Raw genomic sequence first — 70309 nt, 5'->3', positions numbered from 1 at the left:
CCTCTTGACTGTATGTTAGAACATTTTGAAGAAGGTTTTGTTGGCAACCTTGGGGAATATGATCAGACCCCCGGCAGGTTGCGAATCTTTTGTGAATTAGAATGGCCCACCTTTGGCGTCGGATGGCCTCCTGAGGGGACCTTTTCGGTTGACATTGCACAGAGGGTGCATAGCATAGTGGTAACCCCACCAGGAGACCACCCCGACCAATATTCCTATATTGATTCATGGCTCAGCTTGCTCCAGAACCCGCCCCCTTGGTTGAAGCAATGCATGAAGGCAACTAAAACCGTTTTATTGGTGAAACCAAGAAGAAAGTCTAATAGGGATGCGTCTAAGTGTTGTTCTCAAGCGATTGGCAAAGCATCCTACCCAAACCAGCTAGAAAGAGGCAAGCGCCAGCAACCTCTGCCAAAACAACAGTTTGAAAAATTGATCTACCCCACTTTAGATCAGGGGATAGATCCGGCGGATTTTGAGTGGCCTCTTCCTTACGTACCTGCTGCGCCTCCTATGGGGCCCCCTCAACAAGTTGTTCCCGCAGCACTCCCGGCTGCGCCCCCGCAGGAAAATGCGCCTGGAGGGGGAGCCCATAGGTCCGCAACCCCGTCAAGCAGGCAACCGCCACCGAAATCGGGCGCGCCACACCCTGGGGTTAGACAACACGCCATGACTACCAGGTCCCAGGTACCGCCTCCTCAGGCAACCGCCTTGGCCCGGGCGCTGCAAGCAGGACCAGAATACCCATGGACCGCTCCTTGGAGCCCCACCTTGTCTAGCATTTTGGATAGAAAGGTCCGGGACAGGTCCAACTCTTTACCGGGTCTCCCCTTCGCTCTGAGCCCCGGCAGTGCAGTACAGATAAAGATTCAGGCGCCGGAGGATGAGGAAGCGGCCCCGTCTGGGGGTCAGGCGGCGGCTCTGCCTCCCCCCGGTTCTCCCTCGGGCCCTTCGGCGGCCCAAGTCATGCCCTTACGGCAGGTTCAAACGCCTCAGTTTTTGGGCGCAGATGGGAGGGTCGAGGGAGGCCAGAGCCGCTATATTTACACACCCTTCTTCTCTGCCGACCTTCTTAATTGGAAAACCCATGTAGCCTCCTATACCGAAAAACCTGAAGCGCTTACGAATCTCCTGACCAGCATAATGGGGACTCATTGCCCAACCTATCTGGACTGCCAGCAGCTCTTTCTGACCCTCTTTACAACGGAGGAACGTCAGCGTATTTTCAGAGCCGCTAAAAAGAAAGCTGAAGAAGCCACCCCTGCCGCAGTGGCGGACCGTGACCAGTGGCTAGCAGAAAGCTTCCCTGACGCGGACCCTGGCTGGGATCCGAATGACACCAATCACATGCGATTGTTGCAGGCATATAGAGGCTATTTGCTGGCTGGAATGCAGGAAGCCGCTAAGAAAGCCACCAACATGAGTAAAATTGCTGAGGTCCTTCAGAAACCAGATGAGGCCCCAGGAGCCTTTCTTGAGCGCCTATACGAAGCTTACCGATTATATTCACCCTTCGATCCAAAGAAAGCGGAGAATCAGCGGATGGTGAATTGCGCTTTTGTCAGCCAGGCAGCTAATGACATTAAGCGGAAGCTCCAGAAGCAAGAGGGTTTCGCAGGCATGAATATCACCCAGCTGCTAGAGATAGCCCAGAAAGTGTTTGTAAATCGAGAGCAAGAGGCTAAAAAGGCAGAAGACAAAAAGCTTAAGATGAAGGCCGCCCTACTCGCTGCTGCCATAGGGGAACACAGTGGAAATCAGGGACCCCGAGAAGGCAGACGAGCCCGAACCAGACCCCAGACGGGGCCCATGTGACCACCGTTGGCACAGAATGAATGCGCCTTTTGCCATGAATTGGGCCACTGGCGAAATTCCTGCCCCCAACGTAATCTAGCGCCCCCTAGAGGCCGGGGAGGAATGCCACCTCAAAGAGGGCGAGGTCGACCCGCCAGGAATGAAAGAGGTGCACGTCTGGATGACATGGACTTCATTGGTCTGGCCACCATGGGCCCACAAGACCAGTGGGACGATTAGGACAGACCGGGCTCTCTTTCACTTGGCCCCGGGGAGCCCTTGGTCAAGGCGAAAATAGGGGACCAGGAACTATCTTTCATGATTGACACTGGGGCTGAATACTCTGTATTAAACACGCAAATTGCAGCCATCACCAAGCAGACCGTGCCCATCGCCGGGGCCACGGGACGGACAGGGCCCAGGCCGTTCCTGCAAGAGCGGATTTGCAGCTTGGGATCCCATCTTGTCCAGCATAAATTCCTGTACGTCCCTGAGTGCCCCCTCCCGTTGCTGGGGCGAGACATCTTGTCCAAATTAAGGGCGGCCATACACTTCGAAAAGGATGGCCAAGCCACAGTGACATTTAGAGCCAGCCCAGCAGGGATGTATGTGCTTACCTGCCCCATAGAAGAAGAATGGAGGCTGTTCCAGAACCCCCCAGAAAACATCTTGTCGGACCAGTGGGCTTCCATAGTCCCAGGAGTCTGGGCCGAAGATAACCCACCAGGCTTGGCCCGAAATCATGCCCCAATCATCATTGAGCTTCAACCAGGTGCCCAGCCTGTGCGTCTACGACAATACCCCATCCCCTGGAAGGCCATGGAAGGCATCCAAAAGCATCTCGACAGACTACTAGAACATGGCATCCTCAAAGACTGCCAGAGCCCCTGGAACACTCCATTGCTGCCAGTCCAAAAACCTGGTACAGGCGTATTTAGACCATGCCAGGACCTGCGGGCTGTAAATAAAAAGACTGTGACATTGCACCCGGTGGTGCCAAACCCTTACGTGCTATTGGGACTGGTGCCGCAGCAAGCCGACTACTTTTCTGTCTTAGATCTTAAAGATGCTTTCTTCTGCCTACGAATTGCCCCCGTGAGCCAGCCCATTTTCACGTTCCAGTGGCAAGAACAGGATACTGGAAGGAAACTCCAGTATACGTGGACCCGGCTCCCACAAGGATTCAAAAATAGCCCTACTCTCTTCTCAAACGCGCTGGCGCAAGATCTGCAAGACTTTGATGCAGCCCCCGGACAATGTGTTCTTATTCAATATGCAGACGATTTGCTGATCGCCGCACACGGCCAGGAGCGTTGCTACCAAGCAACTGTGGAACTCTTAGATTTGCTATGGAAGGCCGGTTACAAGGTATCCAGAAAGAAAGCCCAGCTGTGCCAAGCCCAAGTGAAATATTTGGGATTCCATGTGTCCCAAGGAACTCGAGCGTTGGGACGTGAGAGAAAGGAAGCTGTTTGTGCCCTACCCATCCCTACCTCAAGACGTCAAGTAAGGGAGTTTTTGGGTGCAGCAGGATTCTGCCGAGTGTGGATCCCGAATTTCGCTCTCATAGCAAAACCCCTATATGAAGCTACAAAGGGGGGAGAGAGGGAACCATTCTTGTGGGCACCAGAGCAGGAGAACGCTTTCAAGGAATTGAAGCGACTGTTGATGGAAGCACCCGCTCTAGGGTTACCAGATGTGGAGAAACCTTTTACCCTCTTTGTCCACGAGCGAAATGGAGTGGCCATCGGAGTTCTGACCCAGGTGCTAGGCTCTTGGCATCGTCCGGTTGCCTACCTGTCAAAGCAGCTCGACTCAGTAGCAAAAGGATGGCCCGGCTGTCTCCGTGCCATTGCAGCCGCAGCTGAACTCATCAAAGAAGCGGATAAATTGACTCTGGGCCAGGAGCTTGAAGTGAAGGTACCTCACGCTGTTCTCACTCTAATGGACTATAAAGGAAATTATTGGTTCACTAACAGCCGAATGACTAAATATCAAGCCATGATGTGTGAAAATCCCAGAATTCGGCTAACTGTCACAGGAGCATTGAACCCTGCATCCCTACTCCCAATCAGTGATCAGCCTGTTGACCACGACTATATCCAGACCATGGACGAAGTATATTCCAGCCGCCCCGACCTGACGGATGCACCTCTGCCCAACCCAGATGTTGAGTACTACACCGATGGGAGCAGTTTCGTCCAAGACGGAAGCCGCTACGCTGGATATGCTGTCGTCACGCAGCAGAGTATTATTGAGGCGCGACCCCTGCCGCCCGGATCGTCCGCTCAGAAGGCCGAATTGATCGCCCTTACTCGAGCTCTAGAATTGGCGGAAGGGATAGCTGCCAACATTTACACAGACTCAAAATATGCTTTCCTGACTTTGCATGCTCATGGAGCACTCTACAAGGAGAAAGGACTCATGAACTCGGCAGGAAAATCTATTAGATATGGCGCTGAGATTTTGAAGTTGCTGGAGGCTGTGTGGGCTCCACGAAAAGTCTCTGTGATGCACTGCCGGGCTCACCAAAAACCCCTAAGTCCAGTAAGTATAGGGAACCGAAAAGCTGATGAGGCAGCAAAGCAAGCCGCGATGCAAGACATGACAAAGGAGGAAGAGCTTGTTTGCCCTATCTTCCAGGTCCCGCTGGCCGAATGGACCCCTAGGTACAGTATGGCTGAGGAAAGCTGGGCCACAGCTCAGGGCGCCCCCCAGGTACGTGTACAGGGATGGATTCAGTTACCCGATAAACGTTTGTTTGTACCCGAAGCCCTGGCTTGGCCCCTAGTTGTACAGGCCCACGAGGGAACACATTTTGGGAAAACTGCTTTGGCTGAGCTATTAGATAGGCAACTGTACATTCCAAAATTGCATAGCCTATGTGAGAAGGCAGCCCTTAGGTGTGTTCCTTGTGCGCGCAACAACCCAAGACAGGGGCCCAGTCACCCCCCAGGGATACAGCATACAGGGACCACCCCCTTTGAGTGTATTATCACAGATTTTACTGAAATGCCAGGTCAGGGTGTTGGAAATATTTGCTTGTGTTTGTATGTACCTATTCTAATTGGATAGAAGCTTTCCCCACAAGAACCGAGAAAGCAGCAGAAGTGGTAAAGCACCTGCTTAAGAGCATCTTACCTTTCTGGGGTCTCCCAGTGACTATCTCCTCTGATAACGGTCCGGCGTTTATCCATAAGATAGTTCAGGAGGTATCAAGAGTGTTGCACATTGATTGGCGATTGCATGCCGCCTACAGGCCACAATCCTCGGGAAAGTGTGAGCGAGCCAATAGGTCAATAAAGGCCCAATTGTCAAAACTATGTCAGGAAACCAGTTTAAAGTGGCCGGAGGCGCTGCCAATCGCTCTGTTTAGGCTCAGGTGTTTGCCTAAGAAAGGCTTAAAGCTTAGCCCATATGAAGTTGTTTTTGGGCGACCACCTCCAATTGTAAAGGGAATAAAAGCCGACCCAGTACAGATTGGGAACCTTGTTTGGTTCCAGGAAATACAATCATTGGGGAAGGCAATAAATGATGTGTCAAAGTATGTGTTGGAAACTTTGCCTTTGCAGGTCCATAACCCGGTCCACCCGTTCCAGCCTGGGGACACAGTGTGGGTAAAAGTCTGGAGATCGCAACCCCTCCAGCCAAAGTGGAGAGGCCCATTTACTGTTTTGCTCTCTACCCCGACTGCAGTTAAAGTCCAAGGACTGGCCCGGTGGATTCATTGGACTCATGTAAAGCGAGCTGCCCCTGATTGGCAAGTGCAACCGGTTCCTGGAGATGGACTGAAACTGAGATTCTCTCGAACGTGATCCTCTGGACCTTTTTTGCCTACCGGAACAGCAGGGTCCACAGGCAACCCTCTGGACTTCGCCTACCGGCAACGGTGAAGTTCACAGGCAACGCAGACGAGAAGAAGTAGCCATCGCTGGAGCAGCTGTGAAGACCAACCAGAGACTCTCTGTGTAAACTAAAATGTGTCTGTGTTAAGAGAATGTTTGACATAGGATCTGAAACAGGATCTGATTGGTATACTAGTCTAGTCCTCGCAGTAATACTTGGCATAGGCTTATTTGCAGTAATATTTCTTGCATTATTCTTCTGTATCCGCAAATTGTATCAGCAAAGACTGTTAGTCCGATTCTTTAGGGACCCAGCACCTCCCATCTAAATGGTCTGGGACACTATTAAGGAATACGCCCTTCTCCTCCCCATGATAGCAGCTGGTGCCATACTCCCCTCTATAGTGATTTACCTTTGTTGCCTTGTGTGGTGTCTTGAGCGTAAAAGGAAAAGGAAGCTAAGAGAAAAGGTTATAGCCATAAGGGAAACTGTTGGCCGACGTAGGCAAAATGGGGAAAATGGCGAGTATGTGTCTTGTACTTTCCTTAGGGATCATGGCCCTGATGATATGGAAGACGCAAGGGGCCCCGATACGAGACGCCCAACACCAGAGAGGTCGAGTCCAGGTTATGTCAGTATACACCCCGCCCCCATTGGGAGAAGTCCCGATAGTCACACCAGCCCCACCACAGCCCCTAGCACCAGCGCCCACAATCCCGACAAGAATGACGCAGCACGCTCCGAGCCCCCAGGCCCCAGCCAAGAAAAAGGCACAGGGGACCAAAAAGAGAAAACAAGGGACCAGCCAAAACCGAGGCCCACGAGACCCGTGGCATGGGACTGGTCCCGGTACTCCCCAGAGGGTTGCGGGGATGTTCTCCCATGGGAAGACTCCAGTGCACCCATTCCATGAGCCCCTGAGATATGTGTCCAAGGTCGCCAATCTCTCAAAATGTTGGCTCTGCACCCACACCCATGAAGCAGGTGGAGCCTTGGCATGGGACCCCCTAAGGGGACCAGATTGGATTTTGAACTCTTCCAGCTCCGCTTACATAGGATTTCAGACCTTGGGCCAGAAAATGTTCACAAGGACAAATGGTAGTGCAGACTTCTGGAACCCTCATGATAGCTTTCGGGTGCAAGGTATTAATGGAACTGTGTTTGATTTGCATCCAATGGTGGCAAAAGCACCAGAGACAGTACCCTTGGTGCATGAAAGGAGATGGCATAGGTCCAGAAGTAGGGTCCTTGCAGGCCATGGATTGTGAATATGTCCTTCACTTGGACCCAGACAAAGCTGGATGGCAAACAAATGCCTCCAGAAAACTGGAAAATAGCTCCTTTGCAAAAATCCCCGAATATGCTGTGCAGTTGAATACTCGAGGCATAATATGGACTTCTCGGGGAAACCCACCCACATGGGCCAACTCACACGCCTCTATTTGGCTCACTGGCCTGGCCTATTTACAGGTTTGCCGCACGTCCACTCATCCCAAGACACTGGCTTTATTTCAGAATTTGTGCAATGCCTCCTATGCCCTTGCAGATGGCATCTATATCGATTTGCCAGGGGTCTATTGGGTGTGCGGTGAAACTGGATATAAATACTTACCTTTGCACTGGAAGGGAATGTGTTCAGTGGCCCACCTAACTATTGCTGGACATCACCGCCAAAACATCCCAGCCCATGAGGTTTTGAATTTAGGGTACCCACCTGCCCGTGGGGGACCCACACCCAGAAAACGACGTAGCATAATGGATTTCCTACATACTATAATCCCTAGCTGGGGAGTCTATGATTTACAAATCTATACAAGAAACCTCTCCAAAATTCTGCAAGAAGGGCTTGAGAAAACAGCTTCCTCTCTGTTTACACTGCAGAAAGAGGTTGATAGCATAGCAAATGTTGTGCTTCAAAATCGAAGAGTGTTGGATCAGCTGCTGTTGGATCAGCAAGGTGGTGCATGTGCTTACTTAGGAGAAGTATGTTGTTTTTATGTTAATGAATCTGGCCAGATCCTTACTGGAGTAAAGACCCTACGCAACCTGGTACAGGAAGCACAAGGTGCAGATGCTGCATTTGAAACAGGGGCTGGGTTATTCAAGTGGCTCACTAGTTGGCTCCCGGATTTTTCTTGGCTGAAAGAAGGGTTTATTGCTTTTGTTATATTTCTCTTAATATGTGTAATTGTTTATGGCTGTTTGAGATGCATGCCCCAAGGTTTGGCAGCTCTAAAAAGACCTCACAGGGAACGACCCATGCACTGGTCTCCAAAGCAAGTGGACCCAATATATGAAGAAATGAGGTCCCTCAGACACAGGTATAGCTAGAATCAGGCGAAAACCGTGAGAAGATTCAGGTTTTGCCTGAAGGGGGGAGATGAAGCGGACCCCAGAACAAATGCTTTAATAATCTATAAATCATAATCAAGTGTGACAGCAGAAACGGAGGCTTTTCATAAGGCAAGACACAAGAAGCTTTTTTAGCAATATAAGTAAGCAGACAAGCAAAACTTCAGCAGAGTGAGAAAAGAGGAAGTACCCCGAGTAGGATAACAAGTGATTGCTAAGTAAACCACAAAACCTGTTTACAGCAGAAGAACTGAACTGAGATCTGTACCATTTGGAAAGTCCCGGCCTGTACAAATGAAGGTTCAAGTGTAGCCTCAAATTCCGGCTTAAGCTCTAAATATAGGCCAACCGGTTGGAACCAGATCATCTTCAAGGCATACATGATCATAGCTTGAATGTGCGATCTACTGCATCGATGCTGATACCGGTACTGATTATCAAGGCTTATAATGGAAAAGCCCATAGACTGGAACTGATGGATACAGTGAAAGCAGAACTGGGGACACACCCAGAGGTACAGATAACAGGGGAAATGTTATGTAGGATGTTAAGAAGGAAGAAGTATGAAAAGGGGGAAGCAGGTACCGAGGGTATAAAAGCATCTGTGGCATTGTGATGGTATAAAAGGCTGTGACTTTTCTATGCTCGTTGCTCAGTCTCTCTTGAGAGCCTGAGACCCTGCACGTGCTTGTAATAAACCAGAAGCTGTTTTTCCTGACAACGCCTCGCTGCCTCTGTTATTGACTGATTGAAATTGGTAACGTATAGCTCTCCCGCAACAATGTCATCTGCTACCTGTTGTGAGTACAAATTTATTCTCCTTTTAACTTGCAGATCTTCTTTACAGATCCAGCACCCGCCTCCTGACAAGTAGCTTGCCAGTCACCCATATGTGGGACTGCACAGAGACCACGAAGAAGATGGACAGGTTTCTTACCTATAACTGATGATCTTCGAGTGGTCATCTGTGCAGTCACACATACCCACCCAGCCTTCCCCGCTGCTGGACTTTCATATTGATGCATTTAATACACCTCCCCGGCGCCAGGAAGAAACTGAGTGGGTTGGGCGCCTCCCCCTTGTCTGGGCATGCGCAAATGCTGCCCCCTCCCCAGGACGAGGGGAAAGGTGCGCCAAAAATAACGCTTTAGGATTGCTTTGAATTCTCCGAGATGGGCTCGATCCTGGCGGATAACCCCATATGTGTGACTGCACAGATGACCACTCGAAGATCATCAGTTACAGGTAAGAAACCTGTCCCTTTGGGAGGAGGCTTTGTGGAAGCAACTAGTCACTTACCTGACGTTCTAGCAGCCACTTTGGCTTCTGGACCCCCTGACTTCGGCTTCTGAAAATCTGACCTGTGATACCTGGACTGTGATTCCGTTTTGGCGCCTTGGACCCTCTTTGCTCACCAGCTACAGATCTTGGACTGCCCCTGGACTTTGCCTGACCCGGCCCCAGCCCATGACACTTTAACGGTTTGATGTTTGCCACCTTGGAGATATTGCTGGGGTGGAGAGATGGCCAAGAAGGGTTGCCATTGCTAAGAATTCTGAAGCCTTGCTCTCATTGCAAATTGCATAATGGCATTGTAAAGCTTGTAGAACAGGGAAACAGGGCATCAAGTGTAACCCTGTCACGTTCCATATATGCCTTGCTGCACTGAACTCCTTCAACATCTACTGAGAAGAATTGGAGCTCGGGGCTCCGTTTAAGAACCAACCTTTGCCATAGCCTGGACTTTTCATTTGAAAATTTGGCATTAATTTCTCGGTTGTGAGACTTTAGAGATACGGGGGGCATGCTCAGTGTTCTATTTCTATTTTTGTGATTCATTTCACCTTATCTTGCTCCATATTTATAAAGCACTTATAAGTTTTTGTATTATTATTGAGGCTCATTTTTTGCAGAGGTATATCTGCGCTTTTCCTGCACCACCTGGAGGTTGGCAACACTGACTATATGGGAGGGGAGTCTTGTGTAAGCTGTCCCTTCTGTACCTCATTGTCTGCTCCCTTTCCCCACCTCTCCATGTTCACCTGAGTAGGACCTCCGCTAGGTGCCACCTGGCAATGGGCAAAATCAACAACTCACCACACACGTGCCTTCTCTGTTGTGGCCCCGCCTTCTGTAATGGCCTGCCTGGGGAAGGCTCCACTCACCTGGCTCTCTGCAAATTATGTACATCTGGATCATTTCCCACCCTCCTTGTTCATCATGTGGGACTCCCTTGCAGAGCTGTCCAGTCTGAGGCAGCTTTTCCTCCCAGCCCCCCCACTCTTTCCCCATGCAGGCACCCCCCCCCCCCAATCTGGCTTCTCAAGCCCCCATCCTCCGGCTCTCCTGCAAGCAAAGCCAGATCCCACAAGGAGGACACTGGAGGACTTCAGTGTTTCTCCCCTCCTTCCTGTATTCTCCCTAGAAAATGCACACTGTCTTGTCTGCTTCTTAATCTTTTACTAGCTGCTGGGCACAGAAGCAATAAAAGAACTATTTCCATGACTATTTATTTTCAAATGAAGGAAGAGATTCAAGGTGCCTTTTAAGCGCCAACCTGGCCCAGACAATCTGCTCTCTGGTTCCAGAGGTATACAATTTTGCTGTGGTTCCTCAGACACCTTGTCAGCCAACAGAAAGCCAGGCAGGAAATCAAAGGGAGTGAAAAATTAGCCCAGAGAAGACAGGGACCATTCAAGCAATGCTTTTTTAAAAATTAAATCTAATCCAATACAAAGGAAGCATAGGGAAAATAATTAATAAAATATAAATCTAAATACAAAGATCCAATTTATACAATTCGATGCATAAACAATTTACCAAAACAGTACACAATATACTAGATATTAAGAACTGAGAAATAGCCTATAATTCATTCTATTCGGCAAAAAGAAATGTTCCCAAAGAATTCCAAATCTGGGGCCCAAAGTAAATCCTAATCTATAGCCAAATCAGGATCATTATTGAAGAATGCTTCAGGAGGTCTGCTCGTCTGCCACGGCTTTTGAATGACAGGCCTCTTGGAAAGTACTAACAGATGTGAGTCCAAATAATCAACAAGAAGGAGCATTCCATGAACAACACGAAAGGATTAGGGTTGTAGAACCAATCAGAAATCTAAAATCACAGCTGAAGCAAAGGCTTGGTCTTAAGATGACACATTAAATAATATAAGATGCAAGATTTGCTTCGTAGGATCCTAGGTTCACTGCCCTTAACACAGTAGCTCAGACCACAGTCCCTAATGTTTTCTCCAAGTTAACTTTGTGAGTCATTTTAGACAGTTGGAGTCTCCTGCCCGGGTAGAAAAGCTCTCTTGATCCACTCAGTTTTCAATAGTTTCTTGACCTCCGGCAGGCCGCTCCACAACAGGTGTATGTGCAGTTGCTGATTCTGCCCATTTGCAGGCTGGCACCTGCGGAAGACCTCACCCAGAGGAGCGGCGCTGTTGTGGGGGCACAGAGGGGGAGAGGCAGTCTGGCAATTACAAGTGTCCGAGGCCAGGAAGGGCTTTCTGGGTAATAGCCAACACTTTATATTGAGCCCAATAACAGTAGGGAGGCTGTAGATAGAGAATCCTAGATATGCCCCATATAAGCTCCAATAATACCTGAGCTGTGAGATTTTACCCCAGCTGCAGTTTCTGAATTCACAAAGTCTGATTTACTTGCAAGAAATAATAATCTCTTTAATGAGCTCTGACTACTCCTTAGCAGTCCTCTGATTCATAAAGTAACGCTTAATCTAGGGTTGCCAACTGCCTGGAGGTAAAAAGTGGTGTCCCTTTAACAGCATGTGGGACAGTGGGATGTGTTTGAGGTCTCCAAACATGGCTAAATCTCCTGCCATAGTCTGACCATTTTTAACATTTCGTCCTGTTTAGGGTAAAATTTCTGTGTGCATTCAAGCTTTCTAGAAAAGCTCTTTTGATAGTCTAAGTCGTTACAGTTTCTCCTTGAGTGGATTCTTAAGATGCTGTTGACGATATCTATGCCAAGTGAATCTCTTTGCATTCAAAGAAGTTTTCCCCATGTGGGTTCTTTGGTGCAGCTGAAGAGAGCCACTCCAACTGTATCTCATACCACAATCTGAGCATGTAAAAGATTTCTCCCTGTGTGGATTCTTTGATGCAGTTCAAGATGGCGACTCCGACTTAATCACTTTCCACAGTCTCAGCATTCAAAAGGTTTCTCCCGTGTGGGTCCTCTGATGCCGTTGAAAATTGCAACTCAGACTGAATCTCTTCCCACACTCTGAGAATTCAAAAGGTTTCTCCCCTGTGTGCGTTCTCTGATGCTGTTTTAGAGTGCCTCTATCACTATTTTTTTTTCCACATTCTGAACATTTAAAAGAATTCTCCCCGGTGTCGGTTCTCTGATGCAGTTGAAGATGGCCACTCTGACTGAATCTCTTTCCACACTGTGAACATTCAAAAGGTTTCTCCCCTGTGTGAGTTCTCTGATGCTGCTGAAGATGGCCGCTGTGACTGAATCTCTTTCCACACTCTGAGCATTCAAAAGGTTTCTCCCCTGTGTGAGTTCTCTGATGCCGTTGAAGACTGTCACTTCTACTGAATCTCTTTCCACACTCTGAACATTCAAAAGGCTTCTCCCCTGTGTGGGTTTTCTGATGCAGTTGAAGACAGCTACTCTGACTGAATCTCTTTCCACACTCTGAGCATTCAAAAGGTTTCTCCCCTGTGTGGGTTCTCTGATGCAGTTTTAGAGTACTACTGCAACTGACTCTCTTCCCACACTCTGAACATGCAAAAGGTTTCTCCCCTGTGTGGGTTCTCTGATGTAGTTTTAGCGTGCCACTGCGACTGAATCTCTTCCCACACTCTGAGCATTCAAAAGGTTTCTCCCCTGTGTGGGTTCTCTGATGCCTTTGAAGATCACCACTCTGACTGAATCTCTTTCCACACTCTGAGCATTCAGAAGGTTTCTCCCCTGTGTGCGTTCTCTGATGCAGTTGAAGACTGTAACTCCAACTGAATCTCTTTCCACACTCTGAACATTCAAAAGTCTTCTCCCCTGTGTGAGTTCTCTGATGCTGTTGAAGACTGTCACTCCGACTGAATCTCTTTCCACACTCTGAACATTCAAAAGGTTTCTCCCCTGTGTGGGTTCTCTGATGCAGTTGAAGACAGCTACTCTGACTGAATCTCTTTCCACACTCTGAGCATTCAAAAGGTTTCTCCCCTGTGTGAGTTCTCTGATGCCGTTGAAGATGGCCACTGTGACTGAATCTCTTCCCACAGTCCGAACATTCAAAAGGTTTCTCCCCTGTGTGGGTTCTCTGATGCAGTTGAAGACTGCAACTTCGACTGAATCTCTTTCCACACTCTGAGCATTCAAAAGGTTTCTCCCCTGTGTGAGTTCTCTGATGCCGTTGAAGATGGCCACTGTGACTGAATCTCTTCCCACAGTCCGAACATTCAAAAGTTTTCTCCCTTGTTTGGGTTCTCTGATGCAGTTTTAGAGTGCTACTGTGACTGAATCGTTTTCCATGGTTTGAACATTCAAAATGTTTCTTGCCTCTGTTTACTCTTTGGTGCACAAGGAGCTGTGATCTATTTCTGAAGTACTTCCTACGCTGAGTGGATTTACATGTCTTAGTTATTCTCTTCTTTGGAAAATGTACATTAAACCTTTTTCCTTCTCTCTTCTCATCCATACGGCTGCCTTCTTTTCTCTTAGGTCTGCCTCGATTTCTACTGTTTTCTTTCAAGTCTTGAACTCGATCTAGCAGCTGCTGCTCACATTCCTCAACCTCCTCATATCTCTGATCATCCCCTGCTGGAATAAAGAGAGAGATCCCTTTAACAAATGGGGGGGCACGTAAGGTCCAAAAACATCTGTGACTGCAGCCTCCTCCAGCTTCCCTGATCTTAACCACCTCCCTCCTTTTCCCAGAATGTCTAGCATTTAAGGATACCTCACCCCCCAAGAGCCACGACTGAGCTTGCAATGCCAATTCCCTCCCTCCCTCCCTCCCTCCAACACACACACACACACACACTCCAGCCTCATCTAGCCAGAACCACGTAGGGTTCCTGAATGCCATGAATTTCCAACAACATAGAAAGATTTATTGAAGCTGGTGCCTGGCAACTGAAAAGAATAACAAGTGATTTAAAAATATCAAAGCAGACAATATAAGCCAGCACTCTTGCTTCTATTGCTCTCAGGCAGAATTCCAGGTTAATTCAGATCCGAGCCTTGGCTGGCTGGGTGGCTGGCTATCCCAGGGGAAGTGGAGACTCATCTAGTAGTGCCTCTTGCTGCAATCCAGGAACCCCCCCCCCAGGAAACGAGGCAAAAGTGTGGGATTTTATCAGAAAGGACCAGGAACTCTCAGAGCCGATCAAACGGCTTTTCCCAGAGGACTCACTGCAAAAATGAACACGCTGCTATTTCGCACGGCAGCACAGGAAAGAAAGCTTTGAGATCAAACTCCTGTAGCTAGAAGGGAGGGGCCCTGTGAACACAGCACTGGATTCTCCCCCAGCCAGCGGTGCTGTAATGCTGAGTGAAACAGAGAAACCTATTTGCACAGCCTGAAATAGCACACTGGAGGACTAAAAGCTTATTACAGAGTTCTTGCTCAGAAGGAGTTCGTAAGCCTCCAAATCCCAGTCCCCAGGCGGCCTCACTCCCTCCTTACCCAGCGGGCTGCATGATTGTACCAAACTAAATCTTGATCAGAAAGAAGTGAATCAGAAAACCCCCATGGCTACTCCTTGCCTGTTCCCTGGACATAACCGTGCAGGATACTCACTCTCAGCCAGCTCATTTCGGAAGGAAACCTGTTCTTGGGATCCCCTTGAGAAACTCTCCAGCCTTCCTTCGGATGTGAGGATGTTGTCTTTCTCCACCAAAGCCTCTCTTATACTTCTGTCTTCTTTGGGGGGGGAGTATGGGGGGGGGGGAGATAAATGATTCTTATCAGAGCCGGATCTATATATTTTTGAGCACAAAAATATGGTTTTAAAAACGGAATACTCTTTTCTATCGGCATTACTTTGAGAAGGAGATCAGATCAGAGTTTCAAGCGGACACACTGGCAAGGGGGAAAGGAGGGAAGTTGCCTCTTCCGACTCTACTGGTGGAACACAGAGAAGGGCAGAGTTTGCCAGGGGAAGAAAATAAAGGGCGAGCACAGACAAAAGCTAAAAGGGAGCCCAGCTCCCCCCCTTCACCCAGGCTCCCCACCCACACTCCCTGTGAATGAGGAAGGAGGGGACCTCTCAAGGCTTCTCCTGAGGGACCACTTGACCTGTCATTGCAGCAAATTTATTCCCCTTTGCCTAAGGAACAGGCTGTGCTGTTGCCCCCATTTCCTTGGGGAAAAAATGGATGTATTGAAACTAAAGTAGAGTGAAGTACGGCATCAAACTCTAGTAGAGCAGCAGTAATGGTGGTGGGGAATATCCTTCTATATCCTTCTTAAAATGTGGTGCCCAAAACTGAAAAGAGGAAGCTAGCCAGCAAAAGCAGCCCTGTGCATCCTCCCCCAACATTCCCATCGCAATTACAGAAAACAGAGAGGCCCTAGGCGCCCACAAGTACATGGCAAGCCCTTTGACATCGGCAGCTTCAATTCCAACCAATAGTCCTTCAACTTTACAGGAATCCACGGTCCAGCAGCTCCTGAGGAAACCACGTAGTGTTCCAAATCCCAAGTAGTCTAGAACAGCAGATAAATCTTGGACACAGCAGTCTTGAACACAGTGATGAGATAGTGCTTTATATCCCCCCGTTTCACTAGAAGCGTTGACCAGATTTCATACAGAGCATGGCAAGATTCTGATATTTTTGCACACCATTAAGCTACAAACTCCAAGGACTTGCCAACTGTGTAGTTGAGAGAGCCTGCAAGCTCTCCCTCCCCCCTTCCTCCCCAAGGGAGGAGCCTCAGCCAGTGGAGAAACAGAGACTTTGATCTGTAGCTCCTGTACAACTGAGCAAGCCTGGCAAGGCAAGCTGTGATGCAGAAGTAAGCAAGAGATGGGGAGAAGGAAGCAGATGACAGCCAGTTGCTCAGGGGCCTTATAGGAGCCCCCTGAATCAGCCCCCAGGCCGCATGTTTCACACCCCTGATTTAGAGTATAGTTGGAATACTTACATAGTAACAAGTAAAGGAAAGGAAAGGGAAAGGGAAAGGAAAGGTCCCTGTGCAAGCACCAGTCATTTCCGACTCTCAGGTGATGCTGCCTTCACAACTAGATGTACTATCAAATACCAGGTATTTCATGTGTAAGACAGAACAGTGAGCTTTTCATGATTTTCTGTTGCTGAGCTGTAGAAACTGCACTGTTTAGTGGTGTCTCGGTTTTACATCCTTCATAAATCTTTCTGTGTTTTAGAAGGGCCAGCATTAGGAAAAGAGAAATCAGAATCTAGCCCCTTCCAGAGTCTTTCTGAGGATCCCTGTTCTGGGCCAGCCTGAGCTCAGCATGGAATCTTCAGTGGAGGAGGACTCCTCAGGAGAAGGGAATCACACATGGCTGGCTCTGAGTCAGCAGAAGCAGGAAACAGGCTGATGAGCTGCAGGCTGATGAAGACTCATCACCACCAACTGATCCAGAGCCACCACCCAGCCCTGATGCAGCAGCTGAGGCTGAAGTAATTAAGAGAGGCTGAGGGACTTGGGAATCTTCATTCTGGAGAAGAGGAGGTTTTTTTTTTTTTCCTTATATATTCATCATTTATTGAAATTAGTATATGTAACAGATCCATAGTAATAATAAATATTTAACAATTAAACAAACAAAAAATTACGTAGTTCACAATTATCCACTCATCCAGCACCCTGTGACCCGTCACCCTTGTTGCCCATACTTATCTATCTCTGCCTATTGTATGCCTAATACTTGATATAGCTCTCTGGACCACCTTGGCCCCCACAGCCTAGAGGGAACTATGTTCAAATTCACATCCCGGACCCTGTAAATTATTGACAGCCGCCAAAAACGGTGCCCAAATGTCCTCGAATTGTTGTTGTTGCATCATTCGTCGGTAGACCAGCCTTTCATCCACCGCCAATCGCAGCATGTCCTCCAGCCATTGCGCTACGGTTCCTGAAAATTCCGTTCTCCACATCTGCATGATTATCCTCTTTGCCGTCATCAGTGCCCGAAATCCCCAATATCGCTGTGGGCGAGACAACACCCATGCTGACGGGAAGTAGTTTAAAAGAACTTGCATGGCTGTGAATCTGTGCTGACCTCCCAATACGCGGTTTATCCACCTGAGTATATCGCCCCAGAAATCAAGCAGCACCGGGCATGACCAAATCATGTGGCTTAGCCCCGCTTCACCTCCCTGGCATCGCCAACATGCTGGTGAAGTCAAGAGGTTAAATTTGTGTAGTCGAACAGGTGTCCAGTAAATACGGAAATGAATTTTTTGCTGAATTAATATCAAGCGTTGATCTTTAGAAACTTTTCGGATCGCCCTGTTGATTGTGAACCATTGGAATGGTAGAATACTAAGGTTCAGTTCATCTGCCCATTTTACCCGTAATTCTTCAATTAACTGTTGTTGTTGCGTCCCATATCGAAAGTACGTGTACAGGGCTTGCACTGGATTATCTTGCTGCCATGTCCGCCTTAATACAGCTAAAAGGGATGGTGGATCAGGGGCAGCCAAGGCATCCGGACCCAGCAGCTGCGTCAGCGCCATCTTTATTTGGTAATAATGTAGCCATTGGTTAGATTCAAGATTATACTTGTCTTGAAGCTCCTTAAATGTCCAGAATTCTTCTCTGTTTGGGTCTCGTAGATGATCAAGAGTTGTTATCCCTTTTTCAATCCAACCCTTCCAAACCACTTGGCACCCTCCGATCCTCAATTCTGGGTTTCCCCAAAGAGTCATTGATCCATGTAAGAAGGCGTTAAAGCCTTGCTTGGACCCTATTAGCTGCCATAATCGCCTGGTGGCCTGAATTGCTGGAAGCAATACTTCCCCTTGGTAGTGCTTCGAACCCAAAACCTCTAGCGTAGAAAGAGGGGCCACTGTTGAAGCCTCGAGGGCCACCCAGTCTGGAGATTCCTTCCCTACATCTTGCCTCCACTTACTAACACTTGCCAACATATAGGCCCTATGGTATACACTTAAGTCTGGCATACCAAAGCCACCTTGATCAATTGGGAGCTGGAGCCTAGCCAAGGAAAGTCGTGGCCTTTTCCCTTCCCACAAGAAGTTTGTTATTAGAGTATTGACTCTTTTAAACCACTTCTGCGGAATATACTGATGGAGACCTCGGAGAACATAAAAGAAGCGGGGGAATGTAACCATCTTAAGGGCATTCACTTTACCCCACAATGACAATGGGATGGGTTTCCATCGGGTGAAGTCAGCTTGTGTTTTCTCCAGGAGCTTTCTAAAATTCATCCCCACTAAGTTTTGACTTCGATTGGGAATTTGTATTCCTAAGTATTGAATCGAGTCCTCCTGAAGTCTAAACCGCCTTCCAACTGCCTCAGGAATCTTCTTACCGCCCACTTGGAGTACCTCAGTTTTCCCCCAATTCACTTTGTAGCCTGCAAGTTGGCCGAATTCTTCAGTAAGCTTAATAATTGCTGGAAAAGAGGACTCTGGCTCAGTCACCATCAAAAGGGCATCGTCTGCATATAACAGAATTTTAAATTCGCTGAGACCGTGCTTCATACCATATATGTTCGTCCTTTGGCGCACCGCCTGGGCGAGAGGCTCAATGCAGATGTTGAACAGGAGTGGGGAAAGCGGACACCCCTGTCTTGTGCCGCATGCCAGATCGACTACTCCAGACTGCTCTCCATTGACTCTAATTCTCGAGGTCGCATTCTGATATATCAACTGGGTCCACCGAAGGAATTCTTCCGGAAAGCCCAGGTATGTCATCGTCTTCCTCAGGAACCCTCTGTCCACACGATCAAATGCCTTCTCAGCATCAATAGAGATTAGAAACGCAGATTCCGGCTTCTCATTATAAGTGGCTATTAAGTCAGTAATTAACCGAACATTATCAGCTCCCGAGCGACCTCTGATAAAGCCTGCTTGAGCTCTGTTCACCACCGAAGCTATTACTGATTGAAGGCGTTGTGCTAATATAGCCGTCAGTATCTTGTTGTCAACATTTAACAAGGATATTGGGCGATAGCTTGAACAGAGATATGCGGGCTTCCCCGGTTTAAGAATCAGTGTAATCCAAGCCGCATTAAATTCTTTTGAAGGCATACCTTTGTCAAAAATTGCTTGATATGTCTTCAGCAACTTAGGAGCTAAGATATCCCTGAATCGGAAATACCAGACCGGAGAGTACCCATCTGGCCCCGGGGCTGAACCATGTCGAAGTGATTCTAATGCAGCCGTTACCTCATCCAATCTTAGGGGAGCTGAGAGGATCCTTTGAGCCTCTTCCGACAGTTGTGGTAAGTCAAGTTGACGTATAAAGGCGTCCTGTTTGTCATCTACCTCTTTAACATGACCCTTGTACAGCTCTTGGTAAAAGAGGCGAAACTGGTCTGCTATTCCAGAAGGTGTAGCATGAACGCCTCCCCTGTCATCACTAATCTGAGTTACCCATCTCTCTTCCTGTTGGCCCTTTAACCTTGAGGCTAATATTTTCCCCTGCCTTTCGCCGAACTCCCAATACTGGTGTTTTATCTGGGCATATATAAGTTCAGACTTGCGCGACTTGAGCAAATTCAGCTGAAAAGTTAACTGTTGAATTTCCGTGTAGAGGGCTGGAGACGGATTCTGAAAGTGCTTTTCCCATAGGTCTTTAATTAACATCTCTAGCTCTTCCTCCCGTTGGGCTCGTTCTCGTTTCTTTGCTGTGGCATACGCAATTATACGACCTCTCATCACTGCTTTAAATGCTTCCCAAATGGTTAAGTAGTGGTCCACCGATCCTTCATTACTCTGGAAGAACTGTGGAATCTCCTTTTCCATCTGCGCACAAAAAACTGGATCATTAACTAGTGAGTTATTAAAGTACCATGTAGACTTCTTCTCAATCCGATTTCTCATATCCAGTTCCATGGTAACAGCATGGTGATCCGAGAAGGAAAATGGGCAGATTTGGGAATTCGTGACCAGGTGAAACCTTGACCTCGAAATCAGAAAGTAGTCAATCCTTGCCATACTCTGGTGGACGTGCGAGTAGTGAGTAAACCCTTTTTGGTCTTTATGCTGTTCTCTCCACACGTCTACCAAGCCTAACTCCTTCATTGCTGCTGTTAGCGCTGCCCAAGCCCTTGGGGACCTTAGATCTGACTTGGTGCTTCGATCTTTTTCATTATCTAGGACTAAGTTAAAATCTCCGCCTATAATTATCCATTCGAAATCCACTTTCATTAGAATAGAGACCACATCCTTAATAATGGCAGGATCATCCTTATTTGATCCATAAAAATTTACCAAGGCAACCTTTTGTCCATACATTAAGCCGCTTAGAACAATGTAGCGTCCCTGGGGATCAGAAATCTTCATTAAGTTACTCCAGCCCAAGCGTCCACGAATAATTATTGCGACACCGCGAGCATTCCTCTCATATCCTGAAGTGTAGACCTGGTCACCATGGAATTTAGCCAGCAAGGAGCTTTCATTGTCCAAAATATGAGACTCTTGGATTAATACTATGTCCGCATTCCGAAGGACCTGAGTCCTTAAAACTATCGCTCTCTTCTTAGGGTCTCTGAGGCCGCGTGCATTAAGCGATGCTACTTTAACTGACATCTTAGTTCAACCTCTGGTCGTTCGGCCAGGGGCCAGAGAGCAATCCTCCTCCTCCCATACCATCTTGGCAATGCTACTGCACCCCGTGTATAAGTCCCCTCCATGGCGAACCTACGCCTTGGAGGGTAACTGCCCCCACCTATTCTTCCAACTTCCATGTTAGAATCCAGAACAAAGCAAAAAATTTTAAAAAAGGCAATCGCCCCGGGCTAAAAAAAAAAAAAAAAAAAAAAAAACCATTAATCTACTCAAATCATAGAGATCAGTAGTCTCTCTTTGGTCTGTACTGTAACAAATTCTAGGGTCCCTAATAGACCTCTATGGGCCCATCTCCATCCTACTTAATCACCTAATACACAGACAAATTGAATCTCCTCATTCCCTTCAACATCCAGCCATGCCAGTACAAAGTTTACCCTGAAATTAACATCCTGCAAATTCCCTTGTTTCACACATCTTGCCCTCAACCCCTCCTGGCTCTTGCATTAAGCTGATATAAGGTTTGTATTCCGTTTATATGAGCTAACCAACCCTAAATAGCCTGCTTTTCCCTTTACATTCTCTTCAAGACTTGCATAACCTTGTCTTATCATTAATTAATTATCATTAATTAACAAGTATTTCTAGAATAACCATTGGGCATATATCATTGAAGGTCTCTCCTGCCTAGCCTCCAGCACATGGTTGACAACCAAATCTACATAAGAAATTCAAAGAAATAATTCATCTATAGCACAGACCTAATAAACAATAATCACAAACTGAATTATTTCCCACTTGCCATCCATTAATTAATGAGTGTTGGTAAGTTACTGGGTTAAAGACTTTGCATCATTAACAACCCAGCTGGAGAGTGCATTCAGGATTACCTTCAAAAGCATAATTGCAAACAATTGCCATGGTGGGATTCATATAAACAGATCCTCTATAAGCCTTTAAAATTACGCAGCCACCCAATTCAGAGTTGAACCCTTCTTACGTTAATCAGGACTTCATAAACGGAGGGATAATCAGGTGCCCAGGAAACTATAAATTACATTCCTTTAACCAGACCAAGCAAATAGGGTTTTACGTCACCACGTCATTAGTTATTGTCCCCCTGATATTAATACAGATCCAACATGGAAACCCCAGGCGGAATATGTCCAGGGTCCTAGCAGGTCTTGTATATAGAAGAAGCCAGATCACCTAGTCAACTTAATGCAAAGGGGGAAAAAAAGAAAAACTTTATTTTAGTGTCTTCCACCTTAGCACTTAGAAAGAACTTAGAAACAGCGTGGAGGAAAACCATTATAAGGACCCATGCGAGGGAGGTGAGGGGGGCTATTATCTGCATTCAGTATAGGGTATCCAACAGGAAAAAGGACATGGGGAAAGCTGAGAAAAGACCAAAGGGTTTTGAGTAGTGGGGATAGTAAGCAAGAAGGAAAGAAAGAAGGAAAAAGAAACAACCACCACCCGGCTTTAATTGCAAGAATCCAAAGACTGTCCATGCTTCACGGCGCAAGCCTCAAGTGTCCATTGTTCCTGGTACAGTCTCTCCTTCAATAGCACGTAGATAGTCTTCTGCACTTTGTGGGGTGTGAAATAGGACTCTTCTGCCATTGCGAATCAGCACCAATGTAGACGGAAAAAGGATAAAGTTCTCCACCTTTAATTTCCGAGCTAATTCCTTGGCTGTCTTATATGCACGACGCTTTTGAATTATTGCAATTGGGAGATCTGGGTAAAGTGAAAAAGAGGCTGGTTGGCCCTGCCAGAAAATGCCCTCCCCCTGGAGAAGAGGAGGTTGAGGGGGACATGATTGCTCTCCTGAAGTATTTCAAGGGCTGTCACTTAGAGCAAGGTGGGCAGCTGTTCATGTTGGCAGCAGAGGAAAGGACTTGTGTGGAGAAACGCCATCTTGGTTAATGTTGGTTAATGTTGGTGCTTGGTTGGAGGGAAACATGAAACTACTAGGCAGGCTGTGCGGCCTAGTCTTCCCTTCACTCCCCCCCTCCCTTCCAGAGTTAAACCATCCTAGAGGGGAAGGAAGTTCTTTAGCCTTCCCCTCATTCCCTCCTCCCTTCTGGAGTTAAACCAGTAACTCTAGGGGGAAAGCCTCCTAGAGAGGCAGGTAGTTCTTTTGGTTCTTTTTATTTGAATTAGGCAGGAAAAGGGCAGTTTTGCAGCTTGCCCTCCAAGAGAGAGGTTGTGAGTCTGTGTGCTCCTGACTGTGGAGAGGCCTACCCAAGAGGAGGAGGAGGACCCCAGGCAGTCAGACCGAGTAAGTAATTCACACGGTAGACCAAGTTTACACCAGGGATGAGAGGATGCGTTTAAATCCACCTTTTATTTGCCCTTCTTGTTGCTGATCAGGTGCTGTGCTAAACTTTTACATGTAGCTGTTTTTGTTTTCTTTGTTTTTTTTTTATTTCTCTTATTAAACATTTTTACTGTTTTGAATGCTGGCAGTCAAACTCTGTACCACATAGATCCCCAACCGCTTAGACCACGCTGCTTTATGAAGGGGGCCCCGGGGAAGGGGGAAGGCATGCAGTTGGATAAGGTGCCAATCCTCCAGGGGTTCCCCGAAGAAATGCTGTGGTCTCTGTGATACCCAAGTACAGGGTGGCAGATGTGAGGAAAAGCCCCCTCTTTTCCCGAACATCATAGTCATCAGTAGGGTTGCCAGGGCGCCTGGAGAAGTGAGCTCGCACACGTCTGGCCAGAGAGTGTGGGCAAAACTATCCAGGAACCTAAAGGGACTTATGTGTACAAGCAGCCACAAGTTATGAAGGCATTCTAACCCGGTACAGAGTGCTTGCTAACACAAACGAACGTTTCCCCGTCACAGCATGGGCCAGCCATGGAGCGGAAGAAGCTGCGCCGCCACGGAGCTATCCAGGCGACCGGTTATGCAGCGCTGAACATGGAATCCACCGTGTAACGCTAACACCACTCGTAGCCATCTTCCCACCAGGCTGGACTTCATTCCCTCATAGTGGAAGTCTCACGTACACACCCTGTGTCACCTTTAGCCCGCAAGCAACCCGTCTGTCCCATGAATGGATTAACAGCTCAACTGTTGCTCCTTTTGTCTGTCAAAACCCTGGACAAAGGCTCCTACTCAGAAGATGATGGGATAAGAGGAAGACCATCTCCTGTCAAAGCCAAGTCTTTTGTCTATACCGGGGATACCTAGGTCAATATTTGGTTCCCTATTGTCACCTCCCCAGATAAGCTTAAGTATTTAGCCATTTCCATTCTTCTTCCCGACTGACACCTTGGAGCCGCCCCAGGGCCTGTTGCAATCTGGAAGTTTTCTCAGGTACACAGGACCCAGGCGAAGTTCATTGGTAAAGAGCAGGTACCCAATTAGGTGCAACCAAGGAACTCGCCATTGGCTCTGCAAATGTCCAGCCTTCAGGGTCATTGCAGAGCCTCCCCTTTCTCCTCCCTGATACCTCCCATCCCCTGAGGGCTCAAGAGAGTCCTTATAACCTGTGGACTAGCTACCCACAGGTGTGCTTCTATCAGTAACCGACCTTCCGCTGCATAGATCCATCCCCGATTCCTGATCAGTTTCGGGTCCCTTTCCCAATTCCCTCGCTTGTCGCCCACTGGAGCCTTCCTCGAAGACTACGATAGGTAATATCACTCTGTATGTCTATCCTTTTATGTTCCCCTATCGATCTATCTATATTTCTTAGGACTGTGTGAGTGTATGATTGTATGTGTATTTTTATCTTGTATGGAAGTCTATATATTTTTCCAATAAATTATAATTGGTTTTACTAAATTAGAGTCTCATTATTTGAGCATCACTCTCTGGCTGGTTAATCTTGTATACATAGGTAAAAAGATTCCGAGTGAGCCAGGTGCCCACCTAACTAATTCCCCAAACTCGTTTTGAAGGCATTTTGGCTTACACAGAGGACCTTGAGGCCTGGCCTCATAGCTGTAGAGGGGGATTGGGAGGCCTGTTCCTCTCAATCTGAACCCCTAGACTGAGCAGGTGGTGGCAGCGAGCCCAAGTGGCCGGAGGAGAAATAGCTCCCTCCAGGAGTTGGCGACTCAATAGGGAGTTGACGGGACCGGGTCTGAAGGCAGAATTGGGCCGGTTCCGTCACATTTGGAGGCAGCGGTGGGATCAGAACAAACAAAAAACTTGATTGGCCAGGCATTTTTTTTTTAATTTGGCATTTTGAATTTGATACGTGCAAGCTGTCAGAACTTGTAACTTTCCTATGCACTGTTAGCATAACTGACTCCATGTTGTAACAGACACTAACCAGAGGTATCCGGCATTAGGCCTGCAACTAACATTCCTTTGCATTTCAAACAAACTGTGATCTCTGAGGGGTGACCGATAGCCTCTGGCCAGCATCTGCAGGTGTCCCTTTGAAGCTGGGCTGAGCAGGCCTTCACAGCGGGACTCTATCCTCCCTCGCTGATAACGGGTCCTGGGAAACAGACAGTTGTCTCTAGCCGTGTGAAAGATCGTTTTATTGTTGTCACCATAACTGCATAAAATGAAACCAATGCTAGTTCTAGTTATCAGTGTTATTCTGTACTCTGAGCTTTGTAGTTCTCAATAAACGCCTATACTTTGCAACAAAGTCCTGGGCCTCGATTGACGTTCTTCAAGTTCTGACATTATAACACTGATCCCTTTTTTCTGGGACTTATCCGAACTGGCAACTTGGCTGCATGGCAGCAAAAGCTCCAGACGACGGAGAGCCCAGCACACCACCGGAGGAGAGACCGCTAGAGCCCGGGGTGACGGCCGTGAGACGGAAGATCCGCGACCCGGCACACTTCTCCACCGACGTCTTCCACTCGCGGAGCTGGAGCCCGCAGAAGTCCACAACGCTCACGGACGCCACGGAAGAGAGGCACCGAGCGCTCGCCACCGGCGGCGGCGGCGACAACTGGGACCAGGGCAGGGAAGAAGGGCCGCCCGCCGGGAACGGAGACGCGGCCCAAACGCTCCGCAACGAGATGTTCGACTGGGTGAAAGACATCCACAACTTGGTCCACGATACCCGCATGCAGTTGGCGGAAGAGATGCAACAGCAGCTGGGGGCGATCCGCAACCAGTTGAGGGCCCTGCAGGGGGGCGCGCCGGCAGGGCCGCCGGGCGGGGGCCCCGCGCAACCTGCGGGCCCCGCCGGAGGGGTCCCGGGAGCCCCAGCTGACGGAGGAGGAGGAGGGGGCGGCCCCGCCTGACAGCCGGCCGCCCCCGTGGCCCCCGCCGCCCCGGCAGCACCCGCCGCGCCCGCGGCCCCCGCCGCCCCAGCGGCCCCAGGGGGAGGAGGCGATGGGAGAGCCCGAGAACTGCAGATCACATTCGATGGTGACGGGGACGAGGTGGAGTACTTCACCATCCAGTGCAACAACTTTTTCACACACTGGGGGGCCAGCTACCCGACAGAAGCCAGCCGCGTGGACCACATCGCCTCCCGCCTCAAAGGAGCCGCGAGGAAATGGTATGTGGGGTTGTACACCGGGCGAAAACCCGAACTAGCCACGGTGGCGGAGTTCCTCCAGGCCATGCTGCGACAGTACGGGGACCCCCTGCGGGAGGAGAAGGCCATCGAAGCCCTCCAAAGGATCGAGCAGGGGAGCCGCACAACCCGAGAGTACACGACCGAGTATGGCCCACTGCGCGGCCATGAGGGGCTGGAGCGAACTGATGAAGTACACGGCGTTCAAGAACGGCTTGAACGCCAACATCCTCGACCGATGCTACCACCAGGGGAGACCCGACACCCTGGTGGGCTGGATCCAACTGGCGGGAGAGGTGGAGACGAACCTACAGCATGTGGGGATGCGCCGCCAGCAACAACTCGGGAAAAGGGCCGGGAAACCAAACTCTTCGGCGCCGAAGCAGGAAGGAAAGAGGCAGCCGCTGACTTCCACCCCCACGGGGGGTACCAGGAGATGCTTCAGGTGCGGGGACCGGGGCACCTAGCCGCCAGCTGCCCGACGAGACCCCCGTCGGCCACGCCAACCCCCAAGCCGACCGGGGGCACCCCGAAGAAGGGAGGGGGACGCGCCAAAGAGCCCAGTCGGGGCGCCGTCGCCACATCCATGGCGACTGACGAGGATACTATAACCATTGCAGGGTCGAGCGAGGAGTTGTGTGATCCCGAGGCGGCGGGAAACGACAGCGACCTGCTTTAATAGGGGCCGCAAAGCAGGTCCGGGAATCGCCGGCACCCATGACGGCGAGAATAACCGGGGAACTTTTATTTATGGCAGTGACATTATTGAACCCCAGGCTGAAACGCTTCATGCATGCCCGAGCTTTAATAGACTCAGGATGCACAAGAGACATCATTACCCCCCGCCTAGTGGAGGCCCTCGGGTTAACGAGATCCCCCCTATCCCACCCGATCCAGTTTGAACAGATGGACGGGACAGTAATGAAAGGGGAGCCATGCACCGAAGAGACCCAAGCGGTGCCGGTGGGGACCGAGGATCACTGGGGCATAGAGGTGTTCGTGATAGCGCCCTCCTCCTCGTTCGATATAGTGGTGGGGGCGGGGTGGCTAGCCAGGCACCAACCAGACATACAATGGGAAGCACAAGTAGTGCGTTTCCCGGACTGGCGGTGCGAACATCACCACTGGCGGAAGGAGAGGGGGCCCAAGGCACCGCCCCGGAATAAGAGACTGTGCCTGACCATAGAGGAGGTAAAATCGATCCCCAAAGAGTATCGGGACTTACAGAGGGCATTTAGCGAGCAAGAGGCGGACGAGTTGCCCCCGCACCGCCCCACCGACTGCGCCATCGAGCTCATACCCGGGCAAGAGCTACCAAAAGCTAAGCTCTACTCGATGGGCTGGGCGGAGAAGGCAGAACTGAAAAAATTCATAGACAAAAACCTGAGGTGGGGGTTCATCCGCCCCGCAACGGCCCCGCACACCGCTCCCGTGCTTTTTCGCACGAAAAAAGATGGCAGTCTGAGACTTTGCACAGATTTTCGCGGGATAAACGGGATTTCCATGTCGAACGCCTACCCGATCCCGCTAATAAAGGACCTCCTTAGCACGGTAGCCGAGGGCAAGGTGTTCACCAAACTGGACCTCCGCGACGCGTATTTTAGAGTCCGCATCAAGGAGGGGGACGAATGGAAAACGGCGTTCAATACGCCGATGGGACAGTTTGAATACCTGGTGATGCCGTTCGGACTACAAGGGGCGCCGGGGGTCTTCATGAACTTTATAAATGAGGTGTTGAGGGAATACCTGTACAAGGGGGTGGTGGTTTACCTGGATGACATCATTATTTATTCGAAGGACCTTGAGTCACATGTGCCGTTGGTCCGACGGGTATTAACCACCCTGTATCAGAACAAAGTATATGCCAAACTGGCCAAGTGCGAGTTCCACAAGTCGGAACTGGACTACCTGGGTTTCAGAGTGTCAGGGGAAGGGTTAGCCATGGACCCCGCGAAAATCCAGGCAGTAATAGACTGGGAACCGCCCCGAACCCGACGGCAGCTACAATCTTTCCTCGGGTTCGCCAACTTTTACCGCGGGTTCATCCAAGGGTTCGCCAAGGTGATGCTGCCCCTCACCGAGCTCCTAAAAACAAAGGTGAAAGGGGAGGAGGCGAAAAAACCCGGGGCGCACCTTAACTGGTCTCCCGAGTGCCAGAGGACATTCGATGAATTGAAAAGGTTGTTCACCAACGAGCCGGTACTGGCCCACCCCAACGAGCTAAAACCCTTCGTGGTGCAATGCGACGCCTCCGACGTCACGGTGGGGGCAATATTGATGCAACGGGACGAAGGGGGTGAACTCAGACCGTGCGCATACATTTCCCACAAATTCTCAAACGAACAGAGGAACTGGTCAGTGTGGGACAAGGAAGCGTTTGCAGTCACGTTCGCGCTTAAGACCTGGCAATCGTGGCTAGAAGGCGCCCGAGTCCCGTTCGAAATCTGGACCGACCATAAAAACTTAGAGGCGCTGACCGGTCGGCGCAAACTAACTGCAAAACAAATACGGTGGGCGGGGTTTTTCGCCAAATTCGACTTCGTGTTGAAACACATCCCCGGCACCAAGAATTCCTTAGCCGATGCTCTGTCACGCATGCCCCAACACGACAGCCAAAGGGAGGAGGTGATAGACTCCCTCGTCCCCCCTTCCCAGGTAGCGAGCGGAGTCACCACCAGATCGGGAAAAAAAACCGGGGTTCCGGAATTGCAGGGGGAGGGCCGATTCGTGACCGAAACCGAGGCGGAGGGAGAGGAACGGCCCGAGGGGCTGGAAAAGGGGGAGAAGGGACTTTGGTACCATCAAGGGAAAATTTATGTGCCCAAGACCTTACGAAAGGAGGTACTGATGCAATGCCACTCCAGCCGACTAGCGGGGCACTTTGGCTATGTCAAAACTCTGAACCTAGTCACTCGGCAGTTCTGGTGGCCCCAATTGAAAAGGGATGTGTCAGAATTCGTGAGTTCCTGCCCGACCTGCATTATGGCGAAACGGAGAGGGGGCAAGCCCCCAGGCCACCTGGTCCCCCTCCCCACAGCGACAAGACCATGGGCGGTAGTGTCCATGGACTTTATAGTCGAGCTACCGCCCTCCCAAGGCAAGACGGTGATCCTAGTGGTAGTGGACACTTTCTCAAAGCAAGCCCACTTTATCCCCTGCAAACAGCTACCCACTGCCAAAAAGCTAGCCTATCTCTTCTTCAATCACGTGGTCCGCCTCCACTCCTTCCCGGACAAGGTCATTAGTGACCGCGGGCCACAGTTCGTTGCCAACTTCTGGCGGGAGTTTTGTAAGATTTTGGGTATGGAGCAGGGTCTCAGCTCAGCCTACCACCCCCAGACGGACGGCCAGACGGAGAGGGTTAACGGGCTGCTAGAGCAGTACTTGCGCTGCTACGTAAACTACCAGCAGTCGAACTGGGTGGAGCTACTGGCCTTTGCAGAATACGGGTACAACAACAGCCTTCACAGCTCCACCCAGACCTCCCCGTTCCAAATAGTCAATGGTTATGAAGGCAAACCCTTCCCTCACCTCCCCTTACCAGCCGGGGCCCCAGAGCAGACCTCGTGCCAACAGTGGTGGGAAGGGATCCGTAAGGGATGGGAAGTGATTCAGCAAAACTTAGAGAAAGCCAAATCAGAGTACAAACGCCAGTTTGACAAAAAGCACTCACCCCAATGGGAATTCAAAGAAGGGGAAAGGGTATTCCTGTCGACCAAGAACCTTCCACTCCCTCAGGCGTGTCGAAAACTAACCTATAAGTACTTGGGTCCGTTCAAAATAAAACGGGTCATCAATGAAGTGACGGTGGAACTAGAGTTGCCCAAGCTACTGAGTAAAATCCACCCTGTGTTTCATTGCAGCCTACTTCGCAAAGATCCTGGAGCTACATCCTGGCACCCTCGCCCTCCAGAGCCACCTCCTACGCGAGTGAACGGCCAGAGCCACCATGAGGTGCAGGAAATCCTAGACTCCAGGGTCAAACGGGGGGTACTGTACTACCTGATACGATGGAAATATTTCCCCCCGAGCTGTGACGAGTGGGTCAAAGCTAGCGATGTATCTGCCCCTCAACTGCTTAAGAAATTCCACCTACTGTACCCGCACAAGCCCAAGGCGAAAGCTTAGGGGGGGCAGTATGTCAGAACTTGTAACTTTCCTATGCACTGTTAGCATAACTGACTCCATGTTGTAACAGACACTAACCAGAGGTATCCGGCACTAGGCCTGCAACTAACATTCCTTTGCATTTCAAACAAACTGTGATCTCTGAGGGGTGACCGATAGCCTCTGGCCAGCATCTGCAGGTGTCCCTTTGAAGCTGGGCTGAGCAGGCCTTCACAGCGGGACTCTATCCTCCCTCGCTGATAACGGGTCCTGGGAAACAGACAGTTGTCTCTAGCCGTGTGAAAGATCGTTTTATTGTTGTCACCATAACCGCATAAAATATAACCAATGTTAGTTCTAGTTATCAGTGTTATTCTGTACTCTCAGCTTTGTAGTTCTCAATAAACGCCTATACTTTGCAACAAAGTCCTGGGCCTCGATTGACGTTCTTCACGTTCTGACACAAGCACCCAGAGGAAGCAACAGAGGTTTTGTTTTATTTTCGGGTCAACTGGAGTAGGGAAAGTTTAGTTTAGTTAGGATGGAGCGTGCCCAGAGACGGGACATCCTGAAGATGACAAAGCCACAGCTCCAGGAAGAGTGCGCAAAGCAAAAGCTGGAGTGTGACAACATGACTGTAGTAGATATGCAAGACCTCCTGTTGGAGCATCATCAGCATGCAGGGGCACCTGCAGAAGGGCACCCCACCCAGTCAGAAGCAACCTTACAGCTACAATTGCAACTGGAGAGAATGCGTATCGAGGCGGACCGAGACCGCAGACGGGAGGAAAGAGAGAGTGAAAGAGAGAGGGATGAAAGACAAGCTGAGATCCGCAGATGGGAGGAAAGAGAGAGGGATGAGATCCGCAGCCGGGAGGAAAGAGAGAGGAAAGAAAGACAGGCCGAGATCCGCAGACGGGAGGAAAGAGAGAGGGATGAAAAACAAGCTGAGATCTGCAGATGGGAGCAGGAAGAGCAACGTCGCCATGAGCTTGAGGTGCTACATCTGAAAGCTGAACAAAGCAAAAAGATCAAAGTCACCCCCAAAGACTTTGCAGTGTACAAAGAGGGAGAAGACCCCTCCATATACCTCTCCAACTTTGAGAAGGCAGCCAAACAGTGGGGAATTGCAGAGGAAGACTATATGTCTTACCTCTGTAGCATCCTGACTGGAGAACTTTCAGCCATCTATCACAGCATGCCTATGGAAGATGGGGGGATAACTTTTGTAGCCTACAAAGAAAGCCACTGTATTTAAAAGGTTTAAACTGGGGGCAGACCACTTCCGAAAGCAGTTCAGGGGTTTAGCCCCACAAGAATGTAAATCCTATTCTGAATTTGGTGTAAAGCTAGGTGATCTTGGGAAGAGATGGGTAGAGGAAGAAAAGGCCCAGGATTTTAAGGCTTTGTTTCAGTTGTTGATTTTAGACCAGTTCTACTTCAGACTTCCCATAGAGTTGAAATGCCTGGTAAAAGATAGGAAAACTAAAACCATTACAGAGGCCTCAGAACTGGCGGACGAGCTGGTGCAGAACAAAGAGGGGTTGAATTGGATCCCTTCCCAGTTGGGAAGGGGACAAAAGGGGTCCTTAAGGGGTGGAAAGGAACAACCGTCACCCAAAAGGGAAGGGAAACCTGCCCAGGAAGAGGGTAGGAAATCCCCTGATTTGACTAATCACGTGCTTTCAGCTGTGGCCAGCCTGGGCACTTAAGGTCGGCCTGCCCAGAGCTGCAAGTTGAAACCCACAGACCCACAGCAAAAGCACCAGTCACTCCAAAGGTGAAGGAGGAGTATGTGGCCGTGGTAAGCCATGAATGTCTTTTCACCAGAATGGAGCCTGCAGAGGCCTGGAGTGATTTTGTTGAACCAGTAAGGCTTAAGGACCGGTTGGTTTTGGGATATGCTGACACTGGCTCTTCAGTCACCCTTGTGAGGGCAGATCTGGTGTCAGAAGCTGACATTGTCCCTGATATGGCATTCAGAATCAAGGGGGTTCTGGGACCACCCGCCGAGATTCCTGTGGCCCGGATGCCAGTGGAATGGCGAGGATCAGCAGGTCTTATGGAGGTTGGGGTAATGAAGGAACAGACAGTTCCAGTGTTATTGGGCCGGGATTTGTTGGTTGGCCAGTACTCTATCAATGCTGTAAACCGCAGCCAAACCCTCAGAGGAAAGTGGGAGGAGGAAGGCAACTTTAGAGAAGCCACCTCACCACCAACCAGGGAGGGGGAAAAAGCCCAGATTACTGAGGACGAAGAGAGGTCAGTCACCCAGGAGGGGGAGGACCAGCCTGTCTCAAGCCCTGCAGGAGGGTGTGCCCAATGGGAAGAGGGGTGCCAATTTCCCCAAGGGCAGCAAGATGCTGTGGAGCCTTCCAGGCAGGAAGGATTTCAGTTGGTTGACACTGAAAAACCAACTGGGGGGGCAGAGAACCCAAAACAAACTTTGGCTGAGTGTCCTGGGAATAGTGGGACTATGGGTGGCTTGGAGGAGCTGAGGGCAGAGAGTCTAGGAGAACCAGAAACTTTCCTGTCAGAGATCCAACGTGACCCTAGTCTGGAACCGCTGCGTAAGGTAGCAAGGGACCAGGAAGTGGAGTTCTCAGAAACTCTGACTGAACAAGTGGTATGGAAGCAGGGTCGCTTATATAGGCTCTGGTTGCCACCTGGTAGACGAGTGACTTGGGAAGCAGTTCAACAGCTTGCGGTTCCCAGGAAATACAGGCTGAAGCTCTTGGAGCTGCCACATGACATACCATCTGCTGGACACTTAGGGATTAACAAGACCAGACAGAGGCTTTTGTTAAATTTTTACTGGCCGAAGCTGGCTCAGGATGTGAGGGACTACTGCAAGTCGTGTCCAACCTGCCAAAAGGTGGGCAAAAGTGGGTGCAAAGCACGAGCTTCTTTGCAGTCCCTTCCTATCATGGGAGAGGCATTCCAAAGGGTAGGAATCGACATTGTGGGCCCGTTCCCAAAACCCACTCAGAGAGGCAAACGATTTATATTAACTATTGTGGACCACGCAACCAGATACCCAGAAGCAGTGCCTCTAGCCTCCACTGAGGCTCCAGTAGTAGCAGAAGCCCTGATCAAGGTGTTCTGTCAACTGGGGTTTCCTGCTGAAATTCTGACAGACAGGGGGCGTAACTTTCTGTCAGAACTAATGGAGTGTTTGTGGAAATGCTGTGGAGTGAAACATCTGAAAACCACAGCCTACCATCCTCAGTCAAATGGGTTAACGGAGAGGTTTAATGGGACTTTGAAAGGAATGCTAAGAGCCTATGTGGATACTCATCCCCAAGACTGGGATGAAAAACTGCCACAATTATTATTTGCTTATAGGGAGGTACCCCAGGAATCCACCGGGTTCTCTACTTGTGAACTTATGTTTGGCCGAAGGGTCAGGGGACCTCTAGACCTGGTCAAGGAGAGATGGGAGGAGAAAATCCCAAAGGCTAAAATGTCAGTAGTGGACTATGTGTTGTCCTTCAGGGAACGACTGCAAGAGATGATGGATCTGGTGAGGGAGAACCTGCTCAAAGCAATCAGAACAGTTGGTATAACAAAACAGCCAGATCCCGAACTTTTGAAATAGGGGATAGGGTGATGGTTTTCCTGCCACTGCGCACGAATAAACTAAAAGCTGATTGGGACAGTCCCCATATAATTGTGGACCAATTGGACGATGTCACATATGCAGTGTCTATGGAGAGGTCTGGGCAAAAGACTAAAGTGGTGCATGTGAATATGCTAAAGCCCTTCTTAGAGAGGCCCATGGTGCTGCATCTCTCTCTCTCTCGGCTTGGCTTCGCGAACGAAGATTTAAGAAGGGTGCAGTAGTCCACGTCTGCTGCAGGCTCGCTGGTGGCTGACAAGACCAATGCGGGACAGGCAGGTCCGGCCACAGTGGCTGCAGGGAAAAGTCTGGTTTAGGGTTGGTGCTGTAGCAGTGCGATTCTTCCTCAATCTCCTTTTGTCCTCAAGACCAGCTATGCGTGCGTTCTCAAAGGAAGAGACAGCCTGGTGGATGGTGTGCCTCCATGCTTTGCGATCTGAGGCTAGGTCAGACCACTGGTGATGGTTGATGCGACAGGTGCCAAGGGATTTCTTCAAGGAGTCCTTGTACCTCTTCTTTGGTGCCCCTCTATTTCGATGGCCGGTGGAGAGTTCGCCATACAGGGCAATCTTGGGAAGGCGGTGGTTTTCCATCCTAGAAATATGCCCAGCCCAGCGCAGCTGCTCCTTCAACAGCAGTGCCTCGATGCTGGTAACCTCCGCCCGCTTGAGGACTTCAGTGTTGGTCACAAAGTCACTCCAGTGGATGTTGAGGATGGTGCGAAGGCAGCGCTGATGAAAGCGCTCAAGGAGTCGCAGGTGATGACGGTATAAAACCCAAGATTCGGAGCCGTAGATGAGGGTTGTCATCACAACCGCTTTGTAAACATTGATCTTTGTGCCTTTTTTCAGATGCTTGTTGCTCCACACTCTTTTGTGCAGTCGGCCAAATGCACGGTTTGCCTTTGCCAGCCGGTTGTCAATCTCCTTGTCGATCTTGGCATCTGAGGAGATGATGCACCCCAGGTAGCTGAACTGCTGGACTGTCTTCAGAACTGATTCACCCACAGTGATGCAGGGAGGGTGATAATCTTCCTGGGGTGCAGGCTGGTGGAGAACTTCTGTCTTCTTCAGACTAACTTCTAGGCCGAATAGCTTGGCAGCCTCTGCAAAGCAGGACGTCATATGCTGCAGAGCTGATACCGAGTGGGAGACGAGTGCAGCATCATCAGCAAACAGTAGCTCTCGGATGAGTTTTTCCATTGTCTTGGAGTGAGCCTTTAGTCGCCTCAGGTTGAACAGGCTGCCATCGGTGCGATAGCGGATGTAGACACCATCGTCATCATCTAGATCTACTGTGGCTCTTTGAAGCATCATGCTAAAGAAGATCGTAAAGAGAGTTGGCGCGAGAACGCAGCCTTGTTTTACACCTGTGCCTATTGGGAAGGGCTCCGAGAGGTCGTTGCAGTGTCTGACTTGGCCTCGCTGGTCTTCGTGTAGCTGGATGATCATGCTGAGGAACTTTGGGGGACATCCTAAACGTTCCAAGATTTGCCACAGGCCTTTCCTGCTAACGGTATCGAAAGCTTTGGTAAGGTCGACAAAAGTCACATACAGAGCCTTGTTCTGTTCCCTGCATTTCTCTTGGAGCTGCCTGAGAACAAATACCATGTCGGTGGTGCTCCTGTTAGCTCTGAAGCCGCACTGGCTCTCTGGGAGGAGTTCTTCTGCAATGGTGGGCACCAGTCTGTTCAGGAGTATTCTGGCAAGGATTTTGCCTGCGATGGAGAGCAGGGTTATCCCCCGGTAGTTGGAGCAGTCTGACTTTTCCCCTTTGTTCTTGTATAGGGTGATGATGATGGCATCGTGAAAGTCCTGTGGTAATTTGCCTTGTTCCCAGCAGGTGACAAGTACTTTGTGAAGTGAGCTATGTAGTACTGTGCCCCCATGCTTCCAGATCTCTGGTGGAATTCCATCAACTCCTGCTGCCTTGCCACTTTTCAGTTGCTTGATGGCTTTAACAGTCTCTTCTACGGTGGGGATCTCATCCAACTCTGTTTTCACTGGTTGAAGTGGGGTGAGGTGGATTGCTGAATCTTGAACTACGTGGTTGGCACTGAAGAGAACCTGAAAATACTCCGACCACCGGTTCAGTATGGATGCCTTGTCTGTGAGGAGCACTTGGTCGTCTGCACTACGTAAGGGACTCTGAGCCTGATATGATGGACCATATACTGCCTTCAGGGCTTCGTAGAACCCTCTTAAATCACCAGTGTCTGCACACAGCTGGGTTCTCTCTGCAAGCTTGGTCCACCACTCGTTCTGAATGTCTCGAAGCTTGCGCTGGAGGTTGCTACATACAGCACGAAAGGTTGCTTTTTTCCCAGGACAGGAGGGCTGAGCAAGATGTGCTTGGTAGGCAGATCTCTTTTTTGCCAGTAAATCTTGGATCGCTTGATTGTTCTCATCAAACCAGACCTTGTTCTTCCTTGTGGAGAACCCGAGGACTTCTTCAGAGATCTGCAGGACGGTAGTTTTTAGGTGTTCCCAGAGTGCTTCTGGAGAAGGGTCTGTGGGGCAACTGGGGTCCTCAATTCTTGACTGGAGTTTTGCCTGGAAGGCAGCTTTAACTTCGGCTGACTGGAGACTGCCAACCTGAAACTTCCTCCGAGGGATACCTCCTCTCCTGGGTGTGGGTTTAAAGTGAAGACGGAGATTGCAGCGTACAAGACGATGATCCTTATGACATTCTGCACTGGGCATTACTCGGGTGTGTAAGACATCTCGAAGGTCTCTCTGGCGCACCAGAATGTAGTCGATAAGGTGCCAGTGCTTGGACCGTGGGTGCATCCAGGTTGTCTTCAGACTGTTCTTCTGCTGGAAGATAGTGTTGGTGATGGTGAGCTGGTGCTCCATGCAGAATTCTAGCAGGAGGCGCCTGTTGTCATTGCAGTTGCCAATGCCGTGTTTGCCAAGTACTCCTTTCCAGGCTTCCGAGTCTTTACCTACTCTGGCATTGAAGTCGCCAAGGATGATCACCTTGTCCTCTGTAGGGGTCTTCCGTACGAGGTTGTGTAGATCAGCATAGAACTTGTTCTTTTCTGCAGGATCTGCTTGAAGGGTTGGGGCATACACGCTGAAGAGTGTTACATGCTGCTTGTTTTGAAGTGGGAGGCGCATGGACATGATGCAATCTGAGAGATCTGTTGGCAGGTTTTCGAGTTTGGAGGCAATGGAGTTCCTGACCATGAAGCCAACGCCAGAAAGGCGGCTCTCAGCCTTTGACTTACCTGACCAGTAGAGGGTATAGCCAGCACCGTGTTCTTGAAGACTACCTTCCTCAGGGAAACGGACCTCACTGAGAGCTGCTATGTCGATATTCAACCTGAGAAGTTCGTGGGCAACTAGAGCAGAGCGTTCAGGGCGACCACTGTCTACTGTGTCAAGCATGGTGCTGCATATAACCAGACAGGAAGGAAATCTTGAGATGATAGATGATGACCCATTGGATGTTCTAGCCTATTTTTCAGAACCGGTACAGTGGGAAGAGTTGTGGTCTGAAACTATATCTATGCCGGACAAAGAAAAGATCCTTGTGGTTTTGCACCAGTTTAAGGATATTTTCAAGAAAGAGCCAGGAAGAACAGGCCTGGCAAGACATGGGAGTGACACAGGTACTCATGGGCCTATCAGGTGCCCCCCTTACAGAGTCAATGGTAAGCTGCTGGCAGATATCCGGAGGAAGGTCCAAGAGATGCTGAGGATGGGAGTCATCCAACCCTCAGTAAGTTCGTGGGCAGCTCCAGTGGTGTTGGTGGCCAAACCAGATGGCTCAATTAGGTTTTGTGTGGACTACCGAAAATTAAACAGCATCACAAAACCAGATGCATATCCTATGCCAGGATAGATACCCTGCTGGATATGCTAGGCTCAGCTAGGGTGATATCTACTGTGGACTTGTGCAAAGGTTACTGGCAAATGGAATTGGAGTCTGAGGCAAGGGCCAAGTCAGCCTTCATCACAAAGGGACAAAGTGGAGGCAATCCAAAAGTGGGAGGCCCCAAAGTGCCGGTACTCAAAGCTCCAGACTTTGATAAAAGGTTCTTTGTTGCCACCGATGCCTCAGACCATGGGATTGGGGCTGTTTTGATGCAGGACTGGGATGGGACCAAACATCCTGTAGCTTACCTGAGCAGGAAGCTCATTCCTCGAGAAAAGAACCTGTCCTCAGTACAAAAAGAGTGTCTAGCAGTTGTATGGGCGCTAGATAAACTTCGCCCTTATTTGTGGGGACAAGAGTTCACCCTCCTGACTGACCACTCCTCTCTGCAATGGTTACAGACTATGAAGAACACCAATTCTAAATTGCAGAGATGGTCCTGGAGGATTCAGGAGTACAATATGAAGATCGAGCACATTGCTGGACGCCACAATGTGATCGCAGACTTTCTGTCCAGAAAGGATGGTGACGCTTAAGGTGTCAGCCTTCATGTATTGGAGAAATACCTGAATGTTTGTGTAATATTTTGGTTAATGGGTTTCTCCTTGTTTGGTTGGATTCGGCTACGGGGTCACCTCTGTAGAAGGCAACCCCTCCGGCTCAGAATTTAAGGAGGGGGACTTGGTTAATGTTGGTGCTTGGTTGGAGGGGAACATGAAACTACTAGGCAGGCTGTGCGGCCTAGTCTTCCCTTCACTCCCCCCCCTCCCTTCCGGAGTTAAACCATCAACTCTAGGGGGAAGTTCTTTAGCCTTCCCCTCATTCCCTCCTCCCTTCTGGAGTTAAACCAGCAACTCTAGGGGGAAAGCCTCCTAGAGAGGCAGGAAGTTCTTTTGGTTCTTTTTATTTGAATTAGGCAGGAAAAGGGCAGTTTTGCAGCTGGCCCTCCAAGAGAGAGGTTGTGAGTCTGTGGGCACCTGACTGTGGGAGAGGCCTACCCAAGAGGAGGAGGACCCCAGGCAGTCAGACCGAATAAGTAATTCACACGGTAGACCAAGTTTACACCAGGGACGAGAGGATGCGTTTAAATCCACCTTTTATTTGCCCTTCTTGTTGCTGATTAGGTGCTGAGCTAAACTTTTACATGTGACTGTTTTTGTTTTTTTATTTCTCTTCTTATTAAACATTTTTACTGTTTTGAATGCTGGCAGTCAAACTCTGTACCACATAGATCCCCAACCGCTTAGACCACGCTGCTTTATGAAGGGGGCCCCGGGGAAGGGGGAAGGCATGCAGTTGGATAAGGTGTCAATCCTCCAGGGGTTCCCCGAAGAAGTGCTGTGGTCTCTGTGATACCCAAGTACAGGGTGGCAGAGGACCTTGAGGCCTGGCCTCAGAGCTGGAGAGGGGGATTGGGAGTCCTGTTCCTCTCAATCTGAACCCCTAGACTGAGCAGGTGGTGGCAGCGAGCCCAAGTGGCTGGAGGAGAAATAGCTCCCTCCAGGAGTTGGCGACTCAATAGGGAGTTGACGGGACCGGGTCTGAAGGCAGAATCGGGCCGGTTCCGTCACAACTTGTAATAACAGGTTTAAATTAAGAGAGGGAACGTACATGCTGGATATTAGGGGAAACTTTTTAACAGCAAGAGTTGTTCAACGGCAGAATTGGTGGGAGCCTGCATGTTGTGGAAGCAACAAGTCATCCTCTTAGATTTTGTTACCACAACACCTGACCTTTTCTGTGTTTGATCTTGGACTTTGACTTCAGCTTTGTGACTCTAAAGCTTGTGCAGGACCCTTGGACCTCCAGGCTACACTCTCTGGTTTACCCCTTCTGGTAACGACCCTTTGGCTTGTGCACTTTCGGTCTGTGGACTTCTGAGACTAATTTCTGGAATCTGTGCGAGCACCTGAACATGTCTGGCTTGCTGGCTCTAATCCTTATCCTTGCCTCTGGCCAGGACACCATCTCTGGTTAGGGGTGATGGCCACAACACTGGCCTCAGTTGCCCCTCGGCAAGTATCTGGAGAGGCCTCAAAACGATGCATTGCTGTGCAATAGTTTGATTCATGCATTATCCCATGTGGAGCAATTCACACCTTTGGCACCTGTGGGAGATCCTCCTTACCCAGAGAGACTACGCTCAGATAGTTCTCCCGCATGACTTCCCTGTAGAGAGTTTTCTGGCCCGGATCCAGCAGGTCCCATTCTGCTAGGGTGAAATAGATGGACACCTCCTCAAAGGAAAAGGGGCACTGGAAGAAAAAGCAGATTCCCTCATCAGGGATGATGCCAGGCGGAGACTGCTCATTGGAAGGGAGCAGTCTAGGATGGAACGGGATGTATGTCTTGGCATAGGTCAAAGTAGTGGTATTCAGAGCCTCTCTCACCTGGACCACTGTAGAAACTGCAGGAAGAAAAACACCCTTGAGAAAGTAGGAGGGAACCCAGGCTGTCCCCTGCTCATTTCCCCTACCTGGACTGGAGGTAAAGCAGCTGTTTCCACACCTCTGGAATGACTCAACAGCGTCTCTCCACTGCCTGTTAGGAAGAGAAAGGAGGAAGGGTGTTGGTTGTGACATCCTCTTCCAGTTGCTTGTTTGTTCCTCGCTTCACACACTCCCTTCCCAGAAGCTGGAAACCTTGCCCCGTGTACACTCAACACAACCTTTTACTAAATTCTGGGAGAGGCAGAAGAAGAAGTACCCATGAGCCTCAGGGGGTGATAAATGCTGCCAACATATTCCAGGCTTCTGTGAGACCTGAGATGTGCCCTGTGAACTCTGGAGTTCCAAAGGTCACAGCATCCCTGCTGGATCAGACCAAACGACCAGGAATCCCCTTCTCCTGCCAGCTGGCAGTGGGCCCTTCAGTCTGGACTGGGGGTGGAAATAGTGGGGGGGTGGAAATGACATGCCTTTACTTGAGCGCTTCTGGAGAATCCAGGGTAGCATCCGTGCCAAGCTTCATCCCAAGGCCCTCCCCGAATCTCCTGGGATGCCAGGCCACATCTGGCCACCCCTCCTGCAGCACCCGATTTCCTACAGGGGCCTGCCAGGTGCCCCAATAAGAGAGCTCACAAGCTAAATTTCCACATGGTTATTTGGCTCTTATGAACTGGTTTTCGGTGCTCAGTGCTGCCCCAGAAGGCAGAGGCTCCCCGTATTCTCCCGGATGAATAGCTCTGCCCAGTTTTGTCTAACTTTACTTCTCTTTTTTGAGCCCCCCTGAGTTCCTCTTATGGAAGGAAGGTGAGACATGAATGTTCTAATTAAGGGGAGGAACTGCCCTCTATAATTCTGTCAACATCTATATGCGCCCCCTCGCCCAGATTGCCCGGAGATTTGGGCTGGGTTGCCATCAATACGCAGATGACACCCAGCTCTATCTACTAATGGACGGCCGGCCCGCCTCCGCCCCGGGGAACCTGGACCGGGCTTTGCAGGCTGTTGCAACGTGGCTTAGACTGAGTGGGCTGAAGTTAAATCCAGCGAAGACAGAGGTTCTCCATGTGGGTCGTGGCACTCTGGGGAAGGAAATATCTCTCCCGGCCTTTGATGGGGTGCCGCTGAAGACGGCGCAGCGGGTAAAGAGCCTGGGCGTCTTACTGGAGCCTTCATTATCAATGGAGGCCCAGATAACAGCCACTGCCAAATCAGCATTCTTCCACCTGAGGCGGGCGAGGCAGTTGGCCCCTTTCCTAGAGCGTCAGGACCTAGCAATGGTGATCCACGCGACGGTCACCTCAAGACTGGACTACTGTAACGCTCTCTACATGGGGCTGCCTCTGTACCGGACCCGGGAGCTGCAGCTAGTGCAGAACGCGGCGGCCAGGCTGTTACTTGGTCTCCCAAGATGGGAGCATATACGGCCGGGGCTGCGCGGACTGCACTGGCTGCCAATCGTATACCGGATCCAGTACAAAGTGCTGGTCATAACCGTTAAAGCCCTATATGGCCAAGGACCGACCTACCTGAGGGACCGTCTCTCCCCATATGAGCCCCAGAGAGCACTGAGGTCAGTGGGGAAAAGCAGACTGAATATCCCTGGGCCAAAAGAAGTCAAACTTCAAAGCACCCGCACTCGGGCCTTTTCCGTTGCGGCCCCACAACTCTGGAACAAACTCCCAGAGGAGGTGCGGGCCCTGCGGAACTTAGACCAGTTCCGCAGGGCCTGCAAGACCGCCCTCTTCAAACAGGCGTTCACCAATAACTGAATTAATGTTTACCGCCAGATTAATAACGGTTACCGCCAGTGTTGATTTAGGAATGTTTTAATTATTGATTGATTTTAATGTGAATTTTAATGTGAATCTAATGTTTTTAATACTGTATTGTTTACTTGAAATGCTGTTAGCCGCCCTGAGCCTGCTTCGGCGGGGGAGGGCGGGATATAAATAAAATTTTACATTACATTACATTAATCCCCTTTCAGAAGAATGACGGTCAGTGGACATTCAGTGATATGTGCAGAAGTCCTGAATTCTTTTCCTGACCTGAACTCTCCACCCACCACATTCAGGGAGTGCCCCAAGTGTAAACAGGCAGAATGAGACCTTACCACAAGAGAGGGGATCTTGGGCACCCTCCTGGGCCTGCGCCCTCTGCCCTTCCTCCAAGGAAACTCGTTCTGCCTCAGGGAATGGAGCTTCTCTCTCCAAGGATGGTCTCCACATCTGAAAGAGCAGCGAGTGAGAAGGGGAAGAGATGGAACGGAGAAGAGACCAAGCAAGGGATCCTGCCCCACTCCCACTCTTCCATCAGCAGACCCAGTGAGTTGTCTGGAGAGAGAAGAAATTCTCTAGCAGAGGAGGCTACGGAAGGAGGCTGTTAAAGCTCCCATGTGGAAGATTAACACTAGGGCAAATATCTCTCAGGGAAACTTTAGGATGAGGTCTGATATCCTTGCTTGAATTGGACACAGCTGGAGGAAACCCCCTCACCTGCTCTGCCTGCCTCTCCTCCTCGGCCTGACTCAGGAGGAAGCCTTCGGCCAAGGCCACCGCCTGGGAACTGGTCTCCGGCCCACATTCCCTGACCCAGCGCTGCATTTCCTGGGGCAGGAGGGCTAGGAACCTCTCCAGGATCACCAGGTCCACCATCTGCTTCTTGGAGTTCCTCTCTGGCTTCAGCCAGTGGCTGCAGAGTCGATGGAGCCGGCTGCAAACCTCTCGGGGCCCACCAGCCTCACGGTACTGGAACTGCCGGAAGTGTTGGCCATGCACCTCTGAGATCTCTGCGACCTGAGAAGGTGTCTCTGGCATGGGGCTTTCCCAGCCTTCACCACCACCCCCAGCTTGGGTGGGAGGGGGGCCTTTGCTTGCTGTCTTGCCAGCTGCAGCTCCTTCTGGGTCCTGCTCTTCCATCTCCCTCCCCTTCTCTTGGGTCACCTCCGACCGGATAGAGATGCCTTTAGTCACCTGACTGTAAAGAGATACAGACAGTCACATGTCACAAGGAAAGCGAATGAGAATTGCCCTGGTGGATGAGAACTAAAGTGCTTCTTGTGGTTTATAAACATGGTTTAAAATAATTTTGTTGTATGACATAGCAAGCTATTTTAGAGATGCTTCCTGAGTTCTCTGGGAAAGTTAATGGTCTCTGTTTGGCTCCTAAAGGGCGTTACAAGCTTAGCCTCTCAGTACATGGGTTCAGTCTGTCCAAGGGGCTAATTCTTAAGTTAAACTGGGGCCCCAAAAGGACCAGGGGGACTGGTGACCCCTTAACTGTTGTCTGTATCTCTGCAATAGACCTGAGGTCCTAGGCGAGAGCAGCTCTTTCAAAAGCCATGGGGGCCCCCCTTTGAACTGCGGGGTTCACCTGTTAGATCTCCAGCAAACATGTCTTTTGGGGAGGCTGAAAACCAGCTCCTCATGGCTCTCATCACAACTAGAAGGAGACTCTCAAGGCAGTTGCAGGGGCTACTCACATAACCACAGGGGCTCAGTTAATTACTCTCAACATTCCACAGTTACGAAGATACATTTACATATCCATCACCAATTCTGATATTTACTTCCCTATGATTCTCCCCAGAATTAAATCCAAACAAATGGTGACCAGGTGAACTGAGCTTGCTATCCCTGTTTGGTCCTTGCATCTCTAAAGCATCTTCATTATGTCGTATGCTAGTTTGCTGGTCGGTGGGAAAGGGCCATAAGTAGCCGCCAGCGACCACTCTGGTTTGGGGTCAACCCAGGCAGGGCCTAGAATAGCCCCCTCTTCACCTTCCCTGCCCCCCCTCACCCGCCCACACACCACGGGGGGCACTGACGGGTGACCCCTCAAGCCTGAAGTGTCAGAAGGACCCAGGCCCATAAAGGCTTCCCTGGAGGAGGGGGGGATCGAACCCGGCTCTCCCAGATCAGAGCCCCTGCATTAACCGCAGGACACCCCACTGGCTCTCAGCTGGTCCCGGGCAGTTCAGGTGTGCGGGGAAAGGGGGCGGGGGGGGGGGTGCAGCAGAAGACGTGCGGGAGGAAGGGATGGAGTCTGGGGAATGGCCGGGGGGCCCTCGGCGCTCTTGGCCGCAGCAGCATCCAGGGGGCTCCAGGCGCGCCTCACCCCCCCCGTCTCCCTTGGGTGCTGCAAGGCCCCCTGCCCTACCTGGCCGCCTCGCCTTCCCCTCCTCCGGCCCTCGTGGCGCTCGGAGCTGCTGCAGCCTTTGCAACGGGGGGGGGGGGGGGGAGGGTCGCAGGAGGCCCGGCTGCTGCTCTTCCCTTCGGCCCCTCCTGCCCCACCGGCGAAGCACCCCAACCCCAGCAGCAGAGCTTGCACGTCTTCCGTTCCGGGGGCCCCTTTGCAAATGCCGGGCCCGGGCATGCACGCCTTCCTCCCCTCCCCTTCCTGGATATGAAAGGGGCTCCAGCGCCCCCTGGGTCCGGCCTCTGCTCTGCCGGGACTGCAGCTCTCCCAGACGCCTCTCCGTGGGGCGGGACCGCTTTGGGTTGCAGAAGGAAAAAAAATATCCTGCCCCTTTTGCAGGGAGAGCTCAGCCTTGCAGCCTTCCTGCCTCGTTGCAGACGCCTGGGAGGGGCCTCCTTGCACCGAGGGCAGAAGGAAGGAGGGTTCTTCTCTTGCAACCGGGGGAGGGTCGCAGGAGGCCCGGCTGCTGCTCTCTCCTTCGGCCCCTCCTGCCGCACCGCGCAGCACCCCACTCCGGCAGCAGAGCTTGCGCGTCTTCCGTTCCGGGGGCCCCTTTGCAAAGGCCGGCCTGGGCATGCACGCCTTCCTCCCCTTCCCTTCCTGGATTCCGGCTAGGGAAGGGGCTCCAGCGCCCCCTGGGTCCGGCCTCTGCTCTGCCGGGACTGCAGCTCTTCCACACGCCTCTCCGTGGGGCGGGACCGCTTTGCGTTGCAGGACAACAAAATAATCCTGCCCCTTTTGTGGGGAGAGCTCAGCCTTGCAGCCTTCCTGCCTCGTTGCAGACGCCTGGGAGGGGCCTCCTTGCACCGGGGGCAGAAGGAAGGAGGGTTCTTCTCTTGCAAACGAGGGGGGGGGGGGTCAGTCTTTGAAATGGTGGGAGGGGACATGAGCCCTCTGGGATGCCCCCCCAAGCATCACTTCTGTGGCCAGAATCCTAGGCAGGCAGCCCGGCAGCTGTTTTCCCCTTGCATTCTGGGAGCCGCGTTCCACTAAATCAGAGCCCCCCCCCACCCCCGTCCATCCAGGCCAGTGTCCACTCAACCTGGCAGGGCTCCCCCAGGACCTTGCTAGTCTTTCATATCACTTCCTCCCCCCAATCTGGACACGCCAAGCGGATGCTCTTCCCTTGAACCACAGCCCCCGCTCCTCAAATCCCAGCTTTCCTTTCAGCCTACAGACGGTGCTAGTCCTCAGTGCTCTCAGGCAGCCGCCCAGCCCTGGGGCCCATCACAGTCAGTGTTGTCTGCTCAGACCAGCAGCAGCTCTCCAGGGTCTCAGGCCGAGGTCTTTCACATCCGTTTAACTGGAGGTGCCAGGTATGCTCTGCTACCACTGAGCCATGAGCCTCTGGGCCGTGGAAGGAGGAAGGGGCGCTCTGCCTTATGCTGAAGGACCATTAATCTCTCAAGTGCCCATCGTTGTGACTGGCAGCTGCTCTCTTGCATGTACTTGACCTTTTAAACTGGCGACTGGACTGGGGCTCTTCTGCAGGCAAATCAGAGTCTCTGTTGCTGAGCCCCCATCCCTATTGCATTTCTCTCCCCCCCCCCCCCCAAAGCAATTCCTATATATAAGATTTACCAGGCCGCCTCGTTACTCAACCAAAAGGGCCAGAGGGCAACAGGAGCTGACCTCCTGCATCCTTTGCAGGGACGTCTTTGTGTCTTCCTGGTCTCCCCTCTGCAGTTCAAGGCCCCGTCTCCTTTCCTCCAAGGCAGGAAGTGCGCCGGGAAAGTCACAGCTGATGTGGTGAACAGGATCGGCAAGGACAGAAAGTTTTTATTTTAAAAAATCCTCTCCATAAGTGGGTGTTGAACATGCAGACTGGCCTACTTCACAGGGTTGTTCTGGTTGTTTTTTCACCAAGCCTCCCAGTGGGGCAATGATGCTTACAAGCACACGCTGCATGGGCGGGGGGGGGGGGGGCTCTCTTTACCCTTACAGTGGAGCGACAGTCCCTTCCATAAGCAGGTAATTGGCCTCACTAATTCATGCACGGTCAAATCTTTAAGAATGCAAGGAAGGCCCACGTTCAGTGGCAGCTTTCCTCTTAATTCTGGTTTGGGGGCCGAAAGAGGGCTGCCTGGTCCTAATTTTGCAAACAAACAGAAAATAAGGCTGTACAATCGCAAATAAAACACTTTGTGATGTTATAAATTCACAACACGCTGTTAACAGATTTTAACCCCCAATTCACAGTTAATTGTGTTAAATTTATGGCGGCAGCTAGGAGAATTCGTGAGGATTATGTAAAGAAGGGGTCCTGAACTGATGGTATCTCTTCATTAGACCTGAAGGGTTAGGCAAGAGCACCTCTTTCAGAAGCCACGGGGCCTTTGAACAGCGGGGTTCTCCTGGTAGATCTCCAGCAAACTGCCTTGAGGAGACTCACGTAACCACAGGGGCTCAGTTAATTACTCTCAACATTCCACAGTTACGAAGATACATTTACATATCCATCTCCAATTCTGGTATTTCAATCTCTATGATTCTCCCCAGAATTAAATCCAAACAAATGGTGACCAGGTAAACTGAGCTTGCTATCCCTGTTTGGTCCTTGCATCTCTTAAGCATCCTCATTAGGTTGTATGCTAGTTTGCTGGTCAGTGGGAAAGGGCCGTAACTAACTGCCAGCGACCACTCTGGTTTGGGGTTCAATCCAGGCACGGCCCAGAATAGCCCCCTCTTCACCTTCCCAACCCCCCCTCACCCGTCCACACACCACGGGGGGACCTGACAGAAGGACCCAGGCCCATAAAGGCTTCCGTGGAGGAGGGGGGGATCGAACCCGGCTCTCCCAGATCAGAGTCCCTGCATTCACCGCACGACACCCCACTGGCTCTCAGCTGGTCCCGGGCAGTTCAGGTGTGCGGGGAAAGGGGGCGGGGGGGGGTGCAGCAGAAGACGTGCGGGAGGAAGGGGATGGAGTCTGCGGAATGGCAAAGGGCCCTTCTTGATCCTCTTGGCAGCGGCAGCAGCGTCCCGGGGGCTCCAGGCGCGCCTCCTCCTCCCCCCCCCATCTCCCTTGGGTGCTGCAAGGCCCCCTTCCCTACCTGGCCGCCTCGCCTTCCCCTCCTCCGGCCCTCGTGGCGCTCGGAGCTGCTGCTGCTGCTTTTGCAACCGGGGGAGGGTCGCAGGAGGCCCGGCTGCTGCTCTTCCCTTCGGCCCCTCCTGCCCCACCGCCGCAGCACCCCACCCCCGGCAGCAGAGCTTGCACGCCTTCCGTTCGGGGGCTCCCTTTGCAAAGGCCGGGCCGGGCATGCAAGCCTTCCTCCCCTTCAGTTCCGGAGCAGAAGTGCTTTGGAAGGCGCTCCAGCGCCCCCTGGGCCCGGCCTCTGCTCTGCCGGGACTGCAGCTCTCCCGGACGCCTCTCCGTGGGGCGGGACCGCTTTGGGTTGCAGAACAACAACAAAATAATCCTGCCCCTTTTGCGGGGAGAGCTCAGCCTTGCAGCCTTCCTGCCTCGTTGCAGACGCCTGGGAGGGGCCTCCTTGCACCGGGGGCAGAAGGAAGGAGGGTTCTTCTCTTGCAAACGAGGGGGGGAGGGTCAGTCTTTGAAATGGTGGAGGGGGGGCACATGAGCCCTCTGGGATGCCCCCGCAAGCATCACATCCCTGCCCAGAATCCTAGGCAGGCAGCACAGCAGCTGTTTCCCCCTTGCATTCTGGAAGCTGCCTTCCACTAAATCAGAGCCCAGAGGCCCCCCCCCCCCACATCCATCCAGACCAGTGTCCACTCAACCTGGCAGGCCCCCCCAGGACCTCACGAGTCTTTCACATCACTTTCTCCCCCCAGTCTGGACAGGAGACATTCTGCACGCCAAGGGGATGCTCTGCCCCTGAGCCACAGCCCCCCCTCCCCTAATCCCACTTTTCCTTTCAGCCTGCAGACGGTGCTAGTCCTCAGTGCTCTCAGGCAGCCGCCCAGCCCTGGGGCCCATCACAGCCAGTGTTGTCTGCTCAGACCGGCAGCAGCTCTGCAGGGTCTCAGGCCGAGGTCTTTTGCATCACCCACTGCCTGGTCTGTTTAACTGGAGGTGCCAGGATTGAACCAGGGAGCTCTGCTACCACTGAGCCATGAACCTCTGGGCCGTGGAAGGAGGAAGGGGCGCTCTGCCTTATGCTGAAGGACCCTTCATCTCTCAAGAGTGTCCATCATTCTAACCAGCAGCCGCTGTCTTGCATGTACCTGGCCTTTTAAACTGGCGACTGGACTGGGGCTGTTCTGCAGGCAAATCAGATTCTCTGTTGCTGAGCCCCCCCCCCCTCCCCCAAAGTGATTCCTGTCTATAAGATTGACAAGGCCACCTCATTACTTGACCGAATGGGCCAGAGGGCAACAGGAGCTGACCTCCTGTGTCCTTCACAGGGAAGTCTTTGATGCTGGGGCTTCCTGGTCTCCCCACTGCCGTTTGGAGCACCCTCTCCTTTCCTCCAAGGCAGGAAGTGGGCAGGGGAAGTCACAGTTGATGTGGTGAACAGGACTGACAAGGACAGAAAGTTTTTATTTTAGAAAATCCTCTCCATAAGTGGGTGTTGAACATGCAGACTGGCCTACTTCACAGGGTTGTTCTGGTTGTTTTTTCTGCCAAGCCTCCCAGTGGAGCACTGAGACTTACAAGCACAAGCTGCATTGGAGGGGGGGGGCTCTCTTTTCCCTTACAGTAGAGCGACAGTCCCTTCCATCATCAGGTAATTGGCCTCAGTAATTCACGCATGGTCAAATCTTTAAGCAAGCTAGGAAGGCCCATGTCCAGTGGCAGCTTTCCTCCTTACTTCTGGTTTGGGGGCTGCAAAGAGGGCTGCCTGGTCCTAATTTTGCAAACAAACATGAAATAAGGCTGTACAATTGCAAATAAAACACTTTGTGATGTTATAAATTCACAACAATGTGCCAAACACTTCCGAGCTAAAATATATTATTTCACTTCAAATCAAAATTAAATCAATGCGCGTAAAATATGCAGAAATTGGATGATCTTTAAGTGTTTCTGCCAGTTCACAGATATAGTTGAATTCAACGATGTGATGCAGCCATTGCCAAAACTGAAGATGTGACGACACGCACCCTCGGTTGATACTTTTGCATGTTTCAAGAGAATCTCTATGAGGAGCATATTGCAAAAAACATAAAGACCGACAATAAAAATTTCTTCAAATATATTAGAAGTAGGAAACCAGCCAGAACATAAGAGAAGCCATGTTGGATCAGGCCAACGGCCCATCAAGTCCAACACTCTGTGTCACAGTGGCAAAAATTTTTATATACACAAATACACTGTGGCTAATAGCCACTGATGGACCTGTGCTCCATAGTTTTATCTAAACCCTTCTTGAAGGTGGCTATACTTGTGGCCGCCACCACCTTCTGTGGCAGTGAATTCCACATGTTAATCACCCTTTGGGTGAAGAAGTACTTCCTTTTATCCGTTTTAACCTGTCTGCTCAGCAATTTCATCGAATGCCCACAAGTTCTTGTATTGTGAGAAAGGGAGAAAAGTACTTCTTTCTCTACTTTCTCCATCCCATGCATTATCTTGTAAACCTCTATCATGTCACCCCTCAGTCGACGTTTCTCCAAGCTAAAGAGTCCCAAGCGTTTCAACCTTTCTTCATAGGGAAAGTGCTCCAGCCCTTTAATCATTCTAGTTGCCCTTCTCTGGACTTTCTCCAATGCTATAATATCCTTTTTGAGGTGCGGCAACCAGAACTGCACACAGTACTCCAAATGAGACCGCACCATCGATTTATACAGGGGCATTATGATACTGGCTGATTTGTTTTCAATTCCCTTCCTAATAATTCCCAGCATGGCGTTGGCCTTTTTTTATTGCAAACGCACACTGTCTTGACATTTTCAGTGAGTCATCTACCACGACCCCAAGATCTCTCTCTTGGTCAGTCTCTGCCAGTTCACGCCCCATGAACTTGCATTTGTAGCTGGGATTCTTGGCCCCAATGTGCATTACTTTGCACTTGGCCACATTGAACCGCATCTGCCACGTTGACGCCCAATCACCCAGCCTCAACAGATCCCTTTGGAGTTCCTCACAATCCTCTCTGGTTCTCACCACCCTGAGCAATTTAGTGTCATCCGCAAACTTGGCCACTTCACTGCTCACTCCCAACTCTAAATCATTTATGAACAAGTTAAAGAGCATGGGACCCAGTACCGAGCCCTGCGGCACCCCACTGCTTACCGTCCTCCACTGTGAAGACTGCCCACTCTCTGCTTCCTATTACTCAGCCAGTTTTTGATCCACAAGAGGACCTGTCCTTTTACTCCATGACTCTCAACCTTTCTAAGGAGTCTTTGATGAGGAACTTTATCAAAAGCTTTCTGGAAGTCAAGGTAAACAACATCTATTGGGTCTCCTTTGTCCACATGTTTGTTCACCCCCTCAAAGAAATGTAACAGGTTAGTGAGGCAAGATCTTCCCTTGCAGAACCCATGCTGAGTCTTCCTCAATAACCCGTGTTCATCAATGTGCCTACTCATTCTGTCCTTGATAATGGTTTCTACCAACTTTCCCGGTATTAAAGTCAGACTGACTGGCCTGTAATTTCCCGGATCTCCTCTGGAACCTTTTTTAAAGATGGGGGTGACATTTGCTACCTTCCAGTCCTCAGGAACAGAGGCAGATTTCAATGAAAGATTACAGATTTTTGTTAGAAGATCCAGAAGTTCAACTTTGAGTTCTTTCAGAACTCTCTGATGTATGCCATCCAGACCCGGTGACTTATTAGTTTTTAATTTGTCTATCAGTTGTAGGACCTCCTCTTTTGTCACCTCAATCTGACTCAGGTCTTTCAACACCCCTTCCAAAATTAGTGGTTCTGGAGTGGGCAAAAAGTTCTCATCTTCCACAGTGAAGACGGAGGCAAAAAATTCATTCAGCTTCTCAGCCATTTCCCTATCCTCCTTCAGTAATCCTTTTACCCCTTGGTCATCCAAGGGCCACACTGCCTCCCTGGCTGGTTTCCTACTTCTAATATATTTGAAGAAAGTTTTATTGTTGGTCTTTATGTTTTTTGCAATATGCTCCTCATAGTCCCTTTTTGCCTGCCTGATCACAGTCTTGCATTTGATTTGCCACAGCCTGTGTTCCCTTTTACTAATCTCACTTGGACTGGTTTTCCACCGCTTAAAGGAGTCCTTCTTACCTTTTACAGCTTCCATTACTTTGTTTGTTAACCACGCAGGCCTTTTCTTATGCCTCTTTGTGCCTTTCCTAACTTGTGGTATGTATTTTATCTGAGCTTCTAGGATTATAGTTTTAAATAGCATCCAAGCTTCCCCAAGGTTTTTGACCGTATGTACCTTTCCTTTCAGTTTCCTCCTCACATGCCTCCTCATCTCAGTGTATTTACCCCTTTTAAAGTTAAACGTGGTTGTGGCGGTCTTTTTGGACAACTCCCTATTTATACAAACGGTGAAATCAATAACATTATGGTCACTGCTCCCAAGTGGCGCAATCACTTTTACATCTCTCACCAAGTCTTGGGCATTACTTAGGACCAAATCCAGGATCGCCCCACCCTTGGTAGGTTCTGAGACCATCTGCTCCATAGCACAGTCATTGAGAGCATCAAGAAACTCAATCTCTTTCTCTCGACCAGAACACATATTGACCCAATCAATCTGTGGGTAGTTAAAATCACCTATTACGACACAGTTTTTACGTTTAGCCGCTATCTTTAAGCCTTCCATCATATTATAATTGTCCTCTCTCTTTTGATTTGGTGGGCGATAACAAACTCCCATAGTTAAATTTCCTTTTGGGCCCTCTATTTCAACCCAAAGCATTTCTAAAAGTGAATCTAATTCTCTGATCTCAGTCTTACTGAGAGCCAGGGAGGCAGTGGGGCCCTTGGATGACCATGGGGTAAATGGATTACTGATAGAGGTTTACAAGATAATACATAGGATGGAGAAAGTAGAGAAAGAAGTCCTTTTCTCCCTTTCTCACAATACAAGAACTCGTGGGCATTCGATGAAATTGCTGAGCAGCCAGGTTAAAACGGATAAAAGGAAGTACTTCTTCACCCAAAGGGTGATTAACATGTGGAATTCACTGCCACAAGAGGTGGTGGCGGCCACAAGCATAGCCACCTTCAAGAGGGGTTTAGATAAAAATATGGAGCAGATGTCCATCAGTGGCTATTAGCCACAGTGTGTGTGTATGTATAAAATTTTTTGCCACTGTGTGACGCAGAGTGTTGGACTGGATGGGCCATTGGCCTGATCCAACATGGCTTCTCTTATGTTCTTACGTTCTCTCTTCTTCTGGTCACGGAACAGGAAGGGGCGCTCTGCCTTATGCTGAAGGACCATTCATCTCTCAAGAGTGCCCATCGTTCTGACTCGCAGCCGCTCTCTTGCATGTACCTGGCCTTTTAAACTGGCGATTGGACTGGGGCTCTTCTGCAGGCAAATTAGAGTCTCTGTTTCTGAGCCCCCCCCCCGGTAGGTTTTCTCCCCCACTCCCAAAGCTATCCCTATTTACAAGGCTGCCTCATTGACCGAATAGGCCAGAGGGCAACAGGAGCTGACCTCCTGCGTCCTTCACAGGGAAGTCTTTGTGTCTTCTATGTATGTGAGTGTTGGAACATGCAGACTGGCCTACTTCACAGGGATGTTCTAGGTTTTTTTTTTACAAGCCTCCCCGTGGGGCACTGATGCTTACAAGCACAGGCTGAATTGGGGGGGGGGGGGCTCTCTTTACCCTTACAGTGGAGTGGCAGTCAACTGAGTCATAAGGAAATAAGGCTCAGGTAATTCACATGTGCTCCAGTTTTATGGAAGCTGGGAAGGCCCATGTCTCAGGGGCAGCTTTCCTCTAATTCGGATTTGGGGGCAGAAAAGAGGGCTGCCTGGTCCTAATTTTGTAAACAAAAAGGAATGAAGGCTGAAAAAGCACAAACAAAACACTGTGCAGTGTTATAAATTCACAACATGGCACTAAACACTTCACTGCTGGAATATATTATTTCACTTCAAATTAAAATTGAATCAGTATGTGCTGAATACACATAAATGGGATGGTTTTAGCCACGGCCACCCTATTCAGTTCAAACCAATTTTCACCTGAAATTCTTACAGTTCTACCATGACGCTCAACATCCAACTGGAGTAATCCTTATGTGTTTCTGCCAGTTTGCACATAGAGTGGAATTCAATAATTTGATGCACTCATTGTCAAAACTGAAAATGTGACATGGACCTGAGGTTGACACTTTTGCATGTTTCAAGAGAATCTCTCCTCTTCTGGTCACCTTAGTTGATGCAAAACTTAGGTTATGTCAGACAGACCAGATTGGCAAACGGTCCTTTCCTGCCAACGAGGCCTCAGTGGGTGGGGCACAGGTGTGAGGGGAACGGCAGGGGCTTCCCTCAGATGGGCACCCCCCCTGCCAGGAGCCTTTCAGCCCCACACACCCCTCCTTTCCCCTAGAAAGGGAAAGGGCCACAAGCAGCTTCAAGCAGCCACCAAAACAGGGAGAGTCCCAAATAGCCCCCTCCTCACCTTCCCAAGCACCCCCCACACCCCAGAAGGGCACTGACAGGTGACCCATCAAGCTTTTGAGGCAAATTCAAGTTTCTCTTAAATAAGGTGGGAAGAAACCAAGAGAGAGAGGAGGGAAAACAACCGCTCGGGAGGAGCCCTTTTAGCAGACTGAGCAGGGAGACATTATCTCCATGGCAACCCTGGACAGGCCTCCTCCCCGGGCACTGCTTCGCTACCTGCAGCCCAGGCTCCCAGGAGGCAACGGGCTTCCCTGGCTTGGGGGGACAACATGCCTTGAACCAGCCTGCATGCAAGCCAACCAGGTAGGGTTGCCAACTCTGGGTTAGGGGATTCCTGGAGATTTTAGGGATGAACCTTTAGGGTTTTTTGGGGGGAGGAAGTGTTCAATACTGGGTTCCGTGGGGAAGAACGAGGGCTCCCAGAGTAGTGACCAGCAGTTTTTACTCAGTCATTCAGCATAACTATATCCAAGTAAAAATGGCTTGCAAGCCCCAGGCCGTGGCCTGATTACAAACAGTGAGACCCCGCCCTGCTCCCACCCACAGGAAGCCCCCTCTAGGTGGCCCCAGGCAGCCTGGCCAGCCCTGGTTCTCACGGATGGAGATGCTCACAAAGTCCCTAATGCTTTAGGCAAGGACATAAGACCACCTCAGAAGTTCTGGGATGGATGGAGGCTCCCCCCCTGAAACTTCATCCCCCGCTCACGGTTAAGAACATAAGAGAAGCCATGTTGGATCAGGCCAATGGCCCATCCAGTCCAACACTCTGTGTCACACAGTGGCCAAATACACACACACACACAGTGGCTAATAGCCACTGATGGACCTCTGCTCCATATTTTTATCTAACCCCCTTTTGAAGCTGCCTATGCTTGTAGCTGCCACCACCTCCTGTTACCGGCTTTCCTCCCTGGTTTTGGTGTTATGTGTGCTTATGTTTTTACTACTGAATCTTTACAAAATTATCTTATGTGTATACATCACCTCGAATGTAGTTTTAATGCTGAACTGCTTTAACGGTTTGATGTTTGCCACCTTGGAGATATTGCGGGGGTGGAAAGATGGCCAAGGGTTGCCACTGCTAAGAATTCTGAAGCTTTGCAAATTGTATAATGGCACAGTAAAGCTTGTAGAAGAGTGAAACAGGGCATCAAGTGCAACCCTGTCACGTTCCATATATGCCTTGCTGCACTGAACTCCTTCAGCATCTACTGAGAAGAAGAATTGGAGCTTGGGGCTCTGCTTAAGAACCAACCTTTGCCATAGCCTGGACTTTTCATTTGAAAATTTGGCATTAATTTGTCGGTTATGAGATTTCGACTTTGGTCAGAGTTCTATTTTTGTGATTGATTTCACCCTATTTTGAAATTTTGTTCTATATTTATAAAGCACTTATAAGTTTTGTATTATTATTGAGGCTGTTTTTTTGTGGAGGTATATTTGCCTTTTTCGTACACCACCTGGAGGTTGGCAACCCTGACTATATGGGAGGGGAGTCTTGCGTAAGCTGTCCCTTCTGTGCCTCATTGTCTGCTCCCTTTTCTCACCTCTCCAGGTTCATCTGAGTAGGGCCTCCACTATGTTCCACCCTGCCAATGGGCAAAATCCAACAACTCACCACACATGTGCCTTCTCTGTTGTGGCCCCGCTTTCTGCAATGGCCTGCCTGGGGAAGACTGGAAGGCTTCCACTCACCTGGCTTTCTGCAAATTATGCACATCTGGATCATTTCCTACCCTCCTTGTTTATCATTTTCCTCCCTGCCCTTCCACTCTTTCTCCATCCAGGCACACCCCAGTCTGGCTTCTCAAGCCCCTGTCCTCCAGCTCTCCTACAAGCAAAGCCAGATCCCACAAGGAGGACGTTGGAGGACTTTTGGAGAGTGTTTCTCTCCTCCTTGTATCTTCTCTAGGAACTGCACACTGTCTTGTCTGCTTCTTAAACTTTTACCAGCTGCTGGGCACAGAAGCAAATAAAAGAACTATTTCCATGACTATTTGTTTTCAAATGAAGGAAGAGATTCAAGGTGCCTTTCAAGCGCCAACCTGGTCCAGAAAATCTGCTCTCCGGTTCCAGAGGTATACAATTTTGCTGTGGTTGCTCAGACACCTTGTCAGTCAAAAGAAAGCTAGGCAGAAATCAAAGGGAGTAAAAAATTAGCCCAGAGAAGACAGGGAACATTCAAGCAATGCTTTTTAAAAAATTAAATCTAATCCAATATAATAATAATAATAATAATAATAAATTTTATTTATATCCCGCCCTCCCCGCCTAGGCAGGCTCAGGGCGGCTGACAAGAGTTCGATAAAATTATACAATACAATACAATTATACAATACAAAGGAAGCATGGGGAAAATAAGTAATAAAAATATAAAACTAAATACAAAGATCAAATTTATACAATTTGATGCATAAACAATTCACCAAAACAGTACTTAAAATGCTAGGTATTAAGAACTGAGAAATAGCCTATAATTAATTCTATTAGGCAAAAAGAAATTTTCCCAAAGAACTCCAAATCCGGGGCCCAAAGTAAATCCTAATCTATAGCCAAATCAGGATTATTTTTGAAGAATGCTTCAGGAGGTCTGCTTGTCTGCCAGGGCTTTTGAATGACAGGCCTCTTGGAAAGGACTAACAGATGTGAGTCCAAATAATCAACAAGAAGGAGCATTCCATGAACAACACAAAGGGATTAGTGTGGAAGAACCAATCAGAAATCTAAAATCACAACATTTGTTGGAGTATGTAGGATAGATTTTTGCCAACCTATCGGGCGTAAGGTACCATCTATAGACCATTTTATATAAATTCTCTTTCAGTTCTGCTGGTTTCATCAGTTTTATGTTACGCTTCCATAGTTGTTCCCATTCTTCCAAATCTATATTGTAACCAAAGTCCTTCAACCAACGTATCCATGCTTCTTTCACAACCTCGTCCTCCATCTTAATTTGAAGTAACCAGTCATATACTTTAGAAATTATCTTCTGTTTGGATTCTAGTATAAGATCTAGATCAATTGGTGTGTTCGTAAAGCCCTTTTCTTTATCTTTGCGAAATCTTGACTTAAGTTGGCACTGGAGCCACCAACTTAACTTAGGAAGTTCCTCCTCAATCAGCTCATTCTGGCTGTTTAACAAGAAGGCATAGTCTTGTAAGATGTCCCAGTTGTACAAGTTTGGATGGGTCAGAGCTTCTATTGGAGATAGCCACCTTGGTGTATAAGTATAATGTACTTTAATTTCTTCCCAGGTCTTGTACAGAAATCTTCTTATTTCATGTCTAAGGAACCGGCCAGTTTTGGTAGGAGCATGATACCACATATAACTGTGCCAGCCTTCCCCCAGGCCAGCACCCTCAATAGTCAATAATTTTTTATTGTCTAATTTACACCAGGCTCTCAGCCAAGCAATACAACAAGCTTTATAATACAAGTTCCAGTCAGGTAAGGCTAGACCACCTCTTAGTTTACTATCTTGTAAAACTTTCAATTTGATTCTAGCTTTCTTGCCTTGCCAAATGAATGTCTTGGTCATAGAGTTGAGTTGCTGGAAAAATGATTTGGGTAAGATAATTGGGATTGTTTGAAACAAAAACAAAATTCTTGGAAGAATGTTCATTTTTATTGTAGCAATCCTGCCTAGTAGTGAAATTTGTAAGTCTTTCCAGTTGGTTAAGTCATTGCGGATTTCTTTCAATATTTTTTCATAGTTGTCTCTATATAAAGACTTTAAATCGCTTGTAAGCTGAATTCCCAAATATTTTATCTTTTTTTCATGCTTAAAGCCTGAAAGTTGCTCTAATGTTTCGATTTGGTCTTTTCCCATATTTTTCGTTAGAATTTTGGTCTTAGCGACATTCAATTTGAATCCGGATACTTCTCCAAACTCTCTTAATCTTTGCTTTAAAGAAACTATCGAGGAAGAGGGTTGTTCCAAGGTAAACACAAGATCATCCGCAAACGCCATAGTCTTAAACTCTATGTTGTTTATTCTGGTTCCTCGTATTTGAGAATCTTCCCTGATCTTCTTAATCAACGGTTCTAGAGTCAGAATGAAGAGCAAAGGGGATAACGGACACCCCTGTCTGGTACCTTGTTCTATCTCAATTGAGTCAGTCATTACTCCATTAAAGCTCACTTTTGCAGCCTGCTTTGAGTAAACCGCTTCAACCATTCTGTCTAGAAGCTAAAGGCTCCCTGTTTCATATATGGTGGAAATGTAAGCATGCTAAAAAATATTGGTCACAAGTTAATATTTGGATCCAAAAAATTTTAAAAATGCAAATTAACCATGTGCCGGAATTGTATTTGTTAAATATCTGTAGACAAAGCTTGCCTCTTTCTAAATTGAAACTGTTACTGTATATAGTTACCACAGCTAGAATTTTGTATGCCAAATATTGGAAAAATGGGAAAACTCCCAATAGAGATGAATTTATTAACAAATTGTTGGAAGCCGCAGAATCTGACCTAATGTCCACAAGATTAAGAAACGGCAATGTGCAAAAATGTCAAGAGGAATGGGACCCTATTTATAAATGGGTTAAAAGCAGAGGTGTAGGATCGGAGTAACCATGGGGTTTTTCCCCCTTTGCCTTTTTTGATGCTTAACTCTCTCCATCTCCCAGTGTGTATGGTTGGGTAGATGTTAGTTGTTAGATGTTAGTTTGTAGTTGATTGTTTGTATCTATCTTGTTTGTGGTTTGTGAGAGATGATTGTTTATGTATTCTCTGTCTATTTTTATTTTATTTCTTTGTCTTTTCCTTTATTTGTATTATTTCTTCTTAATAAAATTTTAAAATTCAAAAAAAAAAAAAAAAGAAATCTAAAATCACAGCAGAAGCAAAGGATTGGTCTTAAGATGACACATTAAATAATATATGATACAAAATTTGCTTCGTAGGATCTTAGGTTCATTATCCTGAACACAGTAGCATGGACCACAGTCCCTTTAACTTTGTGAGTCATTTTAGACAGTTGGAGTCTCCTGCCCGGGTAGAAAAGCTCTCTCTATCCACTCGGTTTTGAATAGTTTCTTGACCTCCGGCAGGTCACTGCGCAACAGGTGTATGGGCAGTTGCTGATTATGCCCATTTGCAGGCTGGCCCCTGCGGAAGACCTCACCCAGAGGAGCGGAGCTGTTGTGGGGGCACAGAGGGGGAGAGGCAGTCTGGCAATTACAAGTGTCCAGGGCCATGAAGGGCTTTCTGGGTAATAGCCAACACTTTATTTTGAGCCCAATAACAGTGGAGAGGCTGTAGAATGGGAATCCTATATATGCTCCATATAAGCTCCCGTAATAGCCGAGCTGTGAGATTTTACACCAGCTGGAGTTTCTGAATTCACAAAGTCTGATTTACTAGCAAGAAATAATAATCTCTTTAATGAGCTCAGACTTTTCCTCAGCAGTCTTCTGATTCATAAAGAAACGCTTAATCTAGGGTTGCCAACTGCATGTGGGACAGTGGGATGTGTTTGAGGTCTTCAAACATGGTTAAATTAGCTGCCATAGTCTGACCATTTTTAACATTTCGTCCTTTTCAGCGTAAAATTTCTGTTTACATTCAAACTTTCTAGAAAAGCTCTTTTGATAGGCTAAGCTGTGTGGATTCTTAAGATGCTGTCGAAGATATCCATGCCAACTGAATCTCTTTCCACACTCAGAGCATTCAAAGAAGTTTTCCCCATGTGGGTTCTCTGGTGCAGCTGAAGAGAGCCACTCCAACTGAGACTCTTTCCACAATCTGAGCATGAAAAAGATTTCTCCCCGTGTGGATTCTTTGATGCAGTTCAAGATGGCCACTCCGACTTAATCATTTCCCACACATTCAACATTCAAAAGATTTCTTCACTGTGTGGGTTCTCACATGCAGTTTTAGAGTGCCACTTCGACTGAATCTCTTTCCACACTGTGAGCATTCAAAAGGTTTCTCCCCTAAGTGGGTTCTCTGATGCAATTTTAGAGTACAACTGAGACCAAATCTCTTCCCACACTCTGAACATTCAAAAGGATTCTCTCCTGTGTGGGTTCTCTGATGCAGTTGAAGATGGCCACTCTGTCTGAATCTCTTTCCACACTCTGAGCATTTAAAAGGTTTCTCCCCTGTGTGGGTTCTCTGATGCAGTTGAAGATGGCGACTATTACTGAATCTCTTTCCGCACTCTGAGCATCCAAAAAGATTCTCCTCTGTGTGGGTCCTCTGATGCAGTTGAAGATCGCCACTTTGACTGAATCTTTTCCCACAGTCCAAACATTCAAAAGGTTTCTCCCCTGTGTGGGTTCTCTGATGCAGCTGAAGATAGCTACTATGACTGAATCTCTTTCCACACTCTGAGCATTCAAAAGGTTTCTCCCCTGTGTGGGTTCTCTGATGTAGTTTTAGAGTGCCACTGAGACCAAATCTCTTCCCACACTCTGAACATTCAAATGGTTTCTCCTCTGTGTGGGTTCTCTGATGCAGTTGAAGGTGGCTAGTATGACTGAATCTCTTTCCACACTCTCAACATAAAATGGTTTCTTCCCTGTGTGGGTTCTTTGATGCCGTTGAAGAGTGCCACTCTGACTGAATCTCTTTCCACACTGTGAACATTCAAAAGGTTTCTCTCCTGTATGGGTTCTCTGATGACATTGAAGATGGCCACTCCGACTGAATCTCTTTCCACACTCTGAGCATTCAAAAGGTTTCTTCCCTGTGTGGGCTCTTTGATGCAGTTTTAGATTGCCGCTGACACTAAATTTCTTTCCACATTCTGAACATGCAAAAGGTTTCTCCCCTGTGTGGGTTCTCTGGTGCAGTTTTAGAGTACAACTGTGACCAAATCTCTTCCCACACTCTGAACATTCAAAAGGCTTCTCCCCTGTGTGGGTTCTCTGATGCAGTTGAAGATGGCCACTCTGTCTGAATCTCTTTCCACACTCTGAGCATTCAAAAGGTTTCTCTCCTGTGTGGGTTCTCTGATGCAATTGAAGATGGCGACTATTACTGAATCTCTTTCCACATTCTGAGCATTCAAAAGGTTTCTCCCCTGTGTGGGTTCTCTGATGTACTTTTAGATTGTCACTGAGACCAAATCTCCTCCCACATTCTGAACATTCAAAAAGTTTCTCCCCTGTGTGGGTTCTCTGATGCCGCTGAAGATGGCCACTCTGACGGAATCTCTTTCCACACTCTGAGCATTCGAAAGGTTTCTCCCCTGAGTGAGTTCTCTGATGCCGTTGAAGATGGCAACTGAGACTGAATCTCTTCCCACACTCTGAGCATTCAAAAGGTTTCTCCCCTGTGTGTGTTCTCTGATGCAGTTGAAGATAGCTACTATGACTGAATCTCTTTCCACACTCTGAGCATTCAAAAGGTTTCTCCCCTGTGTGGGTTCTCTGATGTAGTTTTAGTGCGCCACCGTGACTGAATCTCATCCCACACTCTGAGCATTTAAAAGGTTTCTCCCCTGTGTGGGTTCTCTGATGCAATTTTAGAGTGCCACTGAGACCAAATCTCTTCCCACACTCTGAACATTCAAATGGTTTCTCCCCTGTGTGGGTTCTCTGATGCCGTTGAAGATGGACACTCTGACTGAATCTCTTCCCACACTCTGAGCATTCAAAAGGTTTCTCCCCTGTGTGGGTTCTCTGATGCAGTTGAAGATGGCTAGTATGACTGAATCTCTTTCTACACTCAGAGCATTCAAAAGGTTTCTCCCCTGTGTGGGTTGTTTGATGCCGTTTTAGAGTGCCACTGAGACCGAATCTCTTTCCACACTCTGAGCATTCAAAAGGTTTCTCCCCTGTGTGGATTCTCTGATGCAGTTGAAGATGGCCACTCTGACGGAATCTCTTTCCACACTTTGAACATTCAAAAGGTTTCTCCCCTGTGTGAGTTCTCTGATGCAGTTGAAGATGGCCACTCTGACGGAATCTCTTTCCACACTGTGAACATTCAAAAGGTTTCTCCTCTGTATGGGTTCGCTGATGCAGTTGAAGAGTGCCACTGTGACTGAATCTTTTCCCATGCTTTGAACATTCAAAAGTTTTCTTGCCTCTGTGTACTCTTTGGTGCACAAGGAGCTGTGATCTATTTTTGAAGTACTTGCTACACTGAGTGGATGTACATGTCTTAATTATTCTCTTCTTTGGAAAATGTACATTAAGCCTTTTTCCTTTTCTCTTGTCATCCATACAGCTGCCTTTCTTTCTTTTAGGTCTTCCTTGATTTCGACTGTTTTCTTCCAAGTCTTGAACTTCATCTGGCAACTGCTGCTCAAATTCCTCACCCTCCTCGTTTCTGTGATCATCCTCTGCTGGAATAAAGAGAGAGATCTCTGTAACATCTGGGAGGGCAAGTAAGGTCCAAAAACTTCTTTGTGACTGTGGACGGAAATGGCTCTTCAACCTTCCCTGATCTTAACCACCTCCCCCCTTTTCCCAGAATGTTTACCATTTAAGAATATCTCATCCCCTCAAGAGCCACCGCTGAGCTTGTGCACTTTTGGTCTGTGGACTTCTGAGACTGAACACTGGAGGACTAGAAGATTATAGAGCTCTTGCTCAGAAGGAGTTCCTAACTCTCCAAATCTCAGTCCCCAGAAGGCCTCACTCCCTCCTTACTCAGCGGGCTGCATGACTGTACCAAACTGAATCTTGATCAGAAAGAAGTGAATCAGAAAACCCCATGGCTACTCCTTGCCTGTTCCCTGGACGTAACCATGTAGAATACTCACTCTCAGCCAGCTCATCTGGGAAGGAAATCTGTTCTTGGGATCCCCTTGAGAAACTCTCCAGCCTTTCTTGGGATGATAGGAGATTGTCTTTCTCCACCAAACCCTCTCTAACATTTCTGTCTTCTTTGGGGGGAGGACGGGGAAGGGAGAGAGAAATCTACATATTTTTGAGGGGTGGGGTGGGGCAAAAGTAAAAAATTGCACCCCTTAAATTTTTCTTTTATGTATATGATCAATGTTTTTGATATAGATACATAATGAACAACTCCAGAGGCGCTGGCCACTGGACAGATGAGGGGGGAGGAAAACAAGTCCAAAGGCTTAAACTAAATTTTAGGAGACAAATGACGTGTCCTAAGTTGGCTGCTTACTAAGAAGCACAAAATATGCTTTTAAAAACGGAATACTTTTTTCTATCAGCATTACTTTGAGAAGGAGATCAGATCAGAGTTTCAAGCGGACACACTGGCAAGGGGGAAATGAGTGAAGTTGCCTCTTCCGACTCTACTGGTGGAACACAGAGAGGGGCAGAGTTTGCCAGGGGAAGAAAATAAAGGGCGAGCACAGAGAAAAGCTAAAAGGGAGCCCAGCTCCCCCCCTTCACCCAGGCTCCCCACCCAGACTCCCTGTGAATGTGGAAGGAGGGGACCTCTCAAGGCTTCTCCTGAGGGACTACTTGACCTGTCAGTGCAGCAAATTTATTCCCCTTTGCCTAAGGAACAGGCTGTGCTGCTGCCTCCATTGCCTTGGGGGGAAAACGGATGTATTGAAACTAAAGTAGAGTGGAGTAGAGCAGCAAACTCTAGTAGAGCAGCAGTAGGGGTGGCAGGGAATATCCTTCTATATCCTTCTTAAAATGTGGTGCCCAAAAATGAAAAGAGAAAGCTAGCCAGCATCCTCCCCCAATATTCCCATTGCAATTACAGAAAACAGAGAGGCCCTAGGCGCCTGCAAGTACATGGCAAGCCCTTTGACATCGGCAGCTTCAATTCCAACCAAGAGTCCTTCAACTTTACAGGAATCCATGGTCCAGCAGCTCCTGAGGAAACCACGCAGTGTTCCAAATCCCAAGTAGTCTAGTACAGCAGATAAATCTTGCACACAGCAGTCTTGAACGCAGTGATGAGGTAGTGTTTTATATCCCCCAATTTCACTAGAAGCGTTGACCAGCTTTCATACAGAGCATGGCAAGATTCTGATATTATTGCATACCATTAAGTTACAAACTTCAAGGTCTTGCCAACTGTGCAGTTGAGAGAACCTGCAAGCTCTCCCTCCCCCCTTCCTCCCCAAGGGAGGAACCTCAGCCAGTGGAGAAAATTGAGGCTTTGATCTGTAGCTCCTGTGCGATTGAGCAAGCCTGGCAAGGCAAGCTGTGATGCAGAAGGAAACAAGAGATGGGGAGAAGGAAGCAGATGACAGCCAGTTGCTCGGGGGCCTTATAGGAGCCCTCTGAGGGCCTGAATCAGCCCCCAGGCCGCATGTTTCACACCCCTGATTTAGGCTATAGTTGGAATACTTATGTAGCAACAAAGAAAGGAAAGGAAAGGTCCCCTGTGCAAGCACCAGTCGTTTCCGACTCTGGGGTGACGTTGCTTTCACAACTAGAGGTACCATCTAATACCAGGTATTTCATGCGTAAGACAGAACAGTGAGCTTTTCATGATTTTCTGTTGCTGAGCTGTAGAAACTGCACTCTTTAGTGGCGTCTCGGTTTTACATCCTTCATAAATCTTTCTGTGTTTTAGAAGGGCCGGCATTAGGAAAAGAGAAATCAGAATCAAGCCTCTTCCAGAGTCTTTCTCAGCATCTCTGTTCTGGGCCAGCCTGAGCTCAGCATGAAATCCTCAGTGGAGGAGGACTCCTCAGGAGAAGGGGAGTCACGCATGGCTGGCTCTGAGTCAGCAGAAGCAGGAAACAGGCTGATGAGCTGCAGGCTGATGAAGACTCACCACCACCAGCTGATCCAGAGCCACCACCCAGCCCTGATGCAGCAGCTGAGGCTGAAGTAATTAAGAGAGGCTGAGGGACTTGGGAATCTTCAGTCTGGAGAAGAGGAGGTTGAGGGGGGACATGATTGCTCTCGTGAAGTATTTCAAGGGCTGTCACTTAGAGCAAGGTGGGCAGCTGTTCATGTTGGCAGCAGAGGAAAGGACTTGAAATAACGGGTTTAAATTAAGAGACGGTACGTATATGCTGGATATTAAGGGAAACTTTTTAACAGCAAGAGTTGTTCAACAGTGGAATTGGTAGGAGCCTGCATGTTGTGGAAGCAACAAGTCATCCTCTTAGACTTTGTGATCACAACACCTGACCCTTTCTTTGTTTGACCTTGGACTCTGACTTCAGCTTTGTGACTCTCAAGCTTGTGCAGGACCCTTGGACCTCCAGGCTACACTCTCTGGTTTACCCCTTCTGGTAATGACCCTTTGGCTTGTGCACTTTTGGTCTGTGGACTTCTGAGACTGAACTCTGGAATCTGTGTGAGCACCTGAACATGTCTGGCTTGCTGGCTCTCATCCTCATCCTTGCCTCTGGCCAGGACACCTTCTCTGGTTAGGGGTGATGGCCACAACACTGGCCTCAGTTGCCCCCGGACAAGTATTTGAAGAGGCCTCAAAATGATGCATTGCTGTGCAATAGTTTGATTCATGCATCATCCGATGTGGAGCAATTCACACCTTTTGCACTTGTGGAAGATCCTCCTTACCCAGAGAGATTACACTCCAATAGTTCTCCTGCATGACTTCCCTGTAGAGGGTTTTCTGGTCCGGATCCAGCAGGTCCCATTCTGCTTGGGTGAAACAAACAGACACCTCCTCAAAGGAAAAGGGGCACTGGAAGAAAAAGCAGATTCCGTCATCAGAGATGATGCCAGGCAGAGACTGCTCATTGGAAAGGAGTAGTTTGGGATGGAACTGGATGTATGTCTTGGCACAGGTTGAGGGAGTGGTAGTCAGAGCCTCTCTCACCTGGACCACTGTAGAAACTGCAAGAGTAAAAGACCCCCTGATAAAGTAGGAGGGAACACAGGCTGACCCCTGCTCATTTCCCCTACCTGGACTGGAGGTAAAGCAGCTGTTTCCACACCTCTGGAAAGATGATGGCTCAGCAGAACTTCTCCAGTGCCTGTTAGGAAGAGAAAGGAGGAAGGATGTTTGTTGTGACTTCCTCTTCCACTTGCTTGTTCGTTCCTCCCTTCACACACTCCCTTCCCAGGAGTTGGAAACCTTTCCCTGTGTACACTCAACACAATGTTTTAATAAATTGTAGGAGAGACAAAAGAGAGGTGCCAATGAGCCTCAGGGGTGATAAAAGCTGCCAACATATTCCAGGCTTCTGTGAGACCTGAAATGTTCCCTGTGAACTCTGGAGTTCCAAAGGTCACAGCATCCCTGCTGAATCAGGAATGCCCAGGAATCCCCTTCTCCTGCCAGCTGGGCTCTTGAGTCTGGACTGGGGGTGGAAGTGACGTCACATGACATGTCACCCTCACATTCACCCCAAAATCGAGACTCACTTGAGCACTTCTGGAGAATCCAGAGTAGTATCAGAGCCAAGCTTCACCCCAAGGCCCTCTCCCAAATCTCTGGGGTTTCAGAAAACAGCCAGTCATCCCTCCTCCAGTGGCCTGCCAGGTGCCCCTATAAGAGAGGGCCCACAAGCTAAAAGCCAAATGGTTATTTGGCTCTTATGAAATGGTATTCAGTGCTCAATGCTGCCCCAGAAGGCAGAGGCTCCCTGTATTCTCCCGGATGAATAGCTCTGCCCACATTTGTCTAACTTTTTTCTTTCGAGCCACCCTGAGTTCCTCCTATGGAAGGAAGGTGAGACATGAATGTTCTAATTAATGGGAGAAACTGCCCTCTATAATTCTGCCTAATCCCTTTTCAGAAGAATCACAGTCAGTGGACATTCAGTGACATGTGCAGAAGTACTGAATTTTTTTCCTGACCTGAACTCTCCACCCATCACATTCATGGGGTGCCCCAATTGTAAACAGGCAGAACAAGTCCTTACCCCAAGAGAGGGCATCTTGGGCACCCTCCTGGGCCTGCGCCCTCTGCCCTTCCTCCAAGGAACCTCGTTCTGCCTCAGGGAATGGAGCTTCTCTCTCCCAGGATGGTCCCCACATCTGAAAGAGCAGCGAGTGAGAAGGGGAAGAGATGGAACGGAGAAGAGACCAAGCAAGGGATCCTGCCCCACTCCCAGACTCTGCACTCTTCCATCAGCAGACCCAGTTGTCTGGAAGGAGAAGAAATTCCGTAGCAGAGGAGGCTGCTGAAGGAGGCTGTTAAATCTCCCATTCGAATGATTAACACTTGGACAAATATATCTCAGGGAAACTTTAGAATTAGCTCCAATATCCTTGCTTGAATTGGACACAGCTGGAGGAAACCCCTCACCTGCTCTGCCTGCCTCTTCTCCTCGGCCTGACTCAGGAGGAAACCTTCGGCCAAGGCCACCGCCTGGGAACTGGTCTCCGGCCCACATTCCCTGACCCAGCGCTGCATTTCCTGGGGCAGGAGGGCTAGGAACCTCTCCAGGATCACCAGGTCCACCATCTGCTTCTTGGAGTTCCTCTCTGGCTTCAGCCAGTGGCTGCAGAGTCGATGGAGCCGGCTGCAAACCTCTCGGGGCCCATCAGCCTCACGGTACTGGAACTGCCGGAAGTGTTGGCCATGCACCTCTGAGATCTCCGTGAGCTGAGAAGGTGTCTCTGGCACGGGGCTTTCCCAGCCTTCACCACCACCCCCAGCTTGGGTGGGAGGGGGGCCTTTGCTTGCTGTCTTGCCAGCTGCAGCTCCTTCTGGGTCCTGCTCTTCCATCTCCGTCCCCTTCTCTTGGGTCACCTCCGACTGGATAGAGATGCCTTGAGTCACTTGACTGTTAAGAGATACAGAGACAGTCCCATGTCACAAGGAAAGCGAATGACAGTTACCCCGCTGGAGCAGAACTAAAGTGCTTCTTGTGGTTTATAGACCTGGTTTAATAGAATTTTGTTATATGCCATACTAAGCTGTTTTAGATAAGCTTCCTTGGTTCTTTGGAAATCTTAACTGTCTCTGTTGGGCTCTTTAAGGATGTTTCAAGCTTAGCCTCTCATTCCATAAGGTCAGTCTGTCCAAGGGGCTGATTCTTAAGTTAAGCTGAGGCTCCAAAAGCACCAGAGGGACTGGTGAGCCTCCTAATCGTTGTCTGCATCTCTTCAATAGACCTGAAGGGTTAGGCAAAAGCACCTCTTTCAAAAGCCATGGGGGTCCCCCTTTGAACAACGGGGTTCACCTGTTAGATCTCCAGCAAACACGTCTTTTGGGGAGGCTGAAAACCAGCTCCTCATGGCTCTCGTCACAACTAGAAGGAGACTCTCAAGCCAGTTGCAGGGGCTACTCCCGTAACCACAGGGGCTCAGTAAATTACTCTCAACATTCCGCAGTTAAGAAAATACATTTACATATCCATCTCCAATTCTGATATTTGCGTCTCTATGATTCTCCCCAGAATTAAATCCCAACAAACGGTGACCAGGAAAACTGAGCTTGCTATCCCTGTTTGGTCCTTGCATCTCTTAAGCATCTTCATTAGGTTGTATGCTAGTTTTCTGGTGAGTGGGAAAGGGCCGTAACTAACTGCCAGCGACCACTCTGGTTTGGGGTTCAATCCAGGCAGGGCCCAGAATAGCCCCCCTCTTCACCTTTCCAACCCCCCCTCACCCGCCCAGACACCAGGGGGGGACCTGACAGGTGACTCCTCAAGTGTCAGAAGGACCCAGGCCCATAAAGGCTTCCGTGGAGGAGGGGGGGATCGAAGCCGGCTCTCCCAGATCAGAGTCCCTGCATTCACCGCACGACACCCCACCGGCTCTCAGCTGGTCCCGGGCAGTTCAGGTGTGCGGGGAAAGGGGGCGGGGGGGGGTGCAGCAGAAGACGTGCGGGAGGAAGGGGATGGAGTCTGGGGAATGGCCGTGGGGCCGCAGCAGTATCCAGGGGGCTCCAGGCTCGCCTCCTCCCCCCGTCTCCCTTGGGTGCTGCAAGGCCCCCTTCCCTACCTGGCCGCCTCGCCTTCCCCTCCTCCGGCCCTCGGAGCTGCTGCAGCCTTTGCAACCGGGGGGAGGGTCGCAGGAGGCCCGGCTGCTGCTCTTCCCTTCGGCCCCTCCTGCCCCACCGGCGCAGCACCCCCCCTCCCCCGGCAGCAGAGCTTGCACGTCTTCCGTTCGGGGTGGGGGGTGGGGGTCTTTGTAAAGGTATGCACGCCTTCCTCCCCTTCCCTGCCGCAGCAGCAGTGCTTTGGAAGGGGCTCCAGCGCCCCCTGGGTCCGGCCTCTGCTCTGCCGGGATTGCAGCTCTTCCACACGCCTGGACTCCTCTGGGTTGCAGAACAAGAGACAAATATCCCGCCCCTTTTGCAAGGAGAGCTCAGCCTTGCAGCCTTCGTGCCTTTGGGGGCTGGTCCCAGACGCCTGGGAGGGGCCTTCTTGCACCGGGGGCAGAAGGAAGGAGAGTTTTTCCTATTACAAACAAGGGAAGGATTAATCCTTGAAACCCACATGAGGGGGGGGGGGGGAGGTCATCAGCACCTTGGGCTGCCCACCAAGCATAACACTTGTGCCCAGAATCCTGGAGGCAGCCTGGCATCTGTTTCCCTGGGCATTCTGGGAATTCAGGAAGACACCTATTTAAACAAGGTAGGAAGAAACCAGCAGAGAGAGGAGGGAAAATAACTGCTTCAGAAGAGCCATTTTAGCAGACTGAGCAGGGAGACATTTCCATGGCAACCCTGGACAGGCCTCCTCCCCGGGCACTGCTTCGCTACCTGCAGCCCAGGCTCCCAGGAGGCAACGGGCTTCCCTGGCTTGGGGGGACAACATGCCTTGAACCAGCCTGCATGCAAGTCAACCAGGTAGGGTTGCCAACTCTGGGTTAGGGGATTCCTGGAGATTTCAGGGGTGGAGTTTGAGGACCACAGGGTTTCTTGAGGGAGGAAGTGTTCAATACTGGGATCAGTGGAGAAGAACCAGGGCTCCCAGAGTAGCAACTTTTACTCAATCATTCAGCATAACTATATCCAAGTAAAACTGGCATGGAAGCCCCAGGCCGTGTCCTGGTTACATACAGTGAGACCCCACCCTGCTCCCACCCACAGGAAGCCCCCTCTAGGTGGCCCCAGGCAGCCTGGCCAACCCTGGTTCTCACGGATGGAGACGCTCACAAAGTCCCTAATGCTTCAGGCAAGGACATAAGACCACCTCAGAAGTTCTGGGATGGATGGAGGCTCACCCGCTGAAACTTCATCCCCCGCTCACGGTTACTGGCTTTCCTCCCTGGTTTTTGTGTTTTGTGTATTCATACATTTTTACTGAATTTTTACAAAATTATTTTATGTGTATACATCACCTTGAATGTAGTTTTAATGCTGAACTGCTTTAACGGTTTGATGTTTGCCACCTTGGAGATACTGCTGGGGTGGAAAGATGGCCAAGAAGGTTTGCCATCGCTAACAATTCTGAAGCCTTGCTCTCATTGCCAATTGTATAATGGCACAGAAAAGCTTGTAGAAGCTTGAAGTGAAACAGGGCATCAAGTGCAACCCTGTCACGCTCCATATATG

The 70309-nt window shown here is 49.5% G+C and overlaps 3 protein-coding genes across 3 annotated transcripts in view; 1 reads left to right on the top strand and 2 right to left on the bottom strand.

Annotated features, from left to right (window-relative positions):
- Positions 1–6553, top strand: part of LOC132574395 (uncharacterized) — a 6580-nt gene extending 27 nt beyond the window's left edge. The window contains 4 exon segments of the mRNA XM_060242758.1: positions 1–1774; positions 2162–4822; positions 4825–5605; positions 6190–6553. The exon segment at positions 1–1774 is cut by the window's left edge and continues 27 nt beyond it. Coding sequence (XP_060098741.1) covers positions 1–1774; positions 2162–4822; positions 4825–5605; positions 6190–6553 — 5580 coding nt within the window.
- Positions 6554–10050: 3497 nt separating this feature from the next.
- LOC132574394 (zinc finger protein 436-like) lies at positions 10051–47667 on the bottom strand. The gene is made up of 8 exons (XM_060242757.1): positions 47509–47667; positions 42754–43230; positions 42372–42486; positions 40288–40352; positions 39940–40066; positions 14773–14895; positions 12312–13790; positions 10051–10061 (listed from the first exon to the last, which is right to left on the bottom strand). Exons 2-8 carry the CDS (start codon positions 43174–43176, stop codon positions 10051–10053), a joined length of 2343 nt encoding a protein of 780 aa, XP_060098740.1. The 5' UTR covers positions 43177–43230; positions 47509–47667.
- An 11915-nt stretch (positions 47668–59582) lies between these two features.
- LOC132574392 (oocyte zinc finger protein XlCOF6-like) lies at positions 59583–68997 on the bottom strand. Its single transcript, XM_060242756.1, has 8 exons — positions 68752–68997; positions 67109–67589; positions 66723–66837; positions 65761–65831; positions 65413–65539; positions 62094–62282; positions 60486–61898; positions 59583–59731 (listed from the first exon to the last, which is right to left on the bottom strand). Exons 2-8 carry the CDS (start codon positions 67529–67531, stop codon positions 59583–59585), a joined length of 2487 nt encoding a protein of 828 aa, XP_060098739.1. The 5' UTR covers positions 67532–67589; positions 68752–68997.
- Positions 68998–70309: the final 1312 nt, after the last annotated feature.

The sequence above is a fragment of the Heteronotia binoei genome, chromosome 6 (genome assembly GCF_032191835.1).
Source record: "Heteronotia binoei isolate CCM8104 ecotype False Entrance Well chromosome 6, APGP_CSIRO_Hbin_v1, whole genome shotgun sequence".
Classification (NCBI taxonomy): Eukaryota; Metazoa; Chordata; class Lepidosauria; order Squamata; family Gekkonidae; genus Heteronotia; species Heteronotia binoei.
This window is presented reverse-complemented; position numbering and strand designations above follow the sequence as displayed.

What these genes read in the sequence shown, in the direction of transcription:
- LOC132574394 (XM_060242757.1), bottom strand. Translation starts at nt 43,176, where the DNA reads ATGGAAGAGCAGGACCCAGAAGGAGCTGCAGCTGGCAAGACAGCAAGC. An exon ending in AGGAGAGGCAGGCAGAGCAG is followed by an intron (nt 42,487 to 42,753) that starts GTGAGGGGGTTT and finishes CTGCTCTTTCAG; the next exon opens with ATGTGGAGACCATCCTTGGA. An exon ending in TCTGAGCGTAGTCTCTCTGG is followed by an intron (nt 14,896 to 39,939) that starts GTAAGGAGGATC and finishes CCCCCCCCAAAG; the next exon opens with AAGACAGAAGTATAAGAGAG.
- LOC132574392 (XM_060242756.1), bottom strand. Translation starts at nt 67,531, where the DNA reads ATGGAAGAGCAGGACCCAGAAGGAGCTGCAGCTGGCAAGACAGCAAGC. An exon ending in AGAAGAGGCAGGCAGAGCAG is followed by an intron (nt 66,838 to 67,108) that starts GTGAGGGGTTTC and finishes CTGCTCTTTCAG; the next exon opens with ATGTGGGGACCATCCTGGGA. An exon ending in GAAACCATTTTATGTTGAGA is followed by an intron (nt 59,732 to 60,485) that starts GTGTGGAAAGAG and finishes TTTCATGCTCAG; the next exon opens with ATTGTGGAAAGAGTCTCAGT.